Source organism: Amblyraja radiata, chromosome 12 (genome assembly GCF_010909765.2).
Source record: "Amblyraja radiata isolate CabotCenter1 chromosome 12, sAmbRad1.1.pri, whole genome shotgun sequence".
Classification (NCBI taxonomy): Eukaryota; Metazoa; Chordata; class Chondrichthyes; order Rajiformes; family Rajidae; genus Amblyraja; species Amblyraja radiata.
The window spans coordinates 21,872,469-21,944,557 of record NC_045967.1 but is presented as its reverse complement, the minus strand read 5'-3'; the positions used below and the strand labels follow the sequence as shown (position 1 = coordinate 21,944,557).

The window sequence follows — 72,089 nt, the reverse complement described above, 5'->3', positions numbered from 1 at the left end:
TGAACTATACCTCCTTTTTCTGACCAGATGCTCAATTTCTCTCGTCAACTAGGGTTCCTTACTTCTACTTTCCTTGCCCTTCACTATGACATCCTTTAAATTCTCACTATCAGACATTTAAAAGCATCCCACTTTTCGGATGTCCCTTTGCCCTCAAGCAACTTACTTTAATCAACTTTTGCAAGTTTCTGCCTAATACCATTCAAAGATAACTTTGCCCCAATTTTGAACTTTAATTTGTGGACCCTGTTGTCAAACGGGGATGCCTTTGCAATAATTCCATGTTGGTGAGGATGACTGAGCTTGGTCTGAATTTCAAGCAGTCAGTGGATTTATTCCAGGCTAAAACATGGTCAGCCTGGGATCAAACTACAGTATTGTTCCCATCACAGTTAGCTCTGGAACCTATACCAACTTTCTCTGCTCAGAGATGGCCTTTTGCTGCTGATAGTGGCTTTGCAATTCCTTGATTGCTGTTATTTACTATCATTGCTTCTCCCAGAAATCAAAGCAACCTTAGCCAGATTCTTAAACAATATCAAAAATACAATGTGTAGGAAGGAAATGCAGATGCTGGTTTAAACATAGAAACATAGAAAATAGGTGCAGGAGTAGGCCATTCGGCCCTTCGAGCCTGCACCGCCATTCAATATGATCATGGCTGATCATCCAACTCAGTATCCTGTACCTGCCTTCTCTCCATACCCCCTGATACCTTTAGCCACAAGGGCCACATCTAACTCCCCCTTAAATATAGCCAATGAACTGGCCTCAACTACCTTCTGTACTTGGATAGCTAGATAGATAGCTAGACTGAGCAACATAATGGGTAGCTAGGTAGCTCCAGCTAGACTGAGGCTACATACTGGAAAACTAGGTAGCTAGCTAGAATGAGCTACATGCTGGATAGCTAGCTAGATGGCTACATATAGGGGAGGGTGCCTAGAAATAGGAGGGGGGGGGGGGGTAGGGAAGGGCATCTGCAAATCTGGATTTAGGGTAGGGCATGTAAATGGGAGGGAGATTTAGGGGAGGGCACCTTTAAATGGTGAATTAGGAGGGCATCTGTAAATGGTGAATTAGGGGAGGGCATCTTTAAATGGTGAATTAGGAGGGCATCTGTAAATGGTGAATTAGAGGAGGGCATCTTTAAATGGTGCAGTAGGGAAGGCATCTGTAAATTTAGGCTAGATTTAGGGGAGAGCACCTGTAAAGGAGCAATACAATATAAGCAACAACAATAACTGAAGCTTTACAACAACAACTGGTGTGTTGTTAGACCAATCCACATAACAATCTCATATAATTATTTCCCCCTCATTAATTTATTCTCACGTGTATCGAGGTACAGTGTAAAGTTCTGAACGAAACTGAGGCCCGTTATCAGAAACAAGTTCTTCCGGTAAACCATGGCATGCAAAAATTGATCTCAACATCTACGGTACACTCAGTAGTAGTGCATGACCCCATATGCTTAACCTCAATCCATTTGGAATGACTATCTACTAGTACCAGAAAGTGATCATTACCCTTTACACAAAAATCTACATGAACTCTCTGAAAAGGTCTACTTGGCCATGACCAGGGTTGCAGTGGTGTTTTTGGTGGTTTACTCCGGCAATTTTGGCAGACACATTTGCTCACCTGTGACTCAATGTCACTGTCAATACCAAGCCAATACACAAAACTTCTGGCAATTGGCTTACTATGCCAGGATGTTCAGCACGAAGTTCATTCATAATTTTGTTTCTCAAAGATTCTGGTACAACCACTCTGTAACCCCACTTAATGCATCCCTGCTCACATGATAATTCATGACGTCGATTATGGAAAGGCTTCACCTCTGAGTTCAATCCACTATCGATTTCAGTCCAACCATTCAATGTCTGTTCATAGACTCGCTTCAGCTCAGTGCCCTTCTCTGTTTCTGCTGCAATTTCTGTTGCAGTCACCGGAAAGTCTTCATCTACAACTTGCAGGGTGCAGATTGAGTTCTCACTTCCCACATCAGAGTTCTCATGGGGCAACCGGGACAACGCATCTGCAACTGCGTTGCACTTGGAGCTTCTGTACTCAACCTTGTAGTCATATTGAGACAGCAAAATTGCCCAGCACTGCATCCTTGATGCCGCCATGGAAGGTATAGCTGACTTGGGACCAAGTATTACTAGTAGTGGCTTGTGATCAGTCACTAGGATGAATGGTCTGCCGAGAAGAAACTGATGGAATTTCTTGATTCCGAACACGATGCGGAGTGCTTCCTTTTCTATCTGTGCATAATTGCGTTCACTTGGTGATTAGGTGCGGTTTGCAAAAGCAATAGGCTTTTCCTGACCGTCATTCGTTACGTGGGAGATCACTGCACCTACACCATAACTTGAAATATCATAAGCAAGTTTCATCTCGCGTGTCGTATCGCAGTGAACAAGGAGTTTGTCACTTGTCAAATTTTCCTTGCAGATGTCATATGCACGTCGCTGTTCCTTTCCCCACATCCATTTCACATCTTTTTGTAGCAGATGATGTAGTGGCTTTAGCACAGTTGCTAAATCTGGAAGGAATCGTGCATAGAACTGCACCATCCCAAGGAATGATCGTAGCTCTGACACATTGTTGAGTTTTGGAGCATTCACTATTGCTTCCACTTTCGCCTTCACAGGGCGAAGTCCGTTGGCGTCTACTTTGAGTCCAAGGTAGACCACCTCTGACCTCGCAAATGCACATTTACTTTGACGCAGATGACATTGTGGCAGTTCAGTCATGTGAGAACTTGCTCGAGGATTTCCAGATGTTCTACCATGCCCTCTGTGAATATCAGTAGGTCATCCTGGTTACACACACAATGCCTTGTAACATTTTGTCCATGACAGACTGGAAAATGTTCGGGGAGGATTTCACACCATAGGGCAGCATTGTATATGAATACAAGCCCTTATGTGTGTTGATAGTCAAGTACCGCTGACTTTCCTTGTCGACATTGAGTTGGGCGTAAGCGTGAGACAAATCCAGTTTAGTGAAGAATCTTGCTCCGCTACGTTCTACGTACAGATCTTGCGAGGTTGGTAACGGATATTGTTCGTCATCAAGAGCTTGGTTGATTGTGACTTTGTAGTCACCTCATAGTCGAACAGTTTTGTAGGCCTTGGGTACGGCCACAATTGGCGTTGCCCAGTTACTATGGTCTGTCTTCACAAGTACTCCATTCCGCTCTAACTTGTCGAGTTCTTCCTCCACGTTGCTTTAGTGCATATTGTACAGGTCTTGGTCGACAATACACAGGTCTCACATCTTGCTTAAATTGAATGTGTGCAGAGTACCCTGTTATTCCCGTGAAACTGTCAGCATAAATGTTTGCATGTTTGCTTTTGACGTTTTCAAGACGTGATTTGAACAAATCAACGCTGAAAATGTTCTTCCAGTCTAACTCTATTCTACTCAGCCAATCCTTTCCAAGGAGTGTTGGTTTATTTCTGTAGCTGGCCACTATGGTGGGCAGTGTTACTGACTGACCATTAAGCTGAACTTTACAGTTCATTTGGCCACGTCTCCAAAACTTCGCCCGAGTAGGTTCTCAGCTTGACCTTACTCGCAAACAATGTGGGAACTTTGTTTCGTACAGGTCTCTGCTCATGACCGAACAATCTGCTGCCGTGTCAATACACATATCGATTAGCTGTTCATTTAGTTTAGTTCGAAAGTCCTTGCCTTGGTTGGTTGTAGGCTTATTGATGTTGCTTGCATAAATGGTGTACAACCCAAGTTCACTTCCATCTGGGTTCATCTCCAAGTTATGAACTCCTTTCTGGTGTTGTCGTTTGTTTCCCGCAGATTGTTGGTTTCCTATTTTAAGCTTGGCCCGACATGCTGAGGCGATATGGCCTTTCTTCTGGCAGTTATAGCACTTGGCCATTTTGAACTGACAAAATTGGGATGAGTGATTACCGTTGCAACTATAACAACTGGCTGAACCCGGCTACCCGCCATACTTTGGTTTGGGTTTAGCGCCTCATGGTTTGGCCATAGGCACTGCCTTGTGACTGTAAACGGCCACTGCAGTTCGTGGTGGATGAAACCCGCGAGCATTCTTTGATGCCATCTCCATTGTGGTAGCAATCTTGCATGCTTTCTCGAATGTAAGATCTGGAGTGTTCATGAGTTTGGACTGATTTTGTACATCCACTAGACCACAAACAAATCTGTCGCGTAGTGCACGTCCAAGAAAGGTTCCAAAGTTACAGTGCACAGTTAAGTTTTTCAAGGCAACAATGTATTCATTGATTGTTTCATTCTGCTTCTGGTTTCTAGTGCCAAATTTATAGCTTTCTGCAATATCCAGAGGCTATGGGTTGAAATGCTCCTCCAAATTCTTCATGTCATTGAATGGCACGTCTTTTGCCTTTATGGGCGCAAGGAGATCCACGAGTGTGTTGCACACATCAGGACTGATCTCCGTGAACAGAATCGCTTTCATGCGTTCACAAACGGCTTTATTTGTTTCAGTCCCTATCTTTCCTGCACCACTAATCTCCATTATGTTGTTTGCCGTGAAAAACATGTTTTCTCTCTCCATATAGGCGCTGAACGGCTCTCTACTCTTGTCAAAATTTCCAAGGTTTCCGATGTAGCCCGTGGACGTTGCCATCGTGTCGTTCTCTTTTTTTTTTTTTAAGTCTGTTCAAAACCCCGATTTCCTGTCTGTCCTGGTGTAACAATTCACCTCAAATTTAGCTGTACAAAGGCTATTCAGCTTAAGGAACAACAAAAAACTCAGTCTAAAATGCTATACAATCCCAAGGACGACATCTTGCCATGTAGACACAACATAGAGATAGCCTGACAAATTCTCGCCAATTTGTACAGCTGCTGTTTTAAACTGCAGTCCCCTGCACAGAAGGATCTGCGGCCTATCGTGTCCAGCTCGCAAACAACTGCGACACAATTCCGTATTTACTGTTTAAAATGTTAAACAATACTGCATGTTGCACAACAGTCCTGCACTGTATTTAAAGGATGAGTTCACTGTATTTAAAGGATGAGTTCTATCCCATCCTCGTCGCCAATTTTGCTATATTCTGGATGGCAGAATGAATAACTTACACGCAGGTTGCCTGGATCACGAGAGACAGATTTATTACCCAACATTCCCAGCTTATATACAACACCAACTCATTAACATATACATGAATATGTATGATCACATTACATTTAGTAGTCAATGTTTCATGCATTCTTAATGATGGTAGAGAAGCTTGATAGTGTTTATATACAGTGGCTTGCAAAAGTATTCATACCCCTTGAACTTTTCCACATTTTGTCACGTTACAACCACAAACGTAAATGTATTTTATTGGGATTTTATTTGATAGACCAACACAAAGTGGTGCATAATTGTGAAGTGGAAGGAAAATGATACATGGTTTTCAAATTGTTTTACTAATAAAAAACTGAAAAGTGTGGCGTGCAAACGTATTCAGCCCCCCTGAGTCAATACTTTGTAGAACCACCTTTCGCTGCAATTACAGCTGCAAGTCTTTTGGGGTATGTCTCTACCAGCTTTGCACATCTAGAGACTGATATTTTTGCCCATTCTTCTTTGCAAAATAGCTCAAGCTCAGTCAGATTGGATGGAGAGCGTCTGTGAACAGCAATTTTCAAGTCTTGCCAGAGATTCTCAATTGGATTTAAGTCTGGACTTTGATTGGGCCATTCTAACACATAAATATGCTTTGATCTAAACCATTCCATTGTAGCTCTGGCTGTATGTTTAGTGTCATTGTCCTGCTGGAAGGTGAACCTCCGCCCCAGTCTCAAGTCTTTTGCAGACTCTAACAGGTTTTCTTCCAAGATTGCCCTGTATTTGGCTCCATCCATCTTCCCATCAACTCTGACCAGCTTTCCTGTCCCTGCTGAAGAAAAGCATCCCCACAGCATGATGCTGCCACCACCATGTTTCACAGTGGGGATGGTGTGTTCAGGGTGATGTGCAGTGTTAGTTTTCTGCCACACATAGCGATTTGCATTTAGGCCAAAAACTTCAATTTTGGTCTCATCTGACCAGAGCACCTTCCTCCACATGTTTGCTGTGTCCCCCACATGGCTTGTGGCAAACTGCAAACGGGACTTCTTATGGCTTTTTTTCAACAATGGCTTTCTTCTTGCCACTCTTCCATAAAGGCCCGATTTGTGGAGTGCACGACTAATAGTTGTCCTGTGAACAGATTATCCCACCTGAGCTGTGGATCTCTGCAGCTCCTCCAGAGTTACCATGGGCCTCTTGGCTGATCAATGCTCTCCTTTCCCGGCCTCTCAGTTTAGGTGGACGGCCATGTCTTGGTAGGTTTGCAGTTGTGCCATACTCTTTCCATTTTCGGATGATGGATTGAACAGTGCTCCGTGAGATGTTTAAAGCTTGGGATATTTTTTTATAACCTAGCCCTGCTTTAAACTTCTCCACAACTTTATCCCTGACCTGTCTGGTGTGTTCCTTGGGCTTCATGATGCTGTTTGTTCACTAATGTTCTCTAACAAACCTCTGAGGCCTTCACAGAACAGCTATATTTATACTGAGATTAGATTACACACAAGTGGACTCTATTTACTAATTAGGTGACTTCTGAAGGCAATTGGTTGCGCTGGATTTTATTTAGGGGTATCACAGTAAAGGAGGCTGAATACTTTTGCACGCCACACTTTTCAGTTTTTTATTTGTAAAAAAATTTGAAAACCATGTATCATTTTCTTTCCACTTCACAATTATGCGCCACTTTGTGTTGGTCTATCACATAAAATCCCAATAAAATACATTTACGTTTGTGGTTGTAACGTGACAAAATGTGGAAAAGTTCAAGGGGTATGAATACTTTTGTAAGCCACTGTACTTATCCCACGTTGAGGCTTACTCCCACATTACTGATTTCACTCTAACAGCACGTTCTTCTGTTTCTTTCTCCATCTCGATTATCTAAAGTACTCTTAATTCTGTCAACTTTAACAACTCCAAATAAATTGATACTGTCCGAATATGTTGTTACATTTATCAGAGGAATCAGTTTAAATAATACAATGTGGACAAAATGTTTTATTATCTTTGTCGTACCCTTTACTCTGCCCAACTCAGTGTCATGTTGTTTTCTCCTCATTGCTATGTACCAATAACAAGAAGTGCTTTTGACTTGCTGATTATGATACAGGAGATTCCCAGTAAGCTTATCGGATCAATACAGGCTCCGAGCAAAGTAATCCCATTCAATGTGCCTTACTTCCCTTTTTTCTTAAAATTTACTCTCTCCCATCCCTTTGATTCTTTTGTCAATTACCTATACTAAGAGGTAAATTTACTGTAGCTAATGAACTAACATACCCTTGGGTAGAAACATAAAAAATAGGTGTAGGAGTAGGCCATTCGGCCCTTCGTGCCAGCACCACCATTCAACATGATCATGGCTGATCATCCTAAATCAGTACCCCATTCCTGCTTTCTCCCCATATCCCTTGATTCCGTTAGCCCTAAGAGCTAAATCTAACTCTCTCTTGAAAACATCCAGTGAATTGGCCTCCATTGCCTTCTGTGGCAGAGAATTCCACAGATTCACACTTGGTTGTTTTGAAGTTTTATACTTTTCTACCAAGTATTCCTCTTCTGAGATGGAACTATCAGTGCTCTGCTTTACCCTCCAGTAGGTCATTATCTTTAAATGATAACTATGAAATAGTATTTGCCACATAAGAATTTTCATTTTCATTTCACACAAGAAATTCATTAATGAATGACAGCCAGTACAAAACATTCAGAAAGTATGCAGACCGCTTCACTTTTTCCACATTTTGTTACGTTACAGCCTCATTTAAAAATTGATTAAATTCATTTTTTTAATAATCATTTATCAATATCCCAGAATGAAGAAGTGAAAACAGGTGTTTAGAAATATTTTGGAACAGGTTCATCCTGTTTCCATTGATTATCCTTGATATGTTTCTGCAACTTGATTGGAGTCTACACACCAGTGGTAAATTAAATTGAGTGGACATGATTTGCAAAAGCACACACCTGTCCATATAAAGTCCCAGTTGACAGTTCATGTCAGAGCAAAAACCAAGCCATTTAGACAAGGGAATTATCCGTAGACCTCCGAGACAGGATTATGTCGAGACACAGATCTGGCGAACAATTTCTGCAGCATTGCAGGTCCTGAAGAGCACAGTGGCCTCCATCATTCTTAAATGGAAGAACTTTGGAATCACCAGGACTCTTCATAGAGCTGGCAGCCCGGCCAAACTGAGCAATCGGGGGAGAAGGGCCATGGTCAGGGAGGTGACCAAGAACCAGATGGTCACTCTGACAGAGCTCCAGAGTTCATCTGTGGTGATGGGACAACCTTCTAGAAGGACAACTATATCTGCAGCACTCCACCAATCAGGCCTTTATGGTAGATGGTCAGACGGAAGCCAATCCTCAGTAATGATAGTCCACATGACAGCCCACTTGGTGTTTGCCAAAAGGCATGAGAAACAAGATTCTCTGGTCTGATTAAACCAAGATTGAACTCTTTGACTTGAATGCCAAACGTCACGTCTGGAGGAAACCAGGCACCGCCTATCACCTGGCCAATACCACACCGAGGGTGAAGCATGGTGGTGGCAGCATCATGCTGTGGGAATGTTTTTCAGTGGGAGGAACTGGAAAACTAGTCAGGATTGAGGGAAAGGTGAACTGAGCAAAGTAGAGATCCTGATGAAAACCTGCTCCAGAGCGTTCTGGACCTCAGACTGGGGTAGAGTTTCACATTCCAACAGGACAACAACCCTAAGCACTCAGCCAAGGCTACGCAGGAGTGGCTTTGTGACAAGTCTGTGAATGTCCTTGAGTGGCCCAGCCAGACCCCGGACTTGAACCCAATCGAACATCTCTGGAGGGACCTGAAAATAGATGTGCATCGACACTCCCCACCCAACCTGACAGAGCTTGAGAGGATCTGCAGAGAAGAATGGGAGAAATTACCCAAATACAGGTGTGCCAAGCTTGTAGCGTAATACCCAAGAAGACTTGAGGCTTGAGGTCCCTCAACAAAGTACTGAGTAACAGGTCTGAATACTCATGTAAATGTGATATTTCAGTTATTTATTTTTAATTAGCAAACATTTCTAAACACCTGTTTTCGCTTTTTTATTATGGGGTATTGTGTAGATTGATGATAAAAAAATAAATAATTTAATCAATTTTAGAATAAGGCTGTAACGTAACAAAATGGGGAAAAAGTGAAGGGCTCTGAATACTTTCTGAATGCACTGTATATGCCAACACGCAGCAAATTAAAAACTGTTAATTAAAACAAAAGCCAGAATTTCTGTTTAAATGGCATTTATTTATGTACAAAACATGGGCATTACTAGAAAGGCTTGCAGTTATTTCTTACCCAATTCAGGCCCTTCTGTGCTGACCATCAACCACTTGTTTATATAATCCCGCAAATTACAGCGTTGGAAGTCAAAATTGAACCTTGTTGCTGGAGATGTGATGTAGCATTTCTACTAGTTACACCACTGTCCTCTAAAAAGGGGTGATGATCATGTCAAGGTGTGGTGAGCAATCACCTTAAACTACAGATTAGTCCCGACTCAAAACGTCACCTATCCATGTTCTCGGGAGATGGTGTCTGACCCACTGAGTTATTCCAGCACTTTGTCTCCTTTTTCTTAAACTGTCGCTTTGTTCTGGTAAAGGTACTTTGTTCTCTCTCGTGCTCGCAGTACTCCCTTACAATTGACAATGATTGCATACCGTTCTGAGTTGGTTCATGAGGCTAACAAGAAGGAGAAAGAGTTGCTTGAAGGGCCAAGTAAGTCAGCAGCATGGGAGGTAGCACAGTCCTTCTGCCCTTTATGTTGTGGTCCTGTGCAGTCCATGTGACTGGAAACAAGGTTCTTGATCTCATCCCAAATGTTTCTCACTATCTTGAGCAATCAAGGGACAGGAATTCTCACAGGTAAATCAGTATCTGCAGTTCCTTGTGTCCATAAAAGATTTGACAGCTTCTTTTCTCACTTAGTATTGATAAGAAATGTTGACAGGGAATAATTAAAAAATCTGTGGAAACAGGACATGGTGATGAGGACATGAGTTTAAAAAGAGCTTTGAGAAGGGCTGCAAGGACAAGCCAGAGAATATGTGCTGGCGAGCCAACATCCGTTGCGGGAAGTTATGCCCCTGTCCCACTTGGGAAACCTGAACGGAAACCTCTGGAGACTTTGCGCCCCACCCAAGGTTTCCGTGCGGTTCCCGGAGATTGCAGGTAGTTGCAGGTAGTGGAAGCAGGTAGGGAGACTGACAAAAAACTCCGGTAACCGCATGGAAACATTGGGTGGGGCGCAAAGTCTCCAGAGGTTTCCGTTCAGGTTTCCTAAGTGGGACAGGGGCATAATAGGATGAGATTCTCAGAGACATGATCGACCTGCATTTGGAAATGCAAGGACTGATTGGGGATTCTCTCCATGGTTGTCTGCACAAATTTGAGTTTTCTCAAAAGATGTCCAAGTGAATTGATGATGGCAGTAGATGTTGGCTACATGGACTTTAGAGAGGGATTTGACAAGGACTCACACAGTAGGATGATCCAGAAAATAAGATCAAATGGGATCCAGAGTGAGCTAACCTATTGCATACAAAAAAGAGTTTTGTGGCAGTAATCGGAGGATTGAAGTGCACGGTTGTTTATTGCAAATTGGGGGCCCAAGACGAGTGGTGTCTTGCAGGCATGAATGCAGGGACCACCACTATTTGTCATATATATTAATGATTAGGATGAAAATGTAGGTGGCTTGATTAGCTAAGTTTGCAGCTGACATTAAAACTGGTGGTTCAGTAGACGGTGATTTTCGAAGAGTACAAATTAACTGTGGAAATGGGCAAAGAACAGCAGGTGTAATTTAACTCTAACAAGTACCAGGTGTGCACTTTGGCAAGTGCATCTTGGGCAGGACCTAAGGCCCATTTTCCTCAGGATAAAGGTAAATGATTCCAGGGCACAAATGAAAAATCATAATATAGACACTCAGTGTTGGGGTAGAGGTGTCTCGACCTAACCACATGAATGGCACAAACCTTTAATTAATCATTCAAGTTTTCAGAGTTAGACAAACACAGCAGAAACAGGACTTTCAGGCAATGAGTTGGTGCTCACCATCAACCACTCACTAACTTTCATCCTCGGTTAATCCAATTTGTTATTCTCCCCACATTCTCAACCCCTCCCCCCCCCCCCAAATGTTATTACAACTGTGCACACTGGGGGTGGGGGGTGGGAGTTTGTGCCATTTTAGAGCAGCCACTTATCTAACCACCCCACACATATTTGGAATGTGAGAGGAAACCCTTGCATTTGTTGAGAACGTACAACTCCACAAAGTCACAGATCGAGTCGATGGTGGAATAGACCACTGATGACCCTATCACAGTTGTGGGTATGCGCAGCTCAAACGCTGCTGGACGCACCACAGACATTGGACAAGTGAGTAGATTGGGCACAGCCTACAGCAGCTGCACGGAGCAGCAGTAGAAGATACCGACAGTATCACTAAGCCAATGGACCTTCTTAGCCAAGATTAGAATCTATATATTTAAGAACTTGATACTTAAAAGCTACAAGATGCTAATTCAAATGGAATAAGAAGGAATTTTAAATTAGTTAGCAACCAGGAATAACTATATGTTATTTGCACTTTATCAGTTTATTTATCAGTGTGTATATATTTATATAATGGTATATGGACACACTGATCTGTTTTGTAGTAAATGCCTACTATGTTCTGTGTGCTGAAGCAAAGCAAGAATTTCATTGTCCTATCAGGGACACATGACAATAAACTCACTTGAACTTGAAGTCCAGCAATCCTTGGTGAACATAATGTAAGTGTTCAGCCAAATGGTCACTCATCTACACTTGGTCTTGCCAATGTAATCGAAGCCTCATTGGGCGCATGTAAGTGTCTATCTCAATTGGTAGGGGCCCCTGGATGTAAGTAAGAGTGGTGAAGGGACAGATGTTATAACCCCTGTGGTTGCAGGGGAAAGGACTAGATAAGACGGCAGGTAGGTGGGAAGGGATGAGTGAACCAAGGGCTTGCACAGGGAGTCATCTCTACAAAAACAGTGGTGACAAGAAGATGTGACTGGTGGAGGGATGGTGGACATGTTGGAGGATGACGTGTGGACTGGAGGGGTAAAAAGCCAAGGATCAGGAGAATTCTATTGTATCTGGGGGAAGGGGCAGAGAGCAGAACTGCAGGACACAGAGGAGACACAAGTGACTCAATTTACGATTTAGCAGCATGCACCTAAAAGTTTTCAGATCTTTTCTAGGTAGCCAATTCCAGTGTTCCACAGACAAATTCTGGACAGCTGGAATTCCTCACTCACCATAACTCCAGATACAGTGTTTCCAATTATTAATTTTTGAACACCTACCTTTAAATTGAGCAGGGTTGGAAAAGAGGGGAAAATAATTTTGTTGGTGGACCTCGAGCAGGGGAATATATAAATATTATGTTGTATTTCATGAAGGGCACTAAATGAAACCAACAACTTCCTCTCAAGATGCGATATTGCATTACTTCCATTCTTCCAACTGCAGCTGCAGACACTGGTAAACTTATTGAAAACAGAATGCCAGAAACATCAGGCAGGATAAGGAGAGTCTGCAGAAGAGGACAGAGGTACTCCAAAGCAATACGCTCCCCCCCCCACAAAACCCGTGGTGAATATGGAATAAATGAGGTTGACAGTTCAGTGCTGAAAATAGGTCTTTTTCACGACTGGACAGACCTGGCTCCCTCATGTGGCCACACAATGTAGATTAGAGGGTCCAGTTCATGGAGATATTTTATCAGCATCTTCTAATAACCATTCTCTACAAGAACATCCAGTGAAAACATAAAGGTGTTCTAATATCATTCTGCTGTCCCGGCTTTCAAGGCCCCTAGGCTGTGGGCCGAGCATCAAAAATGCGTCTAGAAATCAACTTTTGTGACCCATGTCTCGGAACTACATTAAATTTTGCAGATTTAGACAAAATATAATTGAGAAGGAAGTCATAACTCGTCAGTGCCAAAAGTTGCACAATAATTAATTAAACTAATTAGAAAATGAGATCGAAAAATGTAAGCACCATCTAGTGTGCAATGCCCATATTGCACCATGGGGAGCCCATTTCCGTGTTGCAATTGCATATATATGCCAGCATGCCCTTCTCGATCATCATGGTGATGATGGTGGGGAACAGCACTGCCCTGCACGCCGCCCAGGCCACCTTCAGCACCACCATAAGGCGGACCGCCTGCTCGCTCGCTGCAACACCGGCTGGCCGACAGCCCGACCGACCCCTAGCAGCACCCACCAGCCGTCCGACCACTCTCAGCACCTACCGCGGCCTGACCACTCTCACCACCCACCGACGGCGCGACAGCCCGACCGATCCTCCACAGCATCTTTCGGCCTACCGACAAGACCGACCTACTGACCCTACATTTGTTATTTATCATTCTTATTTAACAGTTCACATCTTAACTTTATAAAGATAAAGCAATTGAAAAACAAAATTATCAGCAAGGTTAGCATTACCTTTATTCCTTGGAAACCTTGCTATTGCTATTGATGTAACGTGCATTGATTGGACAATTACTACTCGGAAAATTGGAAGTTTTTGTCATATTTTTCAAAAAATGTGTAGGTTTTGTTCTTGACGAGTTTCAGGTACGATTTATATAATATTTTTACACAATATGTTAAAAATTCAGGTAGTTCCGTGAGTTGGGTCACAAATTTGAACAAAAAAGCTCCTCGGCCCACAGCCTACCCGTGCAAATTATGAGAGTGTCTGTCATCTTCAATCATCAAAGCAACTAAATTGTCATTTCAATGCTACATACTTCAGGCCCAGAAAAGGAAGCGTAGAAAATGTAAAACATTTAAACAACCATGGTTGAGAGAAATCACATTTCATTGCATGCACAGAAATTACAATGCAAGCAAAAGCAAATTCCATAGAAATTGTAACTTGAGGATGGACATAGTCAGTATGTTGCTTTTGTATGTTTCTATCCCTGCACCATAAATATGAATGCCTATTATTTAGTTTTTCCATCAACATTCTCATCCAAATTAACTTGTGATGCAAGCACCATAACCTTGAGTGATACCATCATAGCTTTTATATACTGGCAGAGAATATATCTCTTAATGGAAAGAAACAAATCACGTGGCACCAGTCAAAAGTGAGCCAACTTTTCTGAGCAATCTGTCAAATTATATCCTCAATTAATACTAGTTTTCAGGTCAGGTCAGGGGGGGGAGGGGCGGAAGGGGGAGTTCCCCCCCTGCCATGGACACCGTGCAATCCCGTGCTACCTGCTCCATGGTTGGATAGTCGGCAACTAAACCGTCTCTCCCACCTGTGGACCTCCAGCAGGAGGGGGCTGTAGACCCCCAGCAGGACCAAAAACAAGACCTGTCAAAGGGCGGATGAGCTTCTAGCGAGCCAACGGCCATCCACACTTCAGTAGAGGTTGTGCTCACTGTTGTACATAGCATTGTAAGGAATGATGATAAAGCACACACACCAATATCCTATATATCCAGCGGCGGAAGTCCGCAGGAACTGGCGGACAGAGATATGTGGCGCTTCCGTCACCGTTCCCGTTGGAAACCAGCACCACTGCGTCGCTAATGTTTTCAACAATGACGAATGAATGAATGAATACTAGTTTGGTTAGTCCCCACAGCCGAAAATACAACTGAATTCAAACTCAAACATTGCTTATAAAATTAAGAATTTTTAAATGCCATTTTTACATTATTTTTAATATTTAGTTCAGAAAATCTTAATCACTGTGCACATGGTACAAATTGTTTGCATTTTTCAAATAATCTGGAAACTCACAAAATATTACTTACATTTCTGAGAATTCAAGTTCTTGATTTTGGACACAAAATGTGTTTACAATTTTAAAAAAAATTCTAGACTCTTATATACAGTTAAACTCTGATCATTCTAATCATCATGAATGTTGAACAACTTTGCAATTTCATTGAGGTCATCATGTTCTTCACCATCCTTAATGACCTGTATATTGGGGGGGAAAAAAAGGATAAATGCATTGGAAGAATAAAACATGGGAGATCATTTGGAAAATTTGAGGAAGTAATTCAGAATGCATTTTCAACATCTCTCCTCCTCTGCCATTCTATGATTCTGTTCTTAAAACCAGCATTTTGAGAATGTGTGCAAGAAGGAACTGCAAATACTGGTTTACACCAAAGATAAACACAAAATACTTAAGTATCTCAGGCAGCATCTCTGGATAGAAGGAATGGATGACGCCAGGTCAAGACCCTTCCACAGACTGAGAGTCAGGGGAAAGGGAAACAGGAGATATAAACGGTGGTCTAGAGAGATGTACAACAAAGAAATGAAAGATATGCAAAACAGCAACAATAATCAAGAAAACAGTGCATTGTTAGTGTGGACTCAGTGAAGTCGAGTTATACAGATAATAAAACTCACCAGGAGAAAAAAGAGAGCGAGAATGGGAAGGGGAGTTAAAGTGTTTGGCAACCGGTGTGTTTGACTTCAAACCACGCAATCTCAAAATGTTGTAACATTGCTACAGATACTATTATGAAGCCAAGTTATAAAGAGGGTCTTGATACAAACTTACAATTTAGTTGTTCTTAGTCCACAAATATTTACATAAATTGCCTGAGTTGTATGGAATAGGGAGCATCCACAGGAGGATGAAGAGGTCAATAAAATGTCATTATTTTGGTTACAGGCACATCGTTGCGAGATGTGCTCACCGACAGTAAGATGGTTTTGGAAAAGACTAGGATAGCAAAACTGCAAGCAGTATTGAGGCACAGTGCCCTCCATAATGTTTGGGACAAAGACCCATCATTTATTTATTTGCCTCTATACTCCACAATTTGATTTGAGATTTGTAATAGAAAAAATCACATGTGGTTGAAGTGCACATTGTCAGATTTTATTAAAGGCTATTTTTATACATTTTGGTTTCACCATGTAGAAATTACAGCCGTGTTTACACAGAGCCCCCCCGCCCCAGTTCAGGGCACCACAATATTTGGGACACATGGACACACAGGCCTTTGTAATTGCTCAGGTGTGTTTAATTGCCTCCTTAATGCAGGTACAAGAGAGCTCTCAGCACCTTGTCTTTCCTCCAGTCTTTCCATCACCTTTGGAAACTTTTATTGCTGTATATCAACATGAGGACCAAAGTTGCCAATAAAAGTCAAAGAAGTCATTATGAGACTGAGAAACAAGAATCAAACTGTTAGAGACATCAGCCAAACCTTAGGCTTATCAAAATCAACTGTTTGGAATATCATTAAGAAGAAAAAGAACACTGGTGAGCTTACTAATCGCAAAGGGACTGGCAGGCCAAGGAAGACCTCCGCAGCTGATGACAGAAGAATTCTCTTTTTTATAAAGAAAAATCTCCAAACACCCGTCCGACAGATCAGAAACACTCTTCAGGAGTCAGGTGTGGATTTGTCAATGACCACTGTCTGCAGAATACTTCATGAACAGAAATACAGAGGCTACACTGCAAGATGCAAACCACTGGTTAGTTGCAAAAATAGGATGGCCAGGTTACAGTTTGCTAAGAAGTACTTAAAAGAGCAACCAGTTCTGGAAAAAGGTCTTGTGGACAGATGAGACGAAGATTAAAGGGCCTGTCCCACCAGCATGCGACTGCATGCGTCTAGCGCGACCAAACGTGGTGGCTTGAGGCGTACGGCCTCGCGGGGCCGGTCCAAATTCCAACCGCGGAGCCGTCTGGAGTTGTGCGGGGCTGGTCCCGACGTCATACTCACCAATCAGCTGGGCAGGAGGCGGGATGACTGAATTTGGACGTCGCACGGCGTCGGGCGGTTACGTCATCACACAACGGCACGCCGGGCAGTCACGTCATCGCGCAACGTCACACGCTAGGCGTACGCCGTCGAGATGCTGCGTACGGCGTCAAGACGTTGCGTACACCCATCAAGGCGCAGCGTACATCCTCAATGCGGCTGCGGGCTGACAGGCCGTTGCCGCGCGGATTTTTGGACAGTGTCAGTTTATCGGAGCCCCGCGCGATGTCGGGACCAGCCCCGCACAACTCCATACGGTTCCGGCGATCGGGGACCGGCCCCGCAAGGCCGTACGGCTCAAGCGACCACGTTAGGTCGCGCTCGTCGCACGCTGGTGGGACAGGCCCTTAACTTATATCAGAGTGATGGCAAGAGCAAAGTATGGAGGAGAGATGGAACTGCCCAAGATCCAAAGCCTACCACCTCGTCTGTGAAACACAGTGGTGGGGGTGTTATGGCCTGGGCATGTATGGCTGCTGAAGGTACTGGCTCACTTATCTTCATTGATGATACAACTGCTGATGGTAGTAGCATAATGAATTCTGAAGTGAAAAGACACATCCTATCTGCTCAAGTTCAAACAAATGCCTCAAAACTCATTGGCCGGCGGGTCATTCTACGGCAAGACAATGGTCCCAAACAGTTTTTCAAAACTAAAAAATTGTAAATTCTTGAGTGGCCAAGTCAATCACCCGATCCGAACTCAATTGAGCATGCCTTTTACATGCTGAAGAGAAAACTGAAGGGGACTAGCCCCGAAAACAAGCATAAGCTAAGGATGGCTGCAATACAGGCCTGGCAGAGCATCACCAGAGAAGACACCCAGAAACTGGTGATGTCCATGAATTGCAGACTTCAAGTAGTCATTGCATGCAAAGGATATGCAACAAAATACGAAACATGACTACTTTAATTTACATGACATTGCTCTCTCCTAAACATTATGGTGCCCTGAAATGGGGGGACCATGTATAAACACTGCTGTGAATTCTATATGGTGAAACCAAAATGTATAAAAATGGTCTTTATTAAAATCTGACAATGTGCACTTTAACCACGTGTGATTTGTTCTATTACAAATCTCAAATTGTGGAGCACAGAGGCAAATAAATAAATAATGGATTTTTGTACTGGGTACTGTGTAGCAAAAGGTATTCATGAATACTTGAATGAAATGAAGACTGTGCCTGTGATAACACACAAAAAAAAATCTTGCTTCTATTTAATTTTTAATGACAACTCTAACCTTTCTGGCAATAGGCATCCTGTTAAAAACATTCCACAAAAGAATTCCCACGACTACTTTGTCTCTCAAGTAGAAGATGACGCCTTTTCCATAGTCATCTCCTCCTGCAGGTGGATGAGCCACAGCGGTAGCATCAGCAGGCACACTTACAGAAGTGGCAACTGTTTCAGTTTCGCTTTCTGATCGGATTCCTGTACCTACATTCATGAACAAAACACATGGTTAACAACATGTGGAAAAATTCACAAATGCCATACCCAATGTCAGTGTCGTACATCCATTACATTTCACCATTGAAGTTGCAACAGCTTCTGTTTGCATAGAAAGTCCTTAACTGGCTATGGATGTTGGATATTGAGAACAGAGACCCTGCTTATTGTTGCTGTATCTATCTTATGGCATTAATGCCATATAGAGCATATCTACTGCCACACTATTTAACTTTTGCTTACACACCACTGATCTTATGTTTCTGAGTTAGCACCACTGGAAGAGCTTAGGGAGTTTTTGATTTGAGCATCATACCTTTAAGAATTGTGTGGTTAAGTTTCATGGTGACATTAAAGAAACTATAATAGGTTAGCTGACTGCTGCATATTCTCCTTTCAAATAAAGCTAGTTCAAGCAATTAGGGAACAGCCAAACCATGACATAGTTATTTTCTACAATAATTGAGTTAAAAATCAGACTGAACATCTCCAACTTAATTTAATTTAAAATATAACGGGTTTTTTTTTCAAAATGCTATTAAAAAACCCACCATGTTTTAATATATAAACATCCAAAGAGAGTCTTAAAAAGTAAACCATGCTAACATAGATGGAAATTTAACAAAAAACAGAATATGCTCAAAATATACAAGTCAGCCAGCATAGGTGAAAAGAGGAACAGAATTAGCATTCAAGTTCAATCACTTCTTAATGGAATCAGTTATGGAGAAAGATGGATCTTTACTATTAGCAAAATTAGTATGATTCATCTTAATTTACAAAATATACGGCAACTTACCAGTCATTTCTGTCACAGCTCTGGGGGTGTCTTTTGCAGTTCCCTTGGCAAACACTCCCACGGTAGGTAAACTACTGTCCACAATACCAATGGCTTCATAACCCACATCAGGGCCCAGGTCACTCCTGCAACAGCAAGAATTAGAATTTGACATTGTAAAATATTAGTCAACCACTAACAGTTATTCTATTCTTCATGTTTAGATATTCGTCAAGTGAATGACGATACCGAGTGATTTCATACCAAAACATAGACTGATGCCAATACGGCTTTGAAGCTCCAGTCATGTTTTCTCCAGCCAATCTGCCACTCACTACAGCATGGTCATGGTGCTCTACACGCCTTCTACCCAACTTGAGGTCATAAAAACATGCAGCATCTCCAGCCTGTGGGGTTAAAAAACAAACATTTTTGCTACGAAGCCAAAGGTATACCTTAATTATCATACATTGTACACACAGAGCCCTCCATAATGTTTGGGACAACGACCCATCATTTATTTATTTGCCTCTGTACTCCACAATTTGAGATTTGTAAGAGAAAATATCACATGTGGTTAAAGTGCACATTGTCAGATTTTAATCAAGGGTATTTTTATACATTTTGGTTTCACCATGTAAAATTTACAGCTGTGTTTAAATATAGTCCCTCCCCATTTCAGGGCACCACAATGTTTGGGACACATGGCTTCACAGGCGTTTCTAATTGCTCAGGTGTGTTTAATTGCCTCCTCAATGCAGGTATAAGAAATCTCTCAGCACCTAGTCTTTCCTCCAGTCTTTCCATCACCTTTGGAAACTTTTATTGCTGTTAATCAACATGAGGACCAATGTTGTGCCAATGAAAGTCAAAGAAGCCATTATGAGACTGAGAAACAAGAATAAAACTGTTAGAGACATCAGCCAAACCTTAGGCTTACCAAAATCAACTGTTTGGAACATAATTAAGGAGAAAAAGAGCATCGGTGAGCTTACTAATCGCAAAGGGACCGGCAGGCCAAGGAAGACCTCTACAGCTGAAGACAGAAGAATTCTCTCTATAATAATGAAAAATCCCCAAACACCTGTCCGACAGATCAGAAACACTCTTCAGGAGTCAGGTGTGGATTTGTCAATGACCACTGTCCGCAGAAGACTTCATGAACAGAAATACAAAGGCTACACTGCAAGATGCAAACCACTGATCAGCTGCAAAAATATGATGGCCAGGTTACAGTTTGCCAAGAAGTACTTAAAAGAGCAACCACAGTTCTGGAAAAAGGTCTTGTGGACGGATGAGACAAAGATGAACTTATATAAGGCTGATGGCAACAGCAAAGTATGGAGGAGAGAAGGAACTGTCCAAGATCCAAAGCATACCACCTCATCTGTGAAACACAGTGGCCGAGGTGTTATGGCCTGGGCATGTACGAGGGCTGCTGAGGGTACTGGCTCACTTATCTTCATTGATGATACAACTGCTGATGGTAGTAGCATAATGAATTCTGAAGTGAAAAGGCACATTCAATCTGCTAAAGTTCAAACAAATGCCTCAAAAATCATTGGCCGGCAGATCATTCTACGGCAAGACAATGATCCCAAACATACCGATAAAGCAACAAAGGAGTTTTTCAAAGCTAAAAAATGGTCAATTCTTCAGTGGCCAAGTCAATCACCCGATTTGAACCCATTTGAGCATGCCTTTTATGTGCTGAAGAGAAAATGGTAGAGTACAGTGGCAAATAAATAAATTATGAGTCTGTCTCATACATTATGGAGGGCACTGTATAAAGTATAGCCAATTTTAGTTGTAGAAAAGTTGGCAATCTTACACCATTTAATAATTTTACTGCAAAAGCTGGAAATTTATGGAAGAAAATAATATATACAATGATGAGGAAGACTACTGTGGAACTGATCTTGGTATTTGGAAACTTAAAAAATAGACCTTCGCAATAACAGTTCTTTGAAAAATAAATGCAAAAAGATGTTTTCGAAAATGATGTACTTACCACCCATATATTTGAACGTGCTTGTAGCTCTGCATTCACCCTGAATCCACCCAAATCAGAATCCAGCTCTAACCTTGCTGACTTTGCTAATTCAACACAAGGTTCAAGTCCCACTGCAGCAATAACATGATCAGTCTTTATCTGTGAACAATAAGCCAATTAGTTCTGGCGAGTTTAACTGTCAATTTGGTTAACAAAACTAATATATTTGAATACTTAATTTCAAAGTTATATTAAAAATACTTACAGTTTGGCCATGCTTGAGCAGCAGAACAACTTTATTATCGTTATACTTGGCAGATTTCACAAGTGTATTGGGCATGACATTGACACCCTCTAAAACAGGAAACAGTTTCATTTTAACACGGAACTCTAACTTAATAGCCAAGATGTATCTGCAGTTCCATAATGTGTTCAAGTGTGAAGTATTACATTGAACTTAGACTAGAAGATTTGCTCTCAAATCCTGCTTATTAACTTTAATGAAAATGTTATACTTAACAAGAACAGATAATTTATTTTAGATTGAGTTTGCAGGAATGCTTCAACTATTCAGCTACTTCAACTAAATGTTTCAGATTTAAAAAAAATCAACATGTAAAAGGTTTTCATTTTTAATTGTTTTGCATTTTTTCTGAATGCCAAAGGGTTTTCAAAAGAGTTTCACAACGAGGGCTTGATTGATCCACTTGTTTTACAATTATGTCATCAGAGGCCTTGGTGCTGCACTGCTGAATTAGGAAGGTTATCTTTTACATGCAAATAAAAGTACGCACCCTTATCCAAACCTCAATGTTTCTTGAGCAAAAAACAAAGTGCTGGAGGAACTCAGCTGGTCAGGTAGCATCAAGGGAAGAAGGTCTGAAGAATGGTCTCGACCAGAAACGTCACCCATTCCTTCTCGCCAGAGATGCTGCCTGTCCTGCTGAGTTACTCCAGCTTTTTGTGTCTATCAAGAGAAGAAATGGACAGACAACATTTCACGTTGGGATCTTTTTTAGACTGGTCAGAATCTGAAGATGGGTCCCAACCCAAAATGTTGCCTGTCTGTTCCCTCCACTGATGTTCTCTGACATGATTTTTTTCACCACTTTGATTCATTGCTCAAGATTCCAGCATGTTCAGTCGTTTGTGCTTCCATATTCCTTGTCATCCAAAGAACCCAGTATTTTAGCGTAAGTGTACGGGGTGATCGTTGTGGACTTAGTAGGTTGAACGATCTGTTTCCGCATTGTATCTCCGAAGTTTCATTTGAGGAATATCTTTATCTAATCAATCTGGCTAAACTTTATGAAGAGGTAACAAAATGTATTGAAGAGAGGGGGGAATGGCAAGGGTAAGAAGAGCTCATAGATTTGCTGGCAACTTCCACACAGAGACGAAGGATTAAGAACTCAAGTAAGTTACAATCCATTAGTGGTATTCTAGAGAGATTTGTTTGCTCAATTGTGCAGTAAGGAAGTGAGAATGAAGGATCCGGCTTTGAGGGCATGATCAAGTACGATGGCATAGTAAATGTTGCGCACACAGCGATTAATTCCAATGCAGCATTGAAAGGCTAGATGTTTGGGCAAAACTGTGGTAAGCAGAATTTAACGTGTGAAAAAGTGAATTATTTTACTTTGGAGCCAAAACAATTCAAAATCTTTTAAATGCTATAATGCTCTGAACTGCAGAAGAGCAGAGATCTGGGAATCTATGCAGAAATCACTAAAAGCTATTATCAGGTACAAAAAAAGGCATGGACCAGGATAGAAACAAGTTATTGACTGGATAAGGGTTAGGGTCAGACCATAATTAGCAGATGGGAAAGACTACAATGGGTGGAGGGGGCAAGAAAAGAAATTAGAGCTAAGCACTCTAATGTTCACGTTAGAAACTTTTGAAAAAGGGGTTGGATATATATGGATAACTGCAAAGGGCCAATGTCGCTAGGTTAGTGAAAGATCCATAAATTAGATTTTTGATTGATGAAGGCTATTTGATTGCTACTGAACTCAGAGGGAGATCAAGTTAAGATGTTGGTTGGCCACAATCTAATTTATTGAATAAGCGAATAAGCATTGACAACTTTAAATAAACTGGTCTCACTTCGAGTTCAATGACGCAGTCGAATTACTACCATTTAACCATTTATGAATTATATTCGAAATAACCATATTCAAATTAGCTTCAATGCAAATAGAACTGTGCTGAATAAAATACAATACCATTTTAACTTCTGTTAAACCAGTAATATTTCCAACAAAATACTGAAAATCTTCATAGAGAGTGGGAGGAAGGAAAGGGTCATAAAGTAGGATGTTTTATTCTGTGATAAATTACACTGTATATTTGGGACTTTATTTGATTTTTTTTTTTAAATCTCTATTTATATCGATTCTCAATTTAACAGAGGTTGACTGTACAACAATGTAATTTAATAGTTTGAGATTAAGATTAGCCAAATATTCTGTGTTGCAAAAGATTTACTGTTGGCATGCTTATGTAAATTCCAAAGTTTAACATCAAAACAATAAATTTCTACCATCAATCAAAACACTTCAAAATAATTTCCACAAAAATAACAATGAAGGATCTTTACCTTTCCTTACTTTCTCAGTTGTCCAGTTGCTGAGATATTCTGGGAGAATTTTACCCATGTTTCCTTTCTCAGGAAATATCTGGATCACTTCAAGTTCTGTATTCTGTGCTGTGATTTAATATGTCATGGTTTAGAAAAGTACACGGGGAACAAGTAAAATATCTAATATTAGATTTAGGATAATTGACAGTTTTATAAAGAGCTTCTCGACCCTGCTGCCATTCATGGCTGCTCCAACTTTTCTCGAGTCCACACTTCTGTTTATGCTCCTCAATGCCATTACCGAAAAAAATAACTCCTCCGTTTTGTTGAAAGAAAACAACATAGTAATAAAATTTAAAATAATAAAATGATGCATTATGGCAGGTCAAATGGCAGAACAGGAAGGATCATTTATCTACAGTGGGATCGTGGGGTGCAAGTCATAATTCTCCTAAAGGGTGTTAAAGATAACATATGACATGCTGACTTTCATTTGTGCATCGAGTATAAAAATCAGGAAGTCATGTTGCAGCTGTGTAAAACTTTTGACACAAAGGCGGCTGCTGTGTGTGTGTGTGTGTGTGTGTGTGTGTGCGTGCGTGTGTGTGGTTTAGCTTTCTAAAATGGGAGAATTCAACATTCATACTGTTGTGTTGCAAAGTACCCAAGCGGAATACAAGGTGACATTCCTCCAATTTGCATGTGGGCTCACTCTGGGAATGGAAGAAACAGAAAGAGCATCTCATATTCCACTTATGGAGTTCACAACCGAATAGTATAAACTTTGAATTCTCCAATTTTAGGTAATAGATCTACAAACATTCACCCCCTTCCCCTCATCCCTGTACCCCACCTGGATGTGCATCCATTTCTCCCTTTCTCCTTCCACCTATATTCCTTCCCCTGGCTTCACATTTCACGTCTCTTCTATCTCAATGTCCTTATCTCATGCTTTTTGTCTTTTTAATCTCTTTAGTCCAACCATCTGCCAAAAACACCCCTCCCGTCTTACCTGTATCCACCTATTAGCTCCCAGACTTTGGCCCACCCTCACCTCTTATCAAGGTTTCTCCCCCATACCACAATCAGTCTGAAACATCACCCATCAATTTTGGTCACCCTATCATAGAAAAGATGTTGTTAAGCTGGAGAGGTTGCAGAGAAACTAGGAGTGGTTACGACTACTCAGTGGTAGTTAGCTCCACCAAGGCCTGCCAGATCCCCCGGTTGCTAATAATTTAATTGCCTCTTCCCAATGCCATTGCCATGCGGATCTTTCTGTCCTTTGCCTCCGTTGCCAGAGTGAGGCCACACTCAAACAAAAAGAACAGCACCTTGTATTCCGCTAGGGTACCTTATAACCCAACAGTATGAACGCTAAGTTCTCCAATTTTAAATAGTACCTTCTTCCACCCCTCTCTTTCCCATGCCCTCCTCCCCAGCCCAGTGTGCACACATTCCTTGCAGGATCTTCCGCCCCTGAAGCCACCCTGCTCCTTACCGCTCTTCCGTAAACTCATCTATATTCCCAGTCCCACCTTTCTTTTTCAGTTTACTCACACCTCCTCAACTCAGCCCAAAGGATAGTCCCAATCCAAAACATCATCATCCATATACAAGGAACTGTAGATGCTAATTTACAAAAAAAAGATTAATTGCTAGAGTAACTAATCAGGTCAGGCAGCAACTGTGGAGAACATGGATTGGTTAAGTTATGTCAAGATCCTCTTCAGACTGATTATAGTCAGGGGAGAAAGTTGGAAGAGAGCTATGGGTGGGCTAAATGATAGGTGGGTGCAGAGGAGGGTGGTTCTGATTGGCAGATTGGTGGCAAAGCCTAGAGATGGGAAGAAGATAAGACTGAGATAAGGAAAAAAGATAAGAGGCACGATATGTGATACCAGAAGGGATATAAGTGGAAGGCGATGAGGGGGAAAGAAGGGTGGGTTTGTGGGAAAAATTGATGCACATTCAGGTGGGCCACAGAGACGAGGGAGGGGGGAAAGAGGGAAGGTGGGTGGGAGAGAATTCACAATGAATTCTCTAATTTTAGATAACTAGAGAACACCCCCCCCCCCCTCCTCGGTCTCGCCAATGTACAGGAGTCCACATCAGAAACACCAGATGCAGTAAGTGACGTTAGAAGAAATGCATGCGAACCGCTGACTCACCGAGAAGTATCGCTGGGGTCTCTGGATGGAGGCAAGGGAGGAGGTATGGGAACACTTGTTACATCTCCTGCAGTTGCAGGGGAAAGTACCTGGGGAGGGTATGGTTTTGTTGGGAGGAATGAGTGAACCAAGGTGTGGCAGAGGGAGCTGTCTCTGCTGAACGTGAAAAAAGGTGGAGATGGGAAGACGTGACAAACCTTCCCCCTCCCCCCCTCGCCTGTGTTCACTTACTGCCTGCCACACTTTGTCCTGCACTTCCTCTCTTCCAGTCCCCCCCCCCCTACCCCCCCCCCCCCCCGCTCTCAGTCAATTAGTCTGAAGATGGGTCCTGTACCGAAATATCACCTATCCATGTTCTCCAGAGATGCTGTCTGACCCACAAAGTTACTCCAGCAATTGTCATCTTTTTTTCACTGATCAATTGCTTGGCTCTATCCTGTTCCCAGATCTTTGTTCGCTTACCACCCCCCCCCCCCCCCCACCCCACACACTATAATCAGTTGAAGGGTTCTCCCACATATGCTGTCTGAGCTGCTGAGTTCCTCTAGTACTGTGTTGATCTGTGCTCATATCCCTCTATTTCCTGTGTTCATATCCCACATTTGGCTGTGTAAATGCCTCTTTAACATCACTATTATATCTACTTCTACCACTACGTTACCCTGCAGTGTTGACACCCACCACTCTGTATATAAAAAACAATAAACTTGCCTTGTATATTTTCTTTTAAACTGTTCCACTTCTCACCTTAAACCTATGCCTTTTAGCATCTCAGCAGGGAAAATGTTAAGGAGGGCAGTTATACAAACAACAGATAACACCATTATGTTTTTTCCTGGTCCACAGTCTGAAAAGCTATCTTTTCCAATAATGCTTAGATCATGAAAATGAAGACAAATTGAGCGATTACTAATAATAATTTGAGTACTTATTTATATTTGTTAATGTTAACGTTTTTAGCTAATGATTGAAATACAAACCGTGCAGCTATAAGTATCTATTTAGTGGATATTTAGATAATGCAAATACAAAAGGCTCAATATCAGAGACCCTTAATAATGAACCAAACTAAATGACACAGAATAGCATGTGCATGCAAAACAAGATTCAAAGTAAGACACAAAGTGCTGGAGTAACTTAGCAGGTCTAGCAGCATTCCCTGAGAATATGGCTAGGTGACATTTCGGGTCAAGACTTCCAGATCTTCCATGTTCCCCAGTGATGCTGCCTGATGCACTGAGGTATTCTAGCACTTAGTGTCTTTTTTTATAAAACAGAATCTGTAATTCCTTATGTCAACACTCAAAGTACCTACTGGTCCAGATTTCCGATTCATTGGATTTATTTTGAGCATAATATTTCAATCTCTCTCACTGAAATAAACTGAAAAGACATACCACGTCTTCCCAAAGCACAAGCCAATTCGCTGCCCAGAAATCCGCCACCAATGATTACAATAGACTTCACATTTCTTGAAATTGTCTCCAATGATTTAAAATCTTCTATCTGTAATGGAAATTTAAGTCTATTAGAAAAAAATGTTACTTCTCCAAAGAAAAACAACCATAAAATAAGTAGAAAATCCACCTCGTGCACTCCCCGTTTCCAGAACACATCTGCACTATAAATGGCAACGGTAAATATGGCTAAGACTTTTTTTCCCATCCAAGGATTGCTTAGCCTGTTCCTGGATAGATACAGGTGAAATCTGGTAGCTGGTTAAAGCTCTCCCAACAGTGTCAAAAGGTGCTCCACAGTTTTAATACTTTCAGAGTTCATATTGCCTAACTATGATGTTATTGGGATAAAACACAAAATACTGTGCAGTTCAGGTAGCATCAGTGAAGATGAACAGTTTACTTTCCAGTTTAGAAATCTTAATCTGAACTATAACCGAAATGTAACATCAGACAAGTTGACCACTACTTCAAGCAATGAAAATTCAAAATGTAATTGGTGCATAAATATCAACCTGTCACAGAACAGACCCACCTGTCTAAAACAAAAATACAACCAGTACATTTTCAATGCCAAAAATATGCCACTAAAGTTTTAAATGGGAGGCACATATCTTTGGCACATACTGCTTTGCTTGTCTCAGGAACATTAGTACATTCATATTCTTGGCAAACAACTTCAGTTGAGTGCAATTATATATATTTACTTTAAAAATAATCTGAAATTAAAGTTTTAGCTTTTAACTGCAAAAAAAATCTGGTGGTTATGTGAAGAAATATGGCAAGAATGACTTAAAATAATTTACGCTAAAAATACAAAACTAACTCAATTGTTGATAATCGATTAAAAAAAGTTTTATAAATTGTGAAAATGTGATCCAGAAAATATTACTATAAAATATAACCAGGAAATATATAAATAGAAGACAACACAAAAGCCAAGATATGGACAGTGGTAAAAATGTGTTCTTAATGACAAGGATAAAAAAATTCAAAACAACAAGTTGACAGCAGCTGTGGAGAGACAACATTTGATTTACTTTGAGCTCCAAGGACAGGTACTGGAACTAGTTCATAAAAACAGCACCATTAGTTAGAATCAAATGGTCCAACTGTTGCGGATTTCACACCAAGCGAAGTAATCCACTGCATTGCATTTAATGCCCCCTCAAGAGCATTATATTAAAATACTCTTAATATGTTGTGTTAATTATACATTATTTTCAATACATTCAACTGCACTAATCACAAAATACCTACTTTTTCATAGTTCACACTTAAACAATGCCTTCACGTCCATGTTTAACGAAATACCAAATATTGGATATCAAATAATGACAAAGTAAGTACAGGAAGGAGATTAAGAACCTCTTGACCTGATGTCAAGACAACAACCTTTCTCTCAATGTCAACAAGACAAAGAAGATAGTGATAGACTTCAGGAAGCAGTTATACATTGACAGCGCCAAAGTAGAGATGGTTGAAACTTTAAAGCAGCATATGTCAATGCAGACTTTACAGCTTTCATGATTAGAAAGTACGTTAAAACAGCATATTGCAATGCCAATTTCATTTTCTTTCATGCCCTCCTCATTAACCCGATGGTTCCATACATGATGGCAACCATCTGCTTCATCCTCGAATTTTCCATTTGGGAACCTAGACCACACAATATCAACTTCACCCTGGCTAGACCAAGTGCTGATAAATGTGATACGTACAGATGTGTCCTAAAATCGGCCTACCATAGGGTGAAGAGCCTTTTTTCTGGAATGAGTGGTACAAAATACAATACATTTAACCTAAAACTAATTTTTTTTTAAATGAAATCCTGGTGGAAGGCAAAACCCTAAAAAAAATAACACTATATTTACCTTCCTAAATAGAGTTGTTCTCTTTTGTACCTCTTCTCCTGCTCTTTCAAGTGATGGAAGGTTGCGTGGAATTCCACCTAGGAATGCAAAAAAAAAACATAAGCAAAATCGAAATAGAAAGGGATGATGGGTGTATATACAAAGGAAAATTTAAAAACTTGTGCAAGTTTATGACTTCATCACCAAAATACGTTGTAAAAGCAATAATAAAATTAAATGAAATAGTTGTTTTTGTTTTTTTCCTGCTGAGTTTTTGATCTCACACTGAACATCACGAGGTTGTAACCAGGCAAGTCGAGTAAGAGGGTGAAATGCTAAATTACGCATTTAAAGACAAATCAACAAGACTTATCATGTGAAAGAAACTGTTTCATTCAATCACCAGCAAATATTTTTTTCTTGATTCATTTTAAGTTATGAATACTTTCATGAGAAACAAAGCGAGAGGGAACAAGTCAAGGGTTATAAACGTCAGCGGGATATGCAGTTGTCTGTAATATTGGATCTAAGTAAGTTATAAAAAGGTAGACACAAAATGCATTTGTAACTCAGCGGGACAGGCAGCATCTCTGGAGAGAAGGAATGGGCGACTTTTCGGGTCGAGACCCTTCTTCAGACTGATGTCAGGGGAGTGGCGGGACAGATAGAATGTAGTCTGAGACAGTAAGACTGGTAGGAGAATTGGGATGGGGAGGGGATGGAGAGAGATGGAAAGCAAGGGCTATTTGAAGTTAGATAAGTCAATGATCATACCGCTGGGGTGTAAGCTACCCAAATGAAATAGGTTGGAGGAGGAGCAGGTGAACCTCTGCCTCACCTGGAAAGACTGTCGGGGTCCTTGGTTGGAGTCACGGGGGGAGGTAATGGGACAGGTGTTGCATCTCCTGCGGTTGCAGGGGAAAGTACCTGGGGAGGGGGTGGTTTGGGTGGGAAGAAACGAGTTGATCAGGGTGTTGCGGTGGGAACGGTCTCTGTGGAAAGCAGAAAGGGGTGGAAACGGGTAGATGTGGCCAGTAGTAGGATCCCGTTGGATGAAAAGATAAAACGGGCCATGCGGGGCTGGGGAACGATAAGTTACAACGAGGAGTTATAAAAAGAGGTAGGTTTAGCAGAAGAGGCCAGATAGAACCACTGTTTCTTGGATAGAGTGCTGTAGTTGAAAATAAAGAGGAGGCTTTGTAAGGCAAAGTCATTCTTTATTTATGTCAATAGCTAGAACGATTAGTAATTGCAGTCATGGCTCCTCCTCTGAGATGTAGGAGATCCACATTGGTGCTAATGACATAGATAAGAAATATGCAGTCATGGAATTTAGGGAGTTAAGTAGAAAAATGAATTGAAAATCAGGACCTCTAGGGTTGATAACAACATTAGTCACTGTGTCACGTGCCATTTTGTATCCAAATGGAAAAATGTGTGGCTAAAGAATAGGTTTGCAGCGGGGTGGGGGTGGGGGTGGTGGGGGGGGGGGGGGGGGGGGGGTAAGGGAGGTCACATGTTTTTGGATCATTGGAATTTCTTCTAGGGCAAGCGTGGCATACAAGGACAAGGTGCGAACTGAAGAGGAAAATCAATATCCTTACAGAGTGGTTTGCAAATGCTAATCAGACGGCTTTAAACTAGTGAGGCAGGAGGTGGAACCTAGAGTTACAGTGCATCGCATAGGAAGGTTGACTCATGTAGAAGATATAACATGCAAGACCAGTGGGAAGAGCAGTGGGACAGAAGCAGGAGAAGCATGAGAGGGCCTGGAGGCGTAACCATGTTTACTCCAGTGCAACAAACTTCAGATAAGGTGAATGAATTGAGGACATGGATCAGCACAAGTTGACCGTGGATCAGCGCATGATAAAAATGAGGGCAAGAGGTCAGGACTGACAGGTCAACATTCCAGGATGTAGAAATTTCAGACGTGACAGGGGGGAGCGCACTGCAGATCAGGGAGAGCATTGCAGCAGTATGGAGGGAGAATGTTCTGCAGGGATCAGCCAATGCGGTTGTTTGGGTAGTATGTTTTGATAGTTATACTGCAGGCTTCCCAAACGTCAGCAGGGATTCGAACAAATATGTTGACAGATTGCACAAGGTAAAAGCAGTAAGGTTATACCCTGTACTGGTCCCAATATTGATAATTACTTAAAAACAAAGTAAATAGAGTTCAGAGTCAGCATGCCCCTAGCAGTGCAAGAAGCAAACATGGTCGGTTTAGAGAAACTTGGTTAACAAAGGATATTGAAATCTTGAGCAGGGAAGATGGAAGCAAATGTCTGATACAGAAAATTTGTATCCAACTAAGCTGACAGATTTTTACATCTTCATTAGCCTCGGGATTGCGTACAGTTTTGGTCTCCAAATCTGAGGAAGGACATTATTGCCATAGAGGGAGTGCAGAGAAGGTTCACCAGACTGATTCCTGGGATGTCAGGACTGTCTTATGAAGAAAGACTGGATAGACTTGGTTTATACTCTCTAGAATTTAGGAGATTGAGAGGGGATCTTATAGAAACTTACTAAATTCTTAAGGGGTTGGACAGGCTAGATGCAGGAAGATTGCTCCCGATGGTGGGGAAGTCCAGGACAAGGGGTCACAGCTTAAGGATAAGGGGGAAATCCTTTAAAACCGAGATGAGAATAACTTTTTTCACACAGAGAGTGGTTAATCTCTGGAACTCTCTGCCACAGAGGGTAGTCGAGGCCAGTTCATTGGCTATATTTAAGAGGGAGTTAGATGTGGCCCTTGTAGCTAAGGGGATCAGAGGGTATGGAGAGAAGGCAGGTACGGGATACTGAGTTGGATGATCAGCCATGATCATATTGAATGGTGGTGCAGGCTCGAAGGGCCGAATGGCCTACTCCTGCACCTAATTTCTATTTTGCCTATGGGATGATAGACAATACTGTCCCTCGTTCAACAAAAAGGTGGCATGGAAAAACCTGCAATCTGTAGGCCAGTGAGTCTTCTATCCGTGCAGGAAAAATGTTGGTGAAGACTAATGGACAAGATTTATGTTCATTTGGAAAGGCAGGGACTGATTAACTGGTGTTAGCAAGCTTTGTGCAGGAGTTCACGTCTCACAAATCATGGGTTTTTGAAGAGGTATCCAAGAAAGTTAATGAGGGCAGAGCAGTCGATATGATTTACATAGACTTCAGTAAGGCTTTTGACGAGGTCCCACATGGTAGGCTGGTTCAGAGGTTAAAACACGTGAAGCGATGCAGCGTGCGACGTCCAATTCTGCTAGGAATATATGGAGTAAAGATCAAGGACTGTCGGAGTTATGACGCGGAGTGACCTAGGGTGCAAGTCTACAGGTCACTGTGGGAACATAGGTGATAGGGAAGAATCAAAGCACAGAAACAAGCCTTTTTGGCCCACCTTGTCAAAACCAATCGTGACATCTATCAGTTCCCATTCCATCCCCCTGTGTTAGACCTGAACCCCTCTACTCCTTTCGCATCAAAATATCTGTCCAAATGCCTTTTAAAATTCATAGTTGAATCTGCTTCCTCACACAAACCCTTTCCATTGTCCACTCCCTCTATTACCCAGTTTCTTTCTCCTCCCTTCCCATCACCAACACACTCCTCCCATTAGGTCCTCCAGCACTCCCTGCACTCTTTCCATTAGGTCCTCCAGCACTCCCTGCACTCTTTCCATCTGCCCACCATGCTGCTTATTTGGGTTGCATTCTTATTTTCTTATGCCTCCATCAACTGTACCCCTTTGTTGCCTTCAGTTACCCCCTTCCAGCCTCTATTGCTATCTCCTCAGTTCCCTTCCCCTCACCTCCTTATACTAGCCAGCTTCCCACTATCCAGTCCAAATGTAGGGTCAATAATGGCTGTTCCCCTTTCAGGATGCTGCCTCATCCGCTGAGTTCCTCCAGCAATTTGATTTTTTTTTGTTTTTGTCTCCTAACATAGGGAGGCAAGGGGTGATTTTATGGAGGTTTATAAAATTATAAGGGACATAGATTGTATCATTTGGCATTATTCCTTGGGCAGGAGAGTCTTGAACAAATTGCACATGGGTAGGGGGGTTGGGGGTGGTGAGAATTTCAATGCTGATCTTGGAGGGGGGGGGGGGGGGGGGATGTTCTTCTCACAGAGGGTGATCAATATTTGAAATGAGTTGCCAAAGCTAGTGATGGCGACAGGAACAGTACAATATTTAAAAGCACTTGAATAAACGTTTAGATAAGAAAGATGGGGAGAGATACAGGCCTGATGCATGCAAATGGAATGAGCAAAGATCAGCATCATAGTCAGCATGAACAATGTGGGGCACAGGGCCTGTTTCTGTGCTGTATGCTTATGTAACATTTATTACAACACAGGCAGACCACTTGGAACATGAAGACAGCACAAATTTCGAGCAGAGCAATCTCATCACTCTTGTCCTAAACTTATCTTTTAATTAGATGTAGAAAAAAACCCATCCTCCTTCACTAACAATACAGATTATAAACAAGACAATGCTCAACTGTGGCAAAAAATAAGCATGCAACTAAAAATTAAGCTTAGAACAGACCATAACTATATTGAAAGGACTGCTAGTATTAAATTTTTTTTAAAGGTTACCTGTTGCAATTAAACATTTATCGTATGTTATTTCCACATCATCGTCTAATTTTACTTTGTTTCCTCGGACATCAATGTTTACAACCTGCAAAGAAAAACAATACCAACTCTTGCCATTAAGTCGCACTGCCCATAGTAAACCATCTCAAAATAGCCCTTTGTGTTTAAGCACAAGCTTAAAAACTACAACTTGCCATTATGCAAATAATCAAGAGAATGCAAGGCAATTAAAATAACAGATCTGTTGTGCACACTTCCTTTTATTAACACATGGCTTTCAAATCTGGTGTGATCCTGATACAATTACTAAATGTAAATTTTTAGACTTACTTTTTTTCTAGTTAACACTGCTACTCCTCCATTCTCCACAAAAGATAACTCTTGAGGGCTGACATAGAACGACGGGGGCTGGAAGTAAATACTGTTTTAAAAAAGGAAAAGGGCAAGTTTAAAAAAAAAACCATGTAAGAATCAGACCCTTAAAACTTTTTTGTGGACAACAGATGCAGCAGAATTAGGCCATTCAGCCCATCAAGTCTACCCATTCAAACATGACCGTTCTATCTCTCCCTCCTAACCCCATTCTTCTACCTTCTCCCCACATCCCCCCCGACACCCTTACTAATCAAGAATCTATCTATCCCTGCCACAAATATATCCATTGACGGCCTCCACAGCCTTCTGTGGCAAAGAATTCCACAGATTCACCTCCCTCTGACTAAAGAAATTCCTCCTCATCTCCTTCCTAAAGGACCGTCCTTTAATTCTATAACCTCTAGTCCTTGACTCGCCCACAATTTGGAAACATCCTCTCCACATCCACTCTATCCAAGCCTTTCACTATTTGGTACATTTCAATGAAGTCCCCCCTCATTCTTCTAAACTCCAGCGAGTACAGGCCCAGTGCCCTCAAATGCTCATCATATGTTAACACTCTCATTCCTGAGATCATTCTTGTAAACCTCCTCTGAAATCTCTCCAGGGCCAGCACATTCTTCTTCAGATATGGTGCCCAAAATTGCTCACAATACTCCAAATTTGGCCTGACCAGTGCCTTATAAAGGCTAAGCATTACATTCCTGTTTTTGTATTCTAGCCCTCTTCAAAAATAAATGCTAACATTGCGTTTGCCTACTTTACTACGGATTCGACTTGCAGATTAACTTTTTGGGATCCTGCACCAGCACTCCCATGTTCTTTTGAACCTCCGATTTCTGGATTCTCCCCCCATTTAGACGCCTTTACTTCTACTACCAAAATGCATGACTCCATACTTTGCTACACGATCTTTCATCTGCCACTTCTCTGCCCACTCTGTTGAAGTCCTTCTGCAGAGTCCCTGCTTTCTCTGCATTACCTGCCTCTCCACCTATTTTCCTATCATCTGTAAACGTGGCCACAAAGCCTTCAATCCACTCATCAAAATAAGTAATATACAACGTGTAGAGTACCAACACCCCAGCACTGACCACTGTGGTACTCCGCTAGTCACTGGCAGCCAACCAGAAAAAGCTCCCTTTATCGCTACTCTTTGCCTTCTGCCATCCAGCCAACATGATATTCATGCTAGTATCTGCCCTTTCATACTACTGCCTCTCATCTTCCTTATCAGCCTCATGTGTGGCACCTTATCTAAAGCTTTCTGAAAATCTAGGTATACAACACCCACTGACTCTCCTTTGTCTGTCCTACTATTTACTTCTTCAAAGAATTCCAAGAAAGAGTGGCGCCACCAATGGCAGCCTCGCCAACAGTCTGTCTGTCCCTCCCTTCTTTGTTGTTTGATAGTATGTATTAAATGTATGTTTTAGTGCTCTTTAGCTTGTTTTATGTGGGGAGTGGGGGCGTGGGGCATTGGGGAATTTATTTTACCTCGACGGAGATGCGATTTCTTTCCATATCGTATCTCCGTCCGCACTGCGGCCTACATTCGAGGAGTTGGCGGCCTTTGCTGGAGACCGACTTCAGGAGCTCCAAACGCGGGAGCCTGCGGTCTGACAATCGTGGCGCTCGCGGTCTCTGTCGGGGATCAACTTTGGAGCTCCAACCGCAGGAGTCTGCGAACTTTAACATCGTGGAACTCGCAGTCCCTGGTGGGAGACTGAATTCAGGAGCTCCAAGCTGCAGGAGCTTCGACCGCCCCAACGCGGGAGCTTCATTTGCCAGCTGCGGGGGCTTCGATCGCCCTGACTGCGGGAGAATAGAGGAAGAAGATTGGGCTTCATTGCCTTCCATCACAGTGAGGAATGTGGGGAATCCGTTGCCGTGGATGTTTATGTTAACTTTTATGTAGCTGTATGTCTTGTGGCTTTTTTTTTTAGTATGGCTGTATTTCGCTGTACCCTAATTGGTACATGTGACAATAAACTGACCTTGAAATTCATCAGGCAAGATGTCCCCTTCACAAAACCATGCTGACTTAGGCCGATATTATCATGAACTTATAAGTACTCTGTAAGTTTATTGTTATAATGGACTCTAAAATCTCACCAACCACTGAAGTCAGATAAACCAGCCTATAGTTCCCACTATTCTGCTTTGCTCCCTTCTTGTGCAGCGGGGTAATATTGGCAATTTTCCAAAATCCCCCTAGAATAGGCTTTCTTTCCCCCGTTCGTTGCCAAAGCACTTGTCCGATAAAGAAAGCTAAAGAATCAAAAACCCTACATCCTATAAGAAGCAAGGTGGCGCAGTGGTAGAGTAACTGCCTGACAGCGCTTACAGCCTCAAAGACACGGGTTCGATCCTGACTATGGGAGTTGTCTGTACGGAGTTTGTATGTTCTCCCCGTGACCTGCGTGGGTTTTCTCCGAAATCTTTGGTTTCTTCCCACACTCCAAAGGTGTACAGGTATGTAGGTATATTGGCAAATGTAATAATTATCCCCAGAGTGTGTAGGATAGTGTTAATATGCAGGAGTGGGTCGCAGGTTGGCGAGGACCCGGTGGACCGATGGGCTTGTTTCCATGCTGCATCTCTAAACTATTAACCTCTATGTTATGATTGAACAGGAAAGGAACAAAAATGAGCAATTATTATATATAAATTTCAGTAATATTATAAGCCTACCTCCTTTCTTTTCCATTCCATTGTTTAAATTTCAGTGTTTCCGGAACACTGGAGTCATCTGAAAACCAGAGCTCTTTCGAAAGTGGTGGCCGCATATAAGGCAAATCTGGTTCTTCCGTAACTATCAGGACCTAAAATATAATATACACAAAACATTAAAAACTTGAGATTTCAAACTATAATTCAATATCAAATTGCAATCTCAAAGCAAAGTACAATAGATGCCAGAAAAAGCTAAAACCATTTCAGAAAAACCAAAAGCATTTTCTCTCCATGGAAGCTGCCCAACCTTCCAAATATTTCCAACATTTTGTGTTGTTTTCCTTATACTCGTTCATTTAACTTAAAATAGTCCAAGGGAGAATAATCAAACAAGAAACAACAAAGGCCTAACTAAAAGGAACGAGGGGAGATGACTACAAGTTCATTAAAAAATACAGGTTTTAAGAAACACTTAAAGGTAAATCAGAGGTTTGGAAGGAAATTCTAGATTTTAGAGACCTGGCAACTATTGCCGATTACTCTGGAAATGAGCAAAAGGGCAATAAAGAGAGCAGCATTAACTATTGTCTAGCAAATGTATTTCAATGAAACTACTGCTTATTCTTGAAAACTCCAGCAAGTGTCAGCCTAATCCTAATGGGCCTGTCCCACTTAGGCGACTTTTTAGGCGACTGCAGAGGACTATGCAGTCGCCACATGTTCGCAGGTGGTTGCCAGGTAGTCACCTTCATGGTCGTGAGGAATTCCCACATTCTGGGAATGCGGCCTCATTATGGTCGCCGGGAATTTTTCAACATGTTGAAACATTAGCAGTGACCAGAATGAAGCCGCCATGGAGAGTAGTGAGAATTCTCATGCCGTAGGTGCAGTGGTATTGTGTTGCCAGGAGGTCGAAGGTTGTCGTAGGTTCTCGTAGGTTGTAGCCGGTGCTACAATTTAATTGGGAAAAAAAACGTAAGCAGTAGTTTTCAGAACCAAGGATAACCGACCGGTAATGTTAATGCCCGCCGAGATTCACAGACGTGTATCTCTGGCTTCTTAAAAGTTGTCTCCACTCCTTCTCCCCCCGTTTTAAAGGACTTACGTGAACCTTCTTAATTACAGCATCAACCTTCCTGTTCATCATGGTGTTTGTCTGTATCACATTGTCAGAGTGTGTGTGTGTGTGTGTGTGTGTGTGTGTTCCACTCTGACAGTCGCTGTTCCTGTCGCCGCTTTTTCAGGCGACTTGACAGTCGCCAGCAGTCGCCTGAAAAATGGCCAAAGTCCGACAGGCCCATAAGACAACACTTTCATCTTAGAAATCAACCAAGTGAATTGCCTCCCAATTGAATGATATCCTTTCTTAAAAAAGAACATCAATACTGTATGTAGAATTCCAGGTGCAGTGTCCCAATAGGTGCAGGAGTAAGCCATTCGGCCATTCGAGCCAGCACCACCATTGAATATGATCATGGCTAATCATCCACAATCAGTACCCTGTTCCTGCTTTCTCCCCATACCCCTTGATTCCGTTTGCCCCAAGAGTTCAATCGAACTCTCTCTCGAATACATCCAGTGAATTGGCCTCTACTGCCTGGATAATTCTACAAATTTGCAAATCTCTGGCCAAAAAGGATTATCCTCATCTCAGTCCTAAATGGCCAACTCCTTATTCTTAAACTGTGACCCCTGGTTCTGAACTCCCCAACATGGGGAACATTTCCTGTATCTAGCTTGTCTAATCCCTTAAGAATGTTATGTTTCTATAAGATCCCCTTTCATCCTTCTAAATTCCAGTGAATATACTGTAAGCCCAGTCGATCCATTCTTTCATCATATGCCAGTCTCGCCATCCTAGAAATTAACCAGGTGAACCTACGCTGCACTCCCTCAATAGCAAGAATATCTTTCCTCAAATTAGGAGACCAAAACTGCACACAATACTCCAAGTACGGTCTCACCAGGGCCCTGTATAACTGCAGTAGGACCTCCTTGCTCTAAACTCAAATCCTCTCACTATGAAGGCAAACATGCCATTAGCTTTGTTCACTGCCTGCTGTACCTGCATGTTTACTTTCAGTGACTGATGTGCAAGGATACCTAGGTCTCGTTGCACCTCCTTTTTTCCTAATCTGACACCATTCAGATAATAATCTGCCTTCTTGTTCTTGCCACTAAAGTGGATAACTTCACATTTTCTTAATAATGTGCATGAGAGTACTTGTTTAAAATGGTATGATAGTGATGCTACAGTTACATTTCCAAACTGGTAATCCTGACATCTGGACTATTTCAATAACCTGGAACAAAAAAACATTAACCATTATCACAAAATACACCAGATTTACTACTATCCTTCACAGAAGGAAATCTGCCATACTTGTTAAATCTGCTACACGTGTGATGCCAGACACACCAAAATGATTGACTGAAATGTTAAACCAGGGTAATTGTGGACAAGCAATAAATGTAGAGCTTGGCAGTGATGCCCAGATGTAAAAGAGTAAAATATACAGACATTCATCTAACTGGTCCACGGTTTCCTGCTTTTTAATATCATTTTGTCCTGAATGGGTCGCACACAAACAAATAAATACACACACAAACACACACCCAAAGTCAAAGTTTTATAATTATAAGAATTGTGTGCAGAAATCTTCTATCGTGCAATTTTTATGCTGTTACAACTGTGTGTGCGCACTGAATTCTTGTGCAAATTTGACCTCATGAGCTTTTGGTGTAGTAGATTTTACCATTTCGTTAAGTCATTCAACTTTAAACCAGCTTGCAGTTCTTTTGCGCTTCACACCCTTTGCATCCTTCGAATTTGACATGGTGAATCAAAATTTCTTTCAATAAAAACTCAATGCCAGCTACAGAATTTGAAATGGATCTTTGGAAACTGTGCAATAAAGTCAATATGATTATGAGATTTTCACAAATAAGTATAAATTACATACTGTATAATTATTGATCACTACATTTTAGGTAACATTGTAGTGTCTATGACATATAGACTCTTGAAAGCTTTCATTTTTCAAATGAAACAGTTCTTTATTTTAACAGTGTAATGTCCTCCCCTTCTCTCCTCCCCCGTCCCCTCTCTCTCCTTCCCTTTCCCCATTCCCTCCCCACCCCTCTCTCCCTTACTCCCATCCTCTCCCTCCCCACCTCCCTCTCCAAGGTCCAGTCCCACCCATTTACCGCTGGGTACCTGCCAGCAGCGCCGCCATCCTTGGGGAGGGAGGCCCTGGCCCTCCCCCGGGTGATGCTCGAGGACGGATGCGGCCCACGGACGGGATGAGGCCCGCGAAAGGGTCCAATTCATGATTTCCCCGTCGATGCCAGAGCGGGTTGCAGCTGTCCCCGGTGTCGGATTGGGCCGCGGATTTTGAAATTCGGGGAAAAAAGAATCTCCACTATAAAATTTCTCCGCTATCATTTATAGCGGGGAAATTTTATAGTGGAGATTTTATTTTCCTAATTTCAAAATACTTTGTGCGCACATAAATTTTCTTTGTGCGCTGGTTTCAAAGCTTGTGTGCGCGCGCACACGCGCACAGCTTCGAGGGAACATTGCTTATAGGCTCTTTCTCTTCGATGAACAATTCATCCCATTCTGGACATCAATCTGATGAACCTTTATTATGCTCCCTCTGTTGAACCTATGTTCTTAGGTTAAGTCAAACAAGCCTTTAGTCTGAATTCCAGGGCCACTCATTATTGCAGTAACTATTGCACTGAACACTACAACAGGGAAACAGGCCTTTAGGTCCACCAAGTCCATGCTGACCATCATCCATCCATTTACACCAATGCTACATTAATCTAATTCTCTATTCATCTTATCAAATCCCCAGATGTTACCATTCACCGACACACTTGGGCCAATTTGCAGTGGCCGATTAAACTACTGACCTGCATATGTCCTTGAATCTTTCAATTTCGCCATCTGAAAGAAAATACTCTGCTTTCTTAATTTCGATCAGTGGATGCTCTTGGGCTTTTCCCCAACATATTCCCCATTTCATACCCCATTTGCCATGCATACACCCATTTAGTCTGCATGTTTACATTGCATGAAACCTCTCTGCATCCTTCTCACAACTTTGTAACATCCAGCTGTCTTCACCTGTGAATTTTGAAATGTTACACTTAACCAGCTCATCCAAATTCATGCAAGTTTGTCAACAGCTGGGGAGCTGGCACTAACCCCTGTGGATTCTGTCAAAGCAGCCCAACCTAAAAATGTTTCATTTCTCCTGTTTTCTTCCAATTAAGTAATTCTTAATTTAGACATGTATATTACCTTTAATTGCTTTAATTCTTATACGGTCTTAACAGATTTTTACGTGGTTCCTCACCAAGGGCGTTCAAATACATCACCTTCACTGGATCGTAATGACAATTACTAGCTTTATAACTTTAAAAAAGATGCCTCAAATTTTGCCTTTTGACATGTTTTCCCACACTGATTCAAATTGAAGTATCTTCATGATTGTTTCTACTACTCTATAGCAATTATTACCATTTTGCAATTCTGCCGTGTCTTTTCTTGTGAACTTTCAAAATGTTCCCTCGCATGAGCATGTCGATAATTAATGAATTAATATACTGATTGAGTTATTGGATTTTGCCAGGATATTACTCCCACCTCGTTTTGTGAAGTCCATCTCAAATGAAACAACTGCTACTTTCCCGATTTTGCCAGTTTGTCATGAATTGAATCCTCTCTCTCCCATACAAATCAATGAGTCTTTCATTCAGCCTTCCGATCTTATTGAGTCCTTACCAGTTTGCTTATTGTGCAGAATAATCAACCTTTATAGCTTTTTAATTTACAACCCAGTTGTACATATTCCCAAAGCAAGATGTTTTTCTTAGTCCTATTTTGTTGGGTACTGAAGGGGACCACATTAGATGGCTCTTTTACTTCCTGCTCTAAACTTGAGTATATCCTTATTCTTGGAAATGGGCAGGTAACATCTAGGACTCAAAATCCACGTTTATTTTTCTTATATCCTCCCTGCACCCTCCACAAAGTTGGCGCCTGTCTGTGGCGACATGTTGTCAGCAGTACAGCAGAAAATGAACAAATTCAGTAGTTCTCAGCTTACCTGTATAAAAGATACAACAGAAGCCAGCGCTGTAACTGACAAGCTGCTAATGCATTTAATCGCATTAGCACTATTGCGATTTACCGGCAGCAACGGAGCTGCCGACTGTAAGGGATTTCCCGATCGCAGGGGAATCCCCGACCTGGCAGAGGATCGCAGGAACAGTAAGTACTGTACCTGGAAACACCGGTAAGGCCTCCATGGTGTCCGGAAACGTGGCCGGCGAGCAAGACTACAAGACAGACTGAAGCGCAGGGGACTACGCCCCCCCCCCCCCGCTCCCTTCCAGCCTACTAGCCAATGTACAATCACTGGAAAATAAAGTGGAGGACTTAAGGTCAAGGCTGCTTTACCAAAGGGAGCTGAGAGAATGCTCTGTGTTCTTTTTCACAGAGACACAGCTCACCTCCAGCTCCCCAGACTCAGCTCAGATGTAGCAATTCTGTCTAACTCCTGCTCTCCGTACCTGGAACATCTGGCAGCAAAGTGCCGCCACTTTGACCTCCCAAGGGAATTCACCTCCATCATCCTGACCGCGGTCTACATCCCACCCCAGGCAGACGTCCATCTACCATTGGAGGAGCGGTACGCCGTGGTCAACAACCATCAGAAGCCTTTACCACTGTAGCCAGGGACTTCAAAAAAAGCCAACCTGAAATCACTCCCAAACTACCAGCAACATTCGCCTGCAGCACCAGATGATTAAACACCCTTGACCACTGCTATACGACCACCAAGGATGCCTATCGCTCTATCCCTCACCCTCACTTCGGGAAATCCGACGGTTCAGCGGTGCTGCTTCTTCCTGCATACAGGCAGCAACTGAAGAGCCCACCCTCAGGGGTGAAGACTGTACAGAGCTGGTCTGGGGAGGCAGAGGAACAACTCCAGGACTACTTGGACTCAGTAGACTGGGCAATGTTCAAGGACTCGGCAACTGACCTGAATGAATATGCCACAGTCGTTACAGACTTCATAAGGAAATGTGTGGAGGACTGTGTTCCTACAAAAATCTTCCGAGTGTTTCCTAACCAGAAGCCTTGGATGAATCAGGAAATCCACATTTTTCTGAGGACCAGATCATGGGCATTCAGGTCTGGTGATACGACCTTGACAAGGCCATCAAAAAGGCCAAAAGGGACTCCTGCTAAAGCTGTGGCGGTTGTTCAGCAACTGTGGCAGGGCTTGAATGCCATCACCTCCTACAAGGCAAAATCAGGAAGCAGCTCAAGCGACAGCGAAGCATCACTCCCTGATAAGCTCACTGCTGTTCTACGCACGCTTTGATAGGGAGGAGGAGAGGGGGGGGGGGGGAGGAGAGGAGGTGAGGGGGGGGGGGGGGGGGGGGAAGAGGAGAGGGGGTGGGGGGGGGGGAGAGGGGGGTGGGAGGAGAGGAGAGGGGGGTGAACCTCCGCCCCAGTCTGAGGTCCAGAATGCTCTGGAGCAGGTTTTCATCCAGGATCTCTCGGTACTTTGCTCTGTTCATCTTTCCCTCGATCCAGACTAGTCTCCCAATTCCTGCCACTGAAAAACATCCCCACAGCATGATGCTGCCACCACCATGCTTCACCGTAGGTATGGTATTGGCCAGGTGATGAGCGGTGCCTGGTTTGCTCCAGACATGACGCTTGGCATTCAGGCCAAAGAGTTCAATCTTGGTTTCATCAGACCGGTGAATCTTGTTTCTCATGTCTTTTGGCAAACTCCAAGCGGGCTGTCGTGTGCCTTTTAGCAGTGGCTTCCGTCTGGCCACTCTACCATAAAGGCCTGATTGGTGGAGTGCTGCAGATACAGTTGTCCTTCTGGAAGATTCTCCCATCTCCACAGAGGAACACTGAAGTCTGTCAGAGTGACCATCGGGTTCTTGGTCACCTCTCTGACCAAGGCCCTTCTCCCCCGATTGCTCAGTTTGGCCGGGCGACCAGCTCCCTGAAGAGTCCAAGAGTTCCAAAGTTCTTCCATTTAAGAGTGACAGAGGCTACTGTGCTCTTTGGGACCTGCAAGGCTGCAAGAATTGTTTTATACACTTCTCCAGATCTGTGTCTTGACACAATCCTGTCTCGGAGGTCTCCGGATAATTCCTTCGTCTTCATGGCTTGGTTTTTGCTCTGACATGCACTGTCAACTGTGGGATCTTATATAGACAGGCGTGTGCCTTTCCAAATCATGTCCAATCAATTTAATTTACCACTGGTGTGTGGACTCCAATCAAGTTGTAGAAACGTCTCAAGGATAATCAATGGAAACAGGATGAACCTAAGCTCAATTTTGAGTGTCATAGCAAAGGGTCTGAATATTTATGTAAATGTGATATTTCAGTTATTTCTTTTTAATTACTTTGCAAACATTTCAAAACACCTGTTTTCGCTTCTTCATTATGGGGTATTGTGTGCAGACTGAAGATAAAACAATTTTTTTAATCCATTTTAAAATAAGGCTGTAAAGTAACAAAATGTGCAAAAAGTGAATGGGTCTGAATACTTTCTGAATGCACTGTATTTACAGTGAACTTTTTTTCCCCCTATCATTTATCATATTGTTTGTACTATGTTTACATATTCTGTTGTGCTGCAGCAAGTAAGAATTCCATTGTTCTATCTGGGACATATGACAATAAAACACTCTTGACACATAAAAAAACCCCACAGACTTGTCAGACAAGTGCAAGGGCTTACTTGCCCTACTGCTAATGTATAGATTGCCAGACTTGCCTCACTCATTCCTCACCACAACATGACCAAATTTAGAGCCCAAAGATTATGAATGCTTCTTGGAACAAAATACTCGTACCATTTTCCTTCCCTGATGGAATGAGAAAAGCTCAAACTTCAGTTTATGGTTCAGAAATGTTCCTCGATTGTGAGGGCCGGTCTGGCTTTTGTGTGGTGTGGGAGGAATTCCAAACCTGCACCGTCTCGACATCTTCTGTGGCAAAAATCCAAGATGGCAGCACACGTCTCCTCCTGTCTCTAACTGTGTCTGTTTGTTTTACAAATATGATTTCAAGGAATGTTCAACCTAACCAAGTCCCTGGCTCTGCTGAGTCTGCTGTTAATTTTAATACCCCTGCTGAATTTGAATCTGACTGTGACTCTATTTATATGTTCTCTGTTGTTTTTTTTTTAAATTATTGTCTGTAACTGTGGAACTGTGCTGCTGCCTGTCTTGGCCAGGACTCTCTTGTAAAAGAGATTTTTAATCTCAATGAGACTTATCCTGGTTAAATAAAGGTTAAATAAAAAATAAATAAAAATAAATGGCCCCTAATGGGAGCAACTCCCATCTGCTCCAGTCACATCTACTCTCCCTTGGCAGTTTGAATCTAATTTGTAATTAAGTTGTACAATTGCCCATCTATAATTAATCATATATCTTTTCAATACTATTATTAATAATAATTCAGTGCCATAAGTGTACAGAAAATCATTTTAAAGCAGAGGAAATGGAGAACCACAATATTCACTCGCCAATTACTACCTCCCTTCAATCATGTCACACTCAAATTTTGCTACTGTTTCTGAAACGCAAAGTTTTACCACTGGTGCTTTTTGACGAATTCAATTGATTTTTACTTCTGAAACTACAGAGTATTCTTTCCCATCACTTCACCCAATTGTTTCACACAAAATACCAAGTTTCCCCATTCTGAAGGACCTTCTCCCTGGTATTAGATTCTATCCTACTCAGTAGCAATGTTACAAAATTTTGAGATTTTAAAAATCAAGTCTGTAATTTATCCCATCAGATAAAGCATAAAAATAAGTTTAATTTGACATCTAATTCACTTTCATATCTCAAGTATTTAAAAAGTTATGGCCATTTTCATACTCGGAAATGAGCATCTTGTTCCCTATTGATTTTCTATGGACATAACAAAAAAGTTGTGATCGTGAACAGTCAAAAGCCCATAACTTTCTTAAAAATTAAGAGAACTGAATGAAATTTTCAGTTATCATAGATTGAAGCATTCTGAAACAAATATAAAATAATCTTACTTGGATGACCTGAAATTAAAGCATATAATTAGTTAGTTACCTAATTGTAGCTAATTTCAGACTTCAATTACTAGATCTAAACATCTATCCATTTCTTAATAAATGATTAACATTTTTAAATAGCCTAAATGTCCAAATAATATTCACAAATAATTCACAATAAAACATGATTTTTAAATCTCATTTACATTAATTTATAGGCCAAATGGAAGGAATTCAGTGTTCAATTGCTGTAAATAAATGCCCATTTAAATCAGCTTTCCAGTGGGTCCCTGTGGAACGCGCTGGTTTAGAACGTTCACATTGCGGTAGATTTGTGCCTCAAATGCCGAGAAAAATACTGCGCGATATAATGGGCCCAAATTGAGCTACTCGCAATATTAAATTTTGTATAAAAGGATCTTTAGAAGCCCTTTTGAATGTAAAAATATACAACCTAACTTCTGCTATTTTCTTTATGAGACCCTGCGGTTGCTGACGGTCGCGGGTTTAAAGATTGATTTTTAAACTACTATAACTATTATTCAAGGCCTTTAAACCTAATAATAGCTTTTGCGACGGGGTCTATCAGCGATTTTTCGTTAATAATTAACTAGGCTGAACATTTTCGATTGGAACAGCTTAGAGAAAATCGCGTTTTAAACCCGCCCCCTCTAAACGGCGCCAAAATCGCGCACAACCTCAGCGGCAGATATTCAGCGACGCTTCAGGTAGGCTTTGCAACATACCTATACTCAGTGTGTTAGTAATAGTCTTCAGTATGTATCCTGAAAAAAATTACCAAATATCTGAGATGCGCCCGATATCAATAATAATATATTGCCATTTGCAGACAGTTTAATTTTCACGGACTATTTATCACTGACAATATTTATGAAACTATAAAGTTAAAGTTAAAAACCATTTGAAAAATCTATCCGCCAACAATTCACCAAATTTGCAAATTTCATACACTCTAGCCATATGTTGCAGAACTCCAACCTGTGCCCAAATGCTGTGACCTCTCCCTTACTAGGATGACGGCATATTCCCTGGGATGAGAATTCATCCTCCAAGGGCAGATTGAGTACGACTGGCCTAACCATACAACATTATTTCATTGGCAGTCTTCTGTACCCCAGAAACCCAACCAATTCTATTTTATCAATTTAAGTCATCCCATTCTGGATTTTACTACTCCACTCATTTCTCTGTGCTGGATACTCTCAATTGGGGAAACATGCTCTCAGCATCCACTCTGTCATTCTTCCCTCAGAAACTTGTTGATTCAATAAAATCATTTATCATTCTTCAGGAATCCAATTACTGTATGTTCAATCTGCCAACCTTTCTTAAGGTGCTGTCCCACTTGGGCGACCTAATTGGCGAGTTTAGAAGAGTTTAGGAGAGTTTGAAAAAATGTCATGTTGAAGGCCTCCTTCGACCTCTTTCGACTATGTTGAAGATCAACTACTATGACTAACTTCGGGAAAATTGGACACTGAATAGTGGAGAGTGAAGCCGACCTCCCTTCGACTGTGATGAAGACTATTTACGACTACCTTTGACTACCCTCGATTACCTACGACTAACATGCCGATCTACTATGACCTACTACGACGAAACCTACGAGTAAAAAAATATAAATTTTTTCCATGGCAACCTTTTTTTACTCGCGGGGCATTTTTCAACATGTTGAAAAATGCGCCGCAACCTAGTTGAGGCCTCGAGTACATGGGGACTACTCTCGAGCATGAAGGAGAGTTACAAAGACCTCCTACGACCTCATGTCGACCATGCTACAAGTACGAGTCGAGGGCAAACTCGCCAGAACTCGCGGATTAGGTCGCCCAAGTGGGCCAGTCCCTTTACATTCACACTTTCAATTCATGAATTACTCTCATGAACCTTCTCTGCACTGCTTCTACTACAAACAACTGCTCTGTTAAAAGTGGAGACTAAAGCTGTAAGCCATACACTGGGTGTTATTTCATTAAGCATCATTGTGATAACATCCTTCGCCTGGACTACAGTATGCAAATGTACTTATTTTCCTTAAAGACTCCTTAAGGCACTGGTTTCTTGTACATTTATAATTTGGGAACATTTCAAAGTTCATCTTTGTCATTCCAATCACGCTCAAATGCAATTTCAGTTTGGATGATTTTCCTTTCTCCATCTGGGTCATATAGATATGTTACAGCTCTTCCATCTTTGTCATAGTAATTTAGCAAAGGGACAATTAAACATACTAAGGGATGGTATACTCAAATCATATTTAATTAGAAATCCATACAAATAAATTAGATTATTGCCCACCCTTGCTCCAGGATCTCGTGCACGTATAGATCTAGCTGCTGCAAATGATGCAGTGCCTCCACCAATCAGAAGGTAAGGAACATGTGATGGTATGTCAGGCCTAGCACTGACTGGTTCAACTGTTGCTGCTGTCGGAAGAGGAGAAAAACATTAAACAAATTCTATATAGGCTTGAGCAACAACAATGAAGGACTTTTCTCCAGCACCAATCAAACATATAACAGGTAAGCTACATTACTTTGTGATTAATAATAGTTATGTGTCTTAGTTAAAATGCAACAATTATATTTTTTGCAATGAACTGCAGAAATAGCAGCAGATGACCAAAAATTCAAATATAGCACAAGCAAATGCAGAAAAATATAATGCAATTAATTCAGATTTACAACCCTAAAATTACAAAGATTAATTTCATGGTACAGTACACCCACATTATAACGGACGATAGGGGGGGGGGGGGGGGGCAGTGGTGTTCGTTATTGCTGATTGTCCGTGATAACCGAGTAATGTATTATCATTGTATATAGTTGAAATAAAGAACAGATCATGGTTAATATGCAAAAGGACACAGTGCTGAAGTCAGCGGGTCAGCCAGAGCAATTCAAGTAACTGCATCATTTGGACCACAGGCCACATTAATTGTTTTTTCAGACACCATAACAATGTCATCTTAATCATGTGATATACTTCAATATACAGCATCAGTAACTCCAATTAGATCAAGATACATGGATGCAATTCATCTAATATTTACATCAAATTCATGTTATCATTAAATATACATTAATTTTGTTTAATGGTTTACTAGGACAAAATAAAACTTAAAATACTGTATGTGGGAAAAGGTCAAAACTCACATTCAATCTCAGTTTCCGATTTCTCTGCTGTTACTTTCACTGAAACCTGTTCGGGCAATTCAGAGGCATCTGCTGTAATGACAGATACACATCACAAACCATTGGATACAACTTTCTTATCATGCAATGTTTAAAGGGCCTGTCCCACTTGGCGATTTTTTTGCCGACTGCCGGCGTCATTGACTGACGTATCAGGGTCGCTGAAAGATTTCGACCATTTCAAAATCCAGCGGCAACAAAAAAAAGTTGCGTCACTTGAGGAGACACCACGCATCAATATCTCGTCACGCCGCAACTTTTTCGGTGACATGATACAACAGTCAATGATGCCGACAGTCGCCAAGTGGGACAGGCCCTTAAAACAATTCAGAGCCGAATTAATTAGGCTCATGTAAGCCAATCCTCATCCAGATGAAAACATTTTAATTGGAAGATTTTGATGAGATATAATAATAGGCCGAAGTCAGCATGGTGTTGTGAAGGGGAAATCTTGCTTGTCAAATCTGTTGGAATTCTTTGAGGAAGTAAATAGCTTGATGGACACAGGAGAGTAGAAAGATTTTGTTTATCTGGATTTTCAGAAAGCCTTTGATAAGGTGCTGCACGCGAGGCTGTTAAAAAACTATGAGACCCCATGGTATCAGATGAAATTGATAGAGTTTGGCTGAATAGCAGAAGATAGATTGGGAATAATAGGGGCTTTTTCTGGTTGGCTGCCAGTGACTCGTGGTGTTTCGGCAGTGGGTCAGTGTTAGATTATGGAATTGATGGCTTTATGGTCAAGTTTATGGATAATACGAAGATAGGTAGGGGGGCAGATAGTGTGGAGTAACCAAGGAGTCTGCAGAAGGACTTGAACAGGTTAGGAGAGCGGGCAAAACAATGGCAGGTGGAATGCAGCAGAGCAAACTGTACAGTCATGCACTTTGGCAGAAGGAATAAAAGCATGAGCATTTTCTAAATGGGAAGAATATTCAGAAATTGGAGATCGGGAGAGCTGGTGCAGGATTTCCAAAAGGTTAATTTGCAAGTTGAATAGGTAGTAATGAAGACAAATGCAATATTGGCATTCATTTCGAGAGGACTAGAATATAACAACAGGGATGCATTGCTGAGGCGTTATAAGGCATGAGGCCAGACCACATATGGAGAATTGTGAGCAGTTTTGAGCCCCATATCCGAGGAGGGATGTGCTGTCATTCGAGAGGGCCCAGAGAAGGTTTACGTGTATAATCCCAGGGATGATTGGGTTAATGCATGAGAAGTTTTTGACAGCTCTGGACCTGTACTCGCTGGAGTTTAGAAGGATGAGATCTACATTGAAACCTACCGAATAGTGAAAAGCCTGGATAGTGGTTTTGGAGAGGATGTTTCCACTAGTGGGATAGTATAGGACCAGAGCACACAACCTCAGAATAAAAGTATGTACTTTTAGAAAGGAAATTTGGCCAGAGGGTGGCAAATCTGTGGAAATCATTTCCACAGACAGTTGTGGAGGCCAAGTCATTGGGTATTTTTAAAGCTAGATTGACAGGTTTTTGATTAGTACAGATGTGAAAGGTTATGGGAAGAAAGCAGGAGAATGGGGTTGAGAGGGAAAGATAGACTGAATGATTGAATGGCAGAGTAGACTTGCTGGACTGTATAACCCAATTCCACTTCTATGACTTATGAAACTGTGGACATGAACATTTTTAAAAGCCAAAAGCAGCAAATTTCTCATCTTCAGTTCAAAATTTCTTAAATTACCCAAGCAAAGTCAATATATTCCATGTTTTGAATCAAAGGCAGGGCCTTCAAGGAAACATTATGCTTGCAGATTTAATACCAGTCAAAGCAACCGCGAAAGACTAAATTGACATGTTTCACTAAATACAATCCAAGAAAAGCAATTAGCATAAGGCAAACTAAAACAAAAATAGAGAAATATGTGCACCTTCCAGATTTAATAGTCTCCAACAAAAATATGTAATTTTTTTATGCTGCCTCCTTTTATTTACTTCAGCTCAGATCAAAGGACTAACAACATTTTAGCCTCTGTCTATGAACTATCTGTGCACCACCACTTCCAGCTGAACTATCTCTGCCCACCGTTTACAGCCAATGTAATTCCATCCAAGGTGATAAGAGTCCTGAATTACTTCCAATTTTTGGGAACAATGAGCCAAGTTTCCTTTATAAAAGAAACTAGGCAAATCCCCTTTTTATAGAGAGATATTTTTGTAGGACGAATTCCTTTTTATTAATAATTTACTTTTATCAGACTTGACAAAACGAAGCAGCCTTTATTTGATTTCTGTATTAATGGCATCAGTGCCTCAGACACTTTCAAAACAAGATAAATTGCAATAAGAGTCTCACTGCTAATATCATTGTCAATTATTTTTTTTACCATCATTATTAGTTAGGAAAGCATACTACTTTATGAACATTGAATTATCCAATATTAAGTAACACTACAAATGGTGTTAAGGTGGACCCTAATGGGCCTGTCCCACTTAGGCGATTTTTCAGCGGACTGCCGGCATCTGTCAAGTTGCCGTCTTTTTACAGTGCCAACCTTCCTTTACCAGCCCGTGAGAATTTTTTAGACAGCGCTCCCCCCACTTGCCCTGTCCAAAAAAATTCACACGGTGCAAAGCCACGATGATACAGACACACCGCGATGAACAAGAAGGTTGGCGCTGTAAAAAGACGGCTAAAGCACAGTGTACGGTAAGTCCTTTAAAAGAGGGGGGAGGGAGAAGGAAGAGGGGGGAAGGAGTGTAGACAACTTTTAAGAAGCCAGAGATACACGGCTGTGAAGCTCGGCGGACATTTAACATTACCGGTTGGTTATCCTTGGTTCTGAAAACCACTGCTTACCTTTTTTTTCCCCCAATGAGCCAATGAAATTCACCGGTTAGCACTGGCTCCAACCTACGAGAACCTCCGACATCCAGGCAACCCACTAGGATCTCCTGCCGACCCATCTACGGCTCGAGAATTCTCACTACCCTCCATGGCAGCTTCATTCTAGTTGCCGCTAATTTTTTAACATGTTGAGAAATTCACGGCGACCATGAGGTTGCGACTAGTTCCCGGAATGCAGGAACTCCTCACGACCATGAAGGCGACTCCCAGGCAACCACCCGCGAACATGTGGTGACCATGTGGCAACTGCAAAGTCTCCTGCAGTCACCTAAAAAGTCGCCTAAGTGGGACAGGTCCATCTGTCTGTAATCCCAAGACCTGTATCCACCTTTCACTTGCAATGCTTTGACCTGTTGCTTATTCAGCTTTCTCTCCCTGCCAACAATGTCTGAAGGGTCCCGACCTAAATTGTTACCCAGCCATTCCCCCCACAGATGTTGCCTAACTTGCTGAGCTACTCCAGCACAAGAGTGTGAGAAAGGGCATCAAGTACCGAATCAGTCATGTTAAACAACTGCAAAAGCCCACTTTTTAGATACACGAGTTAAGACTTTCAACAAAAGTACCAAATATCTGCTGGCATGGCACATCTGCCTGTATCTGCACCTCAAGAAAGCAGAAGAAAAAACTTACATACCTTTTGCTGACAATTCTTCAGACTTTCTTTCCTCACTGGATCTTGATCGCATCTGTGTGACTCGCTTTTTGTACCTTTCTTTGTCTTCTTTTATTATACTATATACCTGTGAACAAATTGTGTTAATCTGGTATATTTGGTTCAATAATCAGATTAACATTTCCAAATTAATAAAAAAGTGACCTTCATGCCTAATTGTTTCTAAAATTGACGTTGCTGTCGTTCATTACATATTTTATCTGGTGTTAAATGTATTTTCATATGTCTTAATCAATGTCAATTAGTTTAGCTCTCCTGGTGATCCAACAACAAAAAGAAACATTGAGATGTCAGTGCAGGGTCAGTGTTTCGGATTGAGGAGAAAATATATCAGACAAGGAAATATACAAGAACATGAAGTCTTATCAGCCTGTCAAGATCCAGTACATGAAACACAAATCATTCTGAAAATGTACTCCAACAATTTTGAAAAAGAGATGAGTGAGAAGAGTATTTCAGTGATACAATTTCACTGTATACAGGATTCTTTAGTTCAAAAACACAACTGGTAAATTTAAGATTGAAGGATTTCTATTCCAAAAATACCCGTGGGTTGGAATGTGGGGATTTTGTAAAGTGATATTTGGATGGCTTGAGTGAGGCTACAGAGATGTCTAAATGCAACAAAGGCTACAAGTGGAGGCTGAACCAATTAATGTGGTGTTACAATCAGTGAACATTTAATAAACAACATCAATTTATGAAATTTAGGTTTCAGCTATAAACTCCTAAAAATCACTGGAAATGGATGGTACATGGCAGGTTTTCTGTTTGCATTTTAACAATAGTTCAAAATTAACCCATTTCAAACAATCCTATGTGTCAAACAACTTTCTGCTGGAATAGCTCATCAAATCGAGTAGCAGATGCAGATGTTGCACAATTGACCAAGTTCCTTCACCAGCTTGTTTGTTGCTCCAGATTCCAGCAGCTGTTCAAAAAGTTTTCTGTACCTCTATGTATCTCAAACTTATTTCTGACGAACTCATTAGAACATTCAACATTGGATCTCAATCAAACAACTTAAGTAAAGATTTGCCGAGGAGGGTCGTAATATATCTCAACGTACAAAGGAATACAGTATTTTAATATGACATTGTTAAAATAAGATTGGAGAGGGAAATGATTCAGTATCAGAAATGTCATAAGTTTTATGAATGAGCAGTGAATATAAAATTTCCAATTAAAAAAAAATTAACACAATTTGGTGAACTGCAGGCTAACAAGCTTTACATTTATGAAAAATCTGTTCAATTTTAAAAGACATTGGAAAAATCCTTTGATCCATTGACTTGGACAGGTTGAGTGTGTGGACAAATGCAAAGCAGATGGAGTATAATGTACATAAATGTGAGGTTATCCATTTTGGCGGCAAGAACAAGGAGACAGATTATTATCCAAATGGTGTCAGATTAGGAAAAAGGGAAGTGCAACGGGACCTGGGTGTCCTTGTACACTGGTCACTAACAGTAAACATGCAGGTACAGCAGGCAGTGAAGGAAGCTAATGGCATGTAGGCCTTCATAAGAGATTAGTTTACAAACTTAAAGCACACGGCATTGGGGGTTCAGTATTGATGTGGATAGAGAACTGGCTGGCAAACAGGAAGCAAAGAGTAGGAGTAAACGGGTCCTTTTCACAATGGCAGGCAGTGACTAGTGGGGTACCGCAAGGCTCAGTGCTGGGACCCCAGCTATTTACAATATATATTAATGATCTGGATGAGGGAATTGAAGGCAATATCTCCAAGTTTGCGGATGACACTAAGCTGGGGGGCAGTGTTAGCTGTGAGGAGGATGCTAGGAGACTGCAAGGTGACTTGGATAGGCTGGGTGAGTGGGCAAATGTTTGGCAGATGCAGTATAATGTGGATAAATGTGAGGTTATCCATTTTGGTGGCAAAAACAGGAAAGCAGACTATTATCTAAATGGTGGCCGACTAGGAAAAGGGGAGATGCAGTGAGACCTGGGTGTCATGGTACACCAGTCATTGAAAGTGGGCATGCAGGTGCAGCAGGCAGTGAAGAAAGTGAATGGTATGTTAGCTTTCATAGCAAAAGGATTTGAGTATAGGAGCAGGGAGGTTCTACTGCAGTTGTACAGGGTCTTGGTGAGACCACACCTGGAGTATTGCGTACAGTTTTGGTCTCCAAATCTGAGGAAGGACATTATTGCCATAGAGGGAGTGCAGAGAAGGTTCACCAGACTGATTCCTGGGATGTCAGGACTGTCTTATGAAGAAAGACTGGATAGACTTGGTTTATACTCTCTAGAATTTAGGAGATTGAGAGGGGATCTTATAGAAACTTACAAAATTCTTAAGGGGTTGGACAGGCTAGATGCAGGAAGATTGCTCCCGATGTTGGGGAAGTCCAGGACAAGGGGTCACAGCTTAAGGATAAGGGGGAAATCCTTTAAAACCGAGATGAGAAGAACTTTTTTCACACAGAGAGTGGTGAATCTCTGGAACTCCCTGCCACAGATGGTAGTCGAGGCCAGTTCATTGGCTATATTTAAGAGGGAGTTAGATGTGGCCCTTGTGGCTAAGGGGATCAGGGGGTATGGAGAGAAGGCAGGTACTGGATACTGAGTTGGATGATCAGCCATGATCATATTGAATGGCGGTGCAGGCTCGAAGGGCCGAATGGCCTACTCCTGCACCTAATTTCTATGTTTCTATGTTTCATATCGAGAGGATTTGAGTATAGGAGTAAAGAGGTCCTTCTGCAGTTGTACAGGGCCTGGTGAATCCACATCGGGAGTATTGTGTGCAGTTTGAGTGCTGGAGTATTGTGTGCAGATTTTCCTAATTTGAGGAAAGACATCCTTGCTATCGAGGCAATGCAGAGTAGGTTCACAAGGTTAATCCCCAGGATGGAGGGACTGTCATTTGAGGAAAGATTGGAAAGACTGGGCTTGTATTAGTTGGAATTCGGAAGGATGAGGGATCTTATAGAAACATATAAAATTATAAAAGGACTGGACAAGCCAGATGCAGGGAAAATGTTCCCAATGTTGGGGGAAGTCCATAACCAGGGGCCACAGTTTAAGAATAAAGGGGAGGCTATTTAAAACTGAGATGAGAAAAAAGTTTTTCACGCAGCGAGTTGTGAATTTGTGGAATTCTCTGCCACAGAAGGCAGCAGAGGCCAATGCACTGGATGAATTTAAAAGAGAGTTAGATAGAGCTCTGGGGGCTAGCGGAATGAAGGGGTATAGGGAGAAGTCAGGCACGGGTGGGTTACTGATTGTGGATGATCAGCCATGATCACAATGAATGGCGGTGCTGGCTTGAAGGGCCAATTGGCCTCCTCGTGCACCTATTTTCTATGTCTATGTCTATGTCTAATTGGCAGGTACGCTGCACTTAAAAAAAAAGGTTTGAGAACCTTCTTTTCCCCCCGATCCATCTGATGTGATTTGTTCTATGCATTAGTGGACTGGGAATCACTTTAAGTTCACTGAGTGGGGCAAGTCAAATGGAACTTGGCAAGTAGTGAAGGTCTTAGTTGACAAGCAGTTTAATGGTGACCATGATTCAACATGTTTGAAGGTAGTAACAGATGGAGTTTTGGGATCGTCCAAAAATTAAGGTTTTGAATGGGGGAATGGCAAAATTCAATGTCATGAAGCTGGACTGTAAAGGTAGACTGGGAGCTGCTACCTACAGGTAAATTTACTTTCAGGATACGGGTCATCTTATTTCCAAGATGGGGCAGTGTTTTACAAGTGAAATAGCATGGCTAACCTGTCTTCCTGCAAGGGGATAGGCAAAAGTGGCAAATCCAAGGAATTCTGGATTTCAAAGGATAGAGGAATGGAGAATGAAAATGAAGCATGCATATGGTTGGCACACAGTACAAACCACGAATAAGACCTTCAGGAGTAAAGAAAATGTAGAGGTGCTGACAGAAGGAATTAGGGCAATGGTGGACCATTAAAGATTAAGGGAGGTTTCAAGGTATTTTATAAGTACATTGGGAACAAGAGGATCATCAGGGAAAGTGTGGGCCCATTTGGGATCAAATGTGCAGCCTGTGCATGGAGCCAATGAATGTGAGTGAGGTCTTAAATGAGTGTGTTATCATTCAGGAGAAGGACATTGTAGTTCGAAATCTCAAATGGGATAGTGATATTTGAGAGTATATCAAGATAGAAAAGCAAGTACAAGATATCTTCGCGGGAATAAAGGAGGTTAAATCACCAGTGCTTGGTGAAGTGGGCATGGTGGTGCAGCTGTTGAGTTGCTGCCTTACAGCGCCGGATACCCGGGTTCGACCCCGACTACAGGTGCTGTCTGTACGGAGTCTGTACGTTCTCCCCGTGACCACGTGAGTTTTCTTGGGTTTCCTCGCACACTCCAAAGACGCACAGGTATATTGGCTTGGTGTGTGCGTAAATTGTCCCTAATAGTAGGATAGTGTTCATGTGCAGGGATTGCTGGTCGGTGCGGACTCGGTGGGCCGAAGGGCCTGTTTCCGCGCTATATCTCCAAACTAAACTAAAGTGCATCCCAAGCTTTGGGAAAATATGAGGGAGATTGTCAGGGACCAGTCAGTGATATTTAAATCTTTGCTGGCCACAGGTGAGATGAAAGATTCGTGGAAGGCAACAAATATCTTTATTTACTGAGAATAGAGAAATAAATGCTCAGGCTAATGTCAGAGGAAGAGGATTGATCTATACTTGCAAAGACAGGGACCGATAAGGGGTAGTTAAGCATGAATTTGTTGGTGGGAAATTGCATCTGACAAATCTGAATAGTTTTGAAGAGGGCAATGCAGTTGACGTGTTTTGCATGATCTTCAGTGAGGCCTTTGAGAAGGTTAGTCCACCAAGATAGAAACCATAGGATCCAAGGCAATTTGTCAGATCTGATGCAAAATTAATAACACAGGATAGATGACAATGAAGGGTTGCTTTTGTAAGTGAAAGTCAGAGACCAGCAGTTTAACATTGGTGTGATTCTTGCTGTTTGTTGTATACATCAATGACTAAGATGGAATAATTGATATGTTTGTAGATGAGATGGAAATTGGTGATATTATTGATAGAGAGATGGGTAGTATTGGACTATAGAATGACATTAATCCATTGCTAAATGAGACAAGCCAATGGCAAATGTAATTTAATTCTGACATGCGAGGCAATGTATTACTATGAGGAATAAAGGTCAAATAAGGTTAGGGCATATACCATGAATCGCAAGGAACAGTGACATTATGGTACAAGTTCAAAGATCTCTGAAGGTGTCAGCACAGATAGAAAGGGTGGTGACAAGGTATTTGAGATGCTCGTCATCATCAGCTTGAGCGTAGAAAATAGGAGTAGAGGTCTTGGTACAATATCATAAAATATTAATTCAGCCACATCTAGAATACTCTGCAGTTCTAGATTCTGCAGAATATGAAATATTGAATTGGAGAGGGTGCAGAGATTAACCAGGATGTTGCTTGGAACAGACCAGTTACGAGGAGATACAGGATGGGCTTGGCTTGTTTTACTTGCAGCAGATGAGGCTGAGGGGAGACCTGACATAGGTATACAAAATCATAATAAGCATAGTTAGGGTAAACAGTAAAAAACTTTTTACACTGGCAGAGTTGTCCACGACCAGATGCCATAGGTTTAAGTTGAAGAGAAAGATTCAGCAGGGATCCATGGAAGAATTTCTTCAGCCAGAGAGTGGTTGCTATCTGGAATGCGAAGGTGAAGAAGATAGTGGAGGCAGGTACTTTCACGTTTATGAAGCATCTGGATACACACTTGCAATTGCCAAGGCACAGGAGATTGAGGACTGAGTACTAGTAAATGGGATTGGTATAGACTGCTACCCAGAATGGACACAGTGAGGCAAAGAGCCAGTTGCTGAATCCCTGACGACATTAATTATCATGTTCTTCGTGAATGGAGTGCAAACTGAGATGCAGTATGCCTCCTTATTTAAGGAAGGATGTTTCTGCAGAGGAAGCATTTCTGAATTAACCTGTGAATGGGCAGACTACTCATTGGGAAACACTGGACAGGGCAAACTTGGAAGAGTATGAGGATACTTGATCACAACACAAGATAACTGCAGTGTGGCGGCGCCTAACGGCAGCCGCTCGACTGCAGTCCGTCTGTCTTTTAAAAAAAAAATTTGTCCGGTTAGATGTATGTTTTTGGTTTTAATTTTTATTATTTTTTAAGCTGTGTATATGTGGGGGGTGGGGTGGGGGAAACCGTTTAATCTCTTCCCTGTACGGGGACCCGGCTTTTTCCCTGTCAGGTCTCCGGTGTTGTTGGGCCCAACATCGTGGAGCCGGCGGCGGCCTCCAACCGGAACCAACCTGAGGGCTCCAGTCGCGGAGCCTGCGGACTCACCATCGCGGAGCTGGCCGACTTCGGAATGGGGAGAGCTGTGGTGGCGCACCGCTGCAACCTGACTTCGGAGCTTCGGAGGCTCCGGCCGCAGGCCCGGTGGACATGAACATTGGGAGCTCGCAGGTCCCTGGTAGGAGACCGCTTTTCGGAGCTCCCGTAACAGCAACTTCGTCCGCCGGAATCGCGGAGTTTAAATGACTCGGAGCAGGGCCTAACATCGCCTGGCGCGGCTTAAACGGCCGTGGGACTTACCATCGCCCGCCGGGGGCTTTAACATCGTGAGCCCCAGTCGCCTCAACGCTGCAGTTGGACTGCTGGACCGTGGGAGAACAAAGGGAAGAGATAAGACTTTTGCCTTCCATCACAGTGATGAGGTGTTGGAGATTCACTGTGATGGATGTTTGTGTAAATTGTGTCAAGTGTGTGTCTTGTTTTTTTTGTAATATCATGACTGTAGGAATGACTTTCGTTCAAACCTTCTCTGTTTGAATGACAATGAAAGTTATTCTATTCTATTCTATAATGTGGAGTCTTGAAAGTCTTGGATTACTGCAAGAATCGCAATTTAGGTCGCTAATTTAAATCAGAGGCGGAAAAAAATCTCAGAGGACTTTGAGTCTTTGGAATTCTTTCTCATAGGGCGATGGAAGCAAAGCCCTTGAATATCTTTAAGGCAGAGATTCCTTCTAACAATTGGTGGTGTCCTATACGTGGCGACTCTTGCATACTTTGTGTACGGTATGCAAAACAAAGAATTTCACTGAGACATGCCACATGTGATAATAAAGTATCAATCAATCAATTTCTAATCAAGCATAGTATAGGGTTACTACCAGGAAACAATATTCAGATTACAAAGAGATTTGTCATAATCCCAGTTAATGGCGAAATACAGTTGAGAAACCTAATGCTGCTCCTCATTCACATGTAAGACTATCTGCCTAAACTGCCCCAAGCACAACAATATTTTTAACCTCAAATTTCTCATATCACTTCTACTACAAGTAACAACCTGTAGTTCATACTTCAAAGATCAAATTGACCTCAGCAAAGTGAACCACCAATATTTGTGAGAAAACTAAAGCTTTTCTGTAGTTCATGTAATAAATTGGAAAGAATGCAAAAGAAATTCACCAGGATGTTTCCTGGACCCGCAGTCTTGAGTTATAGATTGAATAGGCTGGAACGTTTTTCTTTGGAAGGTTTGAGACTAACCTTATTGAGATCATGAGAAGCATGGATAAAGTGAACACTCAAAAATATTTTTCCCAGCATAGAGAATTCCTAAACTAGAGAACATAGACTTAGGGTGACAGGAGGGAGATCTAAAAGGGACCTTGGGAATAACCTTTTCACTCAAAGGGTAATCCATACCAGGAATGAGCTACGAGAAGCTCTAGAAGCAGATACAATTCTTACTTTTAAAATATATTTGAACATAAATATGGAAAGGAAGGGTTTAGAGGGCCATGGGTAGAATGGAAGCAAATAGTATTAGCCCAGTATGCCAACTTGATCGGCATGGGCAAGGTGGGCAGTAAGGCCTATTACTGCAATATATAGCTCTATGACTCGAAAATATGAAAGCTAGAATCTGGAGGAAGCGGGAGGAGGAGATAAGGTTGGGAGAATCTTTTAAAAAGGGCTAACGTAGGTGTCAATGGGTGGTTAATGCCAAAAGTGCCCTAGATAGGCTGTCTCTATAACTCTATATAAAGACCAGCTCCTATGAAGGAATTGAGGCAATTCGGGGAACGAAATGAGCACATACGCACACACACAGTAATTTAGTTAAAAGGTTTACCAATGTTAATGAAGTCTCATAGAGCCCCAATAAACGTTGCTGTGATCGCTATATTCTCACCCTTAATTAAGGAATTAATGAAAAATAATATAGAGATAGCCCAATGGCGAAACAGTTGAAGCTACTGCCTCATAGGCTCAGATTCATGCTGATCTGTATGGAAGTTGCATGTTCTTCCCAGAATTACAGATTTTGGCCCCTGTTTCATGCATGTTTATTTTCAATTTAATATTTTAGTTCCAAATATACCACTTTGATTTTCTTCCCCTCCAAAAATGTATCAATCTACCAAACCGTTGAGTTACGGTTTTGCAGTTTTGAAGAACTGAGGCACAGTTTAAAAATTGATCTACCATTTAATAGTAATTGGGACGACAGATGGCACAATGGGCTAAGTGTTCGGCTGGCAACCGGAAGGTAGCCGGTTCAAATCCCGCTTGGAGTGCATACTATCGTTGTGCCCTTGGGCAAGACACTTCACCCACCTTTGCCTGTGTGTGAATGTGTGTGAATGTGTGTGAGTGATTGGTGGTGGTCGGAGGGGCCGTAGGCGCAGATTGGCAGCCACGCTTCCGTCAGTCTGCCCCAGGGCAGCTGTAGAGACAGCTTACCACCACCGAGTGTAACTGAGGAGTGAATGGATAATGCGATGTAAAGCGCCTTGAGTATTAGAAAGGCGCTATATAAATCCCATCCATTATTATTATTATTATAGATCAATACTCTTTCAATACTCAGTTATATCAAATATTTTAAAAACCTATGCAACAAACAGTTGCAAGAACTGTTCTATCAAAATAGAATTAGGTTAACTGAAATGAATTTCTGTACAAAACTGCCTGGAACAAAGAGGTTAACAGATTCAATAATAGGGAATTATGCGCACTGCATTAAATGATGAGCACAAAATAATAAACAAATTACTGATTCAACTGCATAGATCATTGGCTTTTTAAATAACTTGTTAGGTGTAAAGGATTTCAAAATGTTCCTGCCAGGCTAACAAATCACAAATTTTTGTCTCAACACAAAATATTGGAAATTGGAAGTAAAAACAGAACACAAGTGGTCAGTGGGTCATACAGCATTTTTGGAAAAACACAGTTAATAATCAGGGGAATTATATTCTATCAGAACTAATGACAATGGACTAATCGGACATGTTTTGAGTCTTTGGAATTCTTTCTCATAGGGCGATGGAAGCAAAGCCCTTGAATATCTTTAAGGCAGAGATTCCTTCTAACAATTGGTGGTGTCCGATACGTGGCGACTCTTGCATACTTTGTGTACGGTATGCAAAACAAAGAATTTCACTGAGACATGCCACATGTGATAATAAAGTATCAATCAATCAATTTCTAATCAAGCATAGTATAGGGTTACTACCAGGAAACAAAATTCAGATTACAAAGAGATTTGTCATAATCCCAGTTAATGGCGAAATAGTTGAGAAACCTAATGCTGCTCCTCATTCACATGTAAGACTATCTGCCTAAACTGCCCAAAGCACAACAATATTTTTTACCTCAAATTTCTCATATCACTTCTACTACAAGTAACAACCTGTAGTCCATACTTCAAAGATCAAATTGACCTCAGCAAAGTGAACCACCAATATTTGTGAGAAAACTAAAGCTTTTCTGTAGTTCATGTTGACGTAATATGGGAGTTTTTCAAACTCACAGCTATACTTCATTAATATTATTCAAATACTATTGCATAAAATGGGCACTACTAATTTGAAAAAGAAACAATGTTTCAATGAAACAAAAGAAACAATTGGTCCACCCACAGGAAATATTTGAAATACAACTACAAAAGGGCAAAGCTGGCTTACATATGTAATTCCCCCAATGAACGTTCCACCAACAATGAAGAAGTACATGAGATTGCTGTTGCTGTTCCTTGACACACCTGTGGACATCAAACACCCTGTTGAAGGTCCTAAAGGAGGCACTGTGTAAGGCTTGAAAACTGTAGAGAAGAATAGAAAAGTAGAGAAGAAAATCAGGAAAAGAATAAAAGAAGAAACTGGTGAAAAAGTAGTGAAAACCCTTCCATTTCAAAAGCCCTTTTATTTCACTTTTAGGCTGCTTTTCTTTCCAATACGTAGCTATGCAAATTTAAAAGCATTCCAGCTAAAATATGACTAATACTCTTGCTTTGCAAAGCTTCCAAATGACTAGCTTGATTTATTATGATTTTGTGGAATGAGAAACAAAACACGCATTGGTTTGTCTCCCTGTATAATCTTTGTTTGCATTATTGATGCTGATGTGAAGTAGTTACAGATAATAAATAATTTAGAAATTGATATTTCCCACAGAAAATTACTGTTCTGATATTCAGTGAACTTTTCTTGGAAGTAAAAAGATTTTAATTTGTATGATGACTGTGCATATATTTGAGAAACATAGACATAGAAACATAGAAATTAGGTGCAGGAGTAGGCCATTCGGCCCTTCGAGCCAGCACCGCCATTCAATATGATCATGGCTGAGAGAAGATCCTCTAGAACATTCAATAACTAGGGAAAAAAAATTATGGTGTTTACACAAGTGTTAATACCATCATATATTTAGTTGGGTGGAAAATAAATATGAATGGGACAATCGTGAAAAATACAAGCAATAATATTGTAGTTTAAAACTGAATATCTTTTTCTATGCCACTTTACATTTGGAAAGACCTGAATTTTAATGGTAAGGATGGTCTAAAATTAAGATTTGTTTTATCAAACTGGAAGCATCAGGCTCAGTCTGTTGATAAAGTGCAATATCAATTGATTAAAAAAAATATTGGCCGAATAAAGCAGAAATTTTAATTGTGCCCACTTAATTCACAGAAAAAATATATTCATTTACGTTAGTTCTTGGGTAAAGCAATTCCTTTGAATTCCTAGGCAATGTATCAAACTTCATAAATTTAAGTAGTAATTTGTGAGGGAGAAAAAAGTTTTATTTAGCAATAACCGATTTATCAGGATATTACTGGATAATAACCTTTGCCTACAAACTAAATGTAGTTAGTGGAATCTACAGCACACTTCCTCGCTAAGAGTGCTTAATTGAAAAAAATGTTTCTCTACATTCACTAGTTACACACATTTCAAAGCAACAATGAATCTAAAATAACATATCAATAAGAATCTCTTGGTTTAGATTGCAAGCAAATAGAAAAGAATCAGGGAAAACTAACGACAGATCCTAATGATTGTATCAATTTGGTTTAAAAAAGTGAAACCAAAGGGCTAATAAAATTAAGGGTCACACAGGTTAAATGAATTTTGCAATCCACACTGTCATTTTTATTCTTCTTTCCAGTTACAAGTACCTACAAAGCAAAGAAATTGAGCTGGAAGTAAAGAGGTATTAGGAAGTCCCAAAATGTTCCAAATGTTACCGACAGAAGCAGAGGTGGCAAGCTCATTCCTTTCATTAAATATCCCTTCTACTTACATATGCACCAGCTCCTATACTTGTCAAGCCAATAAGCACTAAATAAATAGCGCCAGAGCCATGAGGTTCAACGCCGCTAGCCATTTGCCTGTTCATCTGTTGATTTAAAGGACGTTTCCATCGCTGTAACAAAGTTCCTAAAGAGTAAAATTTATTAATATAAGAATATAATAATCATAATTTGGGTACATATTTTAGAAGGCAGGTTAAGTGAATACGTCTATTACTCAATCAAGCATCTTAAAGATCAATTATGAAAATGTAGTTTGAAATGAAACATGTCAATTTATTACTATGTGAAATCTAAACCGTCAAAACAATGATAATTATGATAAACAGTGTCTAAATGACACTACAATGACACAGATCAGAGTCAAGAGAAAAACCATAGAGCAGAATCACAGTGTGATTCACCAGGGTCAGGGCAGAATAATGTTTGATGTGAGAGGCAAAGGTTACATTGTTGAGACCTTAGTCTAAATCAGTGGTAATCACCCTCATCTAAATAAGTGGTTTCCAATCTTTATGAATGATAGCCTCACTTATTCACACTCAAGAAAATAAACTCAAATTTCTACCTTACCTGATGATAACCGATTGTGGGCAGTACAGTGGGGCAGCAATTGGAACCACTGCGTCAAAAAATCAGAAACCCAGCTTCAATATGACCTTGAGGGTTAGCTTGCAGGATAGTAAGCTAACTGGCCACTGTAAACTGTCCCTATAGCTGTACAAATCATTGATGAGACCACACCTGGGAGTACTGTGGGCATTTGTCACCAAGCTATAGGAAATATGTCACTAAATTGGAAAGAATGCAAAAGAAATTCACCAGGATGTTTCCTGGACCCGCAGTCTTGAGTTATAGATTGAATAGGCTGGAACTTTTTTCTTTGGAAGGTTTGAGACTAACCTTATTGAGATCATGAGAAGCATGGATAAAGTGAACACTCAAAAATATTTTTCCCAGCATAGAGAATTCCTAAACTAGAGAGCATAGGCTTAGGGTGACAGGAGGGAGATCTAAAAGGGACCTTGGGAATAACATTTTCACTCAAAGGGTAATCCATACCAGGAATGAGCTACGAGAAGCTCTAGAAGCAGATACAATTCTTACTTTTAAAATATATTTGAACATAAATATGGAAAGGAAGGGTTTAGAGGGCCATGGGTAGAATGGAAGCAAATAGTATTAGCCCAGTATGCCAACTTGATCGGCATGGGCAAGGTGGGCAGTAGGGCCTATTACTGCAATATATAGCTCTATGACTCGAAAATATGAAAGCTAGAATCTGGGGGGAGCGGGAGGAGGAGATAAGGTTGGGAGAATCTTTTAAAAAGGGCTAACGTAGGTGTCAATGGGTGGTTAATGCCAAAAGTGCCCTAGATAGGCTGTCTCTATAACTCTATATAAAGGACAGCTCCTATGAAGGAATTGAGGCAATTCGGGGAACGAAATGAGCACGCACGCACACACACAGTAATTTAGTTAAAAGACGTTACCAATGTTAATGAAGTCTCATAGAGCCCCAATAAACGTTGCTGTGATCCCTATATTCTCACCCTTAATTAGGGAATTAATGAAAAATAATATAGAGATAGCCCAGTGGCGAAACAGTTGAAGCTACTGCCTCTTAGGCTCAGATTCATGCTGATCTGTATGGAAGTTGCATGTTCTTCCCAGAATTACAGATTTTGGCCCCTGTTTCATGCATGTTTATTTTCAATTTAATATTTTAGTTCCAAATATACCACTTTGATTTTCTTCCCCTCCAAAAATGTATCAATCTACCAAACCGTTGAGTTACGGTTTTGCAGTTTTGAAGAACTGAGGCACAGTTTAAAAATTGATCTACCATTTATCAATACTCTTTCAATACTCAGTTATATCAAATATTTTAAAAGCCTATGCAACAAAAGTTGCAAGAACTGTTCTATCAAAATAGAATTAGGTTAACTGAAATGAATTTCTGTACAAAACTGCCTGGAACAAAGAGGTTAACAGATTCAATAATAGGGAATTATGCGCACTGCATTAAATGATGAGCACAAAATAATAAACAAATTACTGATTCAACTGCATAGATCATTGGCTTTTTAAATAACTTGTTAGGTGTAAAGGATTTCAAAATGTTCCTGCCAGGCTAACAAACCACAAATTTTTGTCTCAACACAAAATATTGGAAATTGGAAGTAGAAACAGAACACATTAAAGTGGTCAATGGGTCATACAGCATTTTTGGAAAAACAGTTAATAATCAGGGGAATTATATTCCATCAGAACTAATGACAATAGACTAATCGGACATGTTTTATTTCTCTACCTCAGAACTGTGAAGTCATTAAACAATTTCCATGTGAAACTGAAACAGCAACAAATTGATCAGGCAACAAGCTATAGATAGCATTATAGTACTTACAAGGCTCAACTCATAATTTTAACACAATTCATGGTGTACAGTATTTCTTCCTCATTGCAATAAAGCAACCATTGTATGTTAGCATAAAAAATGCTGTTCCTACAAGATAATTACTTGAGCAATAAAAGGATGCAAAGAAACAACACAGTACCTTATTTCCAATTTGGCAGGTGTGTTCAATCAATGACTCCAGATAATAACTATTGGTCCTCTTTCCACCTCCAGACAGCAGATACCAGTAATTACTTAGCTGGGTGTTTTTCCATTGCTATCTTCCATCCCAGCAGAGCCCTTCCTCATTCGTTTTGCCTCAGCATTGCTCAAAACCGTGAATGTCAGTCCCAAAATATTAATTCTGATTATCTCCCCGTGGACACAGTAAAGCTTGCTGAGTACTCTGCATATTACCTTTGTATTATGGGGTCTATTAAAACCAAGTTATATTCACAAATTTAATAGTGCTTTGAATATATAACTGAGTGAAGAGATCCCAAACATACTGCTAAAGCAACAAAGGAGTTTTTCAAAGCTAAAACAATTTGTAAATTCTTGTGTGGCCAAGTCAATCACCTGATCTGAACCCATTTGAGCATGCCTTTTATATGCTGAAGAGAAAACTGAAGGGGACTAGCCCACAAAACAAGCATAAGCTAAAGATGAATGCACTACAGGCCCGGCAGAGCATCACCAGAGAAGACACCCAGCAACTGGTGATGTCCGTGAATCGCAGGCTTGAAGCAGTGTCAAACATTATGGTGCACTGAAATGGGGTCTATGTATAATCACTGCTGCAATTTCTACATGGTGAAACCAAAATGTATTAAAATGGCCTTTATTAAAAACTGACAATATGCACTTTAACCTCATGTGATTTTTTCTATTACAAATCTCAAATTGTCGAGTACAGAAGCAAATAAATAAATGATGAGTTTGTCCCAAACATTATGGAGGGCACTGTAAATCTGGTGCAAATACACAAAATAATTAAAAATGCACTTCATCTTTAGTCTACTCTTCCTTGCATCAAATAAAAGCGATTTCCAAACGAGTGATCCCAAGGGCTATTTGAAGGAATCTTCCTCATATGGAACCAGGATATTTGACAGTATGTCCGATTTCTTTCAATTCTACTGTTACTCATCCCTCGATCCCCAGAAAGACTCCTGTATCCTTATTGTCATCACCCTCCACCTCACCAGGTTGAACATTCAAAGACAATCCTATGCAATGTCATCACCAAAAAGCTCTCTTCTGCTTCCCATTTAGTATTTTGAAAGATCTGGTTCTTTGTATCTCCTTAATCCATTCCAGTCAGCCGTAATGTTCAAGACTCCTTCTCATACATACGCAGAACACCTGGCTATTCATAACCTTACTTTCTACCATCCATGACCTCAAATACTCCTTCCAAGTGATTGTTGACTAGTACTTTCTCAATTTAGTAGACCATACTCACTGCTTATAGTACAATCGGGCCGCCGTTGCGGCAAATGCAGAGGCCTTAAAGGCCCGACCATGGGTGAACAAGAGGAACTTTATTGCCGTCCCGCACAGTGGGAAACGTTGATTCCACTCTGGGGGATGTTCATGTTAAATTCTATCGTGTATTGTGTTATTTTTATTCGTATGGCTGTATGGTGATTCAAATCTCACTGTACCAATTGATGCATGTGACAATAAATGTCTCTTGAACTCTTGAATCTCTTCCATATTAGGAAAACCAAATGCAGATTGAACAGTCGTGTTTGTAAACTCTTCCATTCAATGTGCACATAAAATATCCCTAACTTCCAATAACTTGCTATTTTAAAATCTTCATTTCATTCTGATCTCATTGTTCAGCACTCAAAGGAATCTTGGAAAAGTATATTAATTATTGATAAAATACCTCAGATTATAACCACACTGTCACCTTTTCCTGGGAACCGATTCCAATACAAGTTCTGACAGAGTAACTCAGCGAGACAGGCAGCATCACTGGAGAGAAGGATTGGGTGACGTTTCATGTCGAGACCCTTCTTCAGACTGATTTGTCAGAAGGTTCTCACTTTCCCATTTTCAGTTTCAGACAAAATCTTTTCTTCTCCAACCTTGACTAAGATACCCCATCTCAGCTAGTCACATTTACCTGCATTTGGCCCATATCCCTTTAAACCTTCCCTATCTATGTATCTTTTACATGCTGTTGTAGTACCTGCCTCTATTTCCTCTGGCGGCTCATTCCATATTTCCACCACCTTCTGAGTGAAAAGGTTGCCCAGGGTTCTTATTAAATCTTTCCCCTCTCCTTAATCCCATGCCCCCTAGTTCGAAAGTTTCCACCCTTGGGGCAAATACTATCCTCATCTATTTCCCTCATGATTTTATACATTTCGAAAAGTCACCTCTCAGCATACCGTTTTCCAAGGAATCAAGTCCTCGTCTGCCCAATCTTTCCCTGGAACTCAGGCCCTCTAGTCCTGCCGTGATCCTCCATTTTAGAGTATTATCCCTCATTATCTTATTCATCCTATCAACACTTTCTTTCCCTTGTTATCACACTACCTCTGTAGTTGTTTAAAAACCATTACATTCAACATATTTCAAATGAGGCACAAGTTTAAAAAGAGAAAATAATTTCAAATGTTAACTATCTCAATTTCCAAATGGTGTCTAACCCAAGTATTTATAGGATTATATTTTGTATTTCAGAATTCCAGCATTGCAGACTACAGATGCTAATTTCAATGTGTTTTTTTAATATTGGGTGAAATATTTTTTTTTTTTAGTTCTATAAGACATCAAAATGTGTGCATATATAACTGCCCTTCTGGGTAACATTGAACCAATTAAACCATCTACTGGAGTTTGCATGCTGTAAGTTAATTGTTATCAGAATCAGCAAGAATAAGTTTAGTACTAAAACAAATGGACAGTATTTACACTACGCGAGCTACATGGACGATGTATAAACGAAAATACTATATTATTTTCGTTTATACATCGTCCACGTAGCTCGCGTAGTGTAGACTCCCCAATAACTTTCAAGAGTTCATTCATCTGGATACCATTGAGCACCACCGTTCAACGCACAACTGTTGCTCTTGGAGTTAGTTATTGAAAGGAAAGTGGAAAACAAGGGCGCAAGTCAGAAAAACCGCCGAGGAAATAATCACGTATTTAATAAAATTGAGATATATTCTGCAATGGAGCTGTCGCCAAAAAACATTGTGCATAAGGATGTTCCCACGACCTTGGCTCGGATGGGCCTCGCAACATAGGCTGTAATTCCCAGGACCATGAGAGGCCTAGGCTGACTCGGCAGCGACCTGTACACACCGCTCTCGGCCGTTTACCTCGCCTCTTGCTGCCAGTCCTCCCTAGCGTGGACGATGCCCTGCTCAGCGGCGCTAGTTTCTGCCACATTGCCCTGCACTGTAACATGGTTGCAGTGAATCCTTTGACCCCCGACGTTATTCCTATTTCACTTCTCACCGCCGCACTGCTCCGAGAAGCCAACGCGCGGGTGCGCAAGCGCAGGGTCCGGCGAAGCGCGACCCCGCGCCGTTAGAACGCGCACTCCCGCGAAGAAGAGAAGCTTACAGCCAAAGCTCCAACAACACAAGCACGACAACTACAGAAACCAAGAGTAAGCCTCCCAGGAATGAATTTAAAGCTGCAACATTTGAAACGTAAAGCTGTTAAAATGTAGTGAGCATTTGCTACTTATCCTTCCACAAAGGATCAATTTTGTAATAGAAAGGCAAGATAGTGAAAACAAAACTGTTACAGGGTTATCAACATTGGGTGAGAGTTGGGATGGAGAAATAGGGAGGTTTCACGGCAGTCGGGTCACGACCCATGACCCGTACTGTTGCTACGCTACGCCAAGTGGAGTACACGCGATGAACTGCAGGTAGGCACTTACCATTGTTTCCAGCATAGCGGGCCCGTTAAAACCGGCTGAAATTGTCAATTTTTGCGTTGTAAATAATTATGGAAATCGGGATAAGCGTGAGAGACATTTAGCCTACTTCAGAATTCCAAAAGTGAGGAGAAATTACGGTAGATAGAAGCGAGAGCTGAAGGGACAACAACCGCCAAAGTGCTTAGCGAACATTGGTAGTTTGCTCACTGCATTTCATCAACTAAGGCATTATTTGTGTTTTTCTTGATTCCTTTGGCATCTAAAAAGATTCAGAAGTGATAAATCTGGCTGTAATTTTTTTTAATCGCCCGTGGTTCTCAAGGTGTTGTCCCTTCAGCTCTCGCTTCTCTTTACCTTCGTTTCGCTGCACTTTTGGAATTCTAAAGTTGAGTACATGTCTCTCACACTTACCCCGACTTCCACAATTTTTTTCAGCGCAAAAATTCAAAATTTTGGCAGTTTTTAACAGATAGGAAAGTACACGTTTCTTGCATTAATAACATATACCGGAAGTTACGGATGTCCTCCAGATGGATTGAGCGGCTCCGTGCGTCAAGCCCTATGACCCAGTGACCTTACGTGCAACCCCCCTATTGCGAGAGACGAAGCCCGAGGGAGCGTAACGACCGAGAGTGAGTGGGGGGTGGGGAAGAGTTGTGGGAGGGGGATGTCCCCCCCTCCCATTGGTACGGAGCTTTTGCATTTTTTAACTTGAAATTGTGGAATCTGGTGCATACTGTAGCGAGTCTTTTAACTTGCTGTAGTGAGACCAGACAGGTTGAGCGAAAAATAGACCAAGTGCAGACCGGTTGGGTCTGTTCCCCCAACGTGTGGTTGCAGGGGAAGGGGGTGGGCTGGGGGGCATGAGGCGTCACACACACTAACTACTCCCCACCCCCCCCCCCCCCCACACACACAACCGCTAACTACCCCCCTTGATATTATATTAATATTATTACTTTGCTCCTTTTACCCCATAACCGCCCTATCCACTGACGCATAGCCCCCAACTCGCAGGCGCGTCTATAGAGGGAGGGGAGGGGGAGGTAGAGAGTGAGAGTGAGGGCAGAGCGCGAATGGGGAGAGACAGAGACAGAACGGCAAGGGAGAGGGGGGATGGAAGGGAGGAGGAGAGGGTGGGTGGGGGAGGAGGGAAGCAAGAGATGGGAGAAGAGAGAGGGGGCAAAGGGTGGCTGAGAGGGGGGAAGTGGAGAGGGAGTGGGAAGGGGTAGGGAAGGGGATGGAGGGGGGAAGGGATTTAGCGGAGGGAGGGTGGGGGAGGGCAGGGGGTTGGGGGAGAGGAAGGGGGGAGTGAGATGGGGAGGGGGTGAGAGAGAGGGAGGTGAGGAAGACAGAGGGGAGAGGGAGAGGGGGGAGTGAGAGTGAGGAGGGAGAGTGAGGGGGGAG

The 72,089-nt window shown here is 41.5% G+C and overlaps 1 protein-coding gene across 7 annotated transcripts; it reads right to left on the bottom strand.

The window, feature by feature from the left end:
• Nucleotides 1–14,810: 14,810 nt before the first annotated feature.
• On the bottom strand, nt 14,811–70,310 carry aifm1 (apoptosis inducing factor mitochondria associated 1). 7 transcript variants are annotated; one of them, XM_033030370.1, is made up of 17 exons: nt 70,111–70,310; nt 62,735–62,871; nt 52,692–52,797; nt 49,142–49,213; nt 48,285–48,412; nt 36,890–37,020; nt 34,151–34,241; nt 33,821–33,905; nt 29,240–29,316; nt 27,306–27,414; nt 23,756–23,863; nt 21,419–21,507; nt 21,172–21,312; nt 19,425–19,567; nt 19,182–19,306; nt 18,174–18,370; nt 14,811–15,113 (listed from the first exon to the last, which is right to left on the bottom strand). In XM_033030370.1, the coding sequence occupies exons 1-17, from the start codon at nt 70,196–70,198 to the stop codon at nt 15,042–15,044; spliced, it is 1,899 nt and encodes a 632-aa protein (XP_032886261.1). In that variant the 5' UTR covers nt 70,199–70,310; the 3' UTR covers nt 14,811–15,041. The 7 variants fall into 7 exon arrangements, with proteins under 7 accessions (XP_032886261.1, XP_032886260.1, XP_032886262.1 ...); XM_033030369.1 differs by lacking the exon at nt 62,735–62,871 and adding an exon at nt 64,356–64,492 and having other exon boundaries at nt 70,111–70,309; XM_033030371.1 differs by lacking the exon at nt 62,735–62,871 and adding an exon at nt 64,356–64,492 and having other exon boundaries at nt 49,142–49,210; nt 70,111–70,309.
• Between the last annotated feature and the right edge of the window lie 1,779 nt (nt 70,311–72,089).

Bases quoted from the DNA above. Each gene is read 5' to 3' on its own strand.
- aifm1 (XM_033030370.1), bottom strand. From the start codon at position 70,198: ATGTTACAGTGCAGGGCAATGTGGCAGAAACTAGCGCCGCTGAGCAGG. The intron at 33,906-34,150 runs GTAAGTCTAAAA...TTTTCTTTGCAG, and splicing joins CAGTGTTAACTAGAAAAAAA to GTTGTAAACATTGATGTCCG. The intron at 21,508-23,755 runs GTAAAGATCCTT...TTCCTGTTTTAG, and splicing joins AACTGAGAAAGTAAGGAAAG to AGGGTGTCAATGTCATGCCC.